Source organism: Bubalus bubalis, chromosome 10, assembly GCF_019923935.1.
Source record: "Bubalus bubalis isolate 160015118507 breed Murrah chromosome 10, NDDB_SH_1, whole genome shotgun sequence".
NCBI lineage: Eukaryota > Metazoa > Chordata > Mammalia > Artiodactyla > Bovidae > Bubalus > Bubalus bubalis.
The window spans coordinates 11,532,872-11,604,960 of NC_059166.1; positions in this window are offsets into that span (position 1 = coordinate 11,532,872).

Here is a 72,089-nt window from a genome sequence, read left to right on the forward strand (position 1 = left end):
GCCTTTCTTTGGGATTGGAATGAAAACTGACCTTTTCCAGTCCTGTGGCCACTGCTGAGTTTTCCAAATTTGCTGGCATATTGAGTATAGCACTTTCACAGCATCATCTTTCAGGATTTGGAATAGCTCAACTGGAATTCCATCACCTCCAGTAGTTTTTTTCATAGTGATGCTTCGTAGTAAATGTAGTATTTACTACAATGTAGTTTGTAGTAAATGTAAATGTAAACGTAGTATTCTCCTCCTAATATTTATATTGGGGTGAAAGTCTTAAACTGGGATTGTCCCAGGTAAAAAGGCATATGGTCATACTATTCACAGCCCATATCACTAGCTGACTTTGTTTTCCGTATAAGTTTCTTGAAGAAAAGGGCTTTACTCACTTGGAGCATAGCTGGCTTCTGGTGGACCTTTGATATTTGTTGAATAATGATAAAATTAGTATCATCTAATTTTATCAAGATTTATTCTACAACATTATTCTTTGACAATATAAATTCTAAAGATTATTAATACATATTACCATATTGGTTCCCAGAAAGATTTTTGTCTTTCAGCAATAGTCTATGATAATTGACTGAGATACCTGGAGGGCTACCATCCATGGGCCGCAAAGAGACATGGCAGAAGTGACTTAGCATCCGTGCGTGGACAGCATCCGCATAAAGTCCTAAATCAGCAAGGGTTAGGTACACAACTTTAAAAAAGACATCCTCTGTTTCCTAATTGATTCTGCTGTAGCTGCATAGTGAACGAGTAAGAAGCAGAGATTTTAAAATTAAGAAACAGAGATTTTAAGAGAGAAATTCTTCCAGTCCTACTGACCATAACAAGGGAATGGTTCAGAAAGGAGCTAGCTACAGCCTGTCTAATTTCTGCTGAAAGTAATGGAATGAGTTAAATCAGCTATACCACACAGTAGCTAGGTCCAGTGAATCACAATTAAAGTGATGTTATGCGGTGTTATTTGGCAAAGAAAGTGAAAGCATTAGTCGCTCAATTCTGTCCGACTCTTTGAGACCTCACGGGCTGTAGCTGGTCAGGCTCCTCTGTCCATGGACTTCTTCAGGCAGGAGTACTGGAGTGGGTTGCCATTCCCTTCTCTAGGGGATTTTCCTGACTCAGGGATGGAACTTGAGTCCCCTGCATTACAGGTGTATTCTTTACTGTCTGAGCCATCAGGGAAGCCCATTTGGCAAAGGAACCCAGAAATAACTGAGTTCTGTCTTGACATTGATAGCTCTTGGGGTGAGTTTTCTAGGGAAATGCAGTCAGGAGAGAAAGACTAACCAAGACTGACAAAACTGCCCATCTTTTTTTGCTCTGATCTTCATCCTTAACATAAACCTCCAGCAAGTCAGTTGTTCTCAGAACCTTTTTTCCCCAGGCCATATGGTTGATTCTCTGAACCCAACCCTGATTCTTTAATGTTACCAATCATGTTGGTGGAGCTAAAGTAGACCTCCCAAGCTCGGAGGAAATATAAGAGAAGTAGAGAGAAACAGAGGGAAGAGGGAAGGTGTTTGCCTCAACACAAAGTCTCCTGCTTCAAGCTTTACCAAATCTGGGCCCTTGTACCCCAGATCCAGGGCGGTCCTTTGAGTCAGGAGAGAGTCCAAAGTGGGAGAGGTGGTGGTGGTGGTGGCTGTGGTTTAGTCACTGAGTCACGTCTGACTCTTGTGACCCGATGGACTATAGCCCTCCAGGCTCCTCTGGGTTCAAACCCAAGTCTCTCCTGCATTGCAGTTGGATTCTTTACCACTGAGCCAGCAGGGAATCCCAAAGTGGGAGGGAGAGAGACCTGAAGATAAAAGAGAGATGGTTGGATTTCCTCTGAGGGGAAATGGCTCTCATCCTCATTAGCCTTCTATCTTCCATGGAAAAAACAAGAGATCAGAGAGGGAAACTCCACATTCACGTGCTGCCACCTTCATCTCTTCAGTTGTTTTGCCAATACAAAGGGTTTCAGCCATTCAGATCACAGTTCCTTCTCCCCGGGGTTTAGGGTGTATGACCCTGAGTCTTTCTTGGGGTGGGGTGACTAGGGGTATAGAGAAAAAAGCAGAGATGCTCACTGAGCTTCTTCTGGAGGTCAGTGCTGGTCATTTCCATGAGAGATAAAGATGCCATCGGAGGTACTGGCCAGTAAAGAGGGAGCTTGGCTCTCATCCTAAATAAGGTGAAAATACTCAGCAAAATTAGGTCTAAAGCTCAGAGAGATTCTCTTTGCTGCAAAAGGGTAACACTCGAAACAGAGTCATCGGGGGATTGATTAGCCTGAAATTTTCTGGAACATCAAAGAAAACTGAAAGTTAACTGGGAAAACACCAATTCTCCTTAGTGTTAAGAAATTTAAGGAAATAAGAACTATACATCAGAGAGAAGAAATACTTTACGTATAGATTTTTTTTTTTACTCATTTGTTTTCCTTTATTTAAAAGGATATTTAGCTTCAAATAAAATGGAATATTTAAAATCAAAATCTGAAAGTAGAATGAACATTTAGCTACTATTCTGGTGCTCTCGCATTATAGATAAGGAGGCTGAGACATGGACATCACTAAGCTAGACTAAATCCATGGTTCCAGGCTCATATGCAAGAGTCTTTTTTTCACTATTAATATAGATTATTACATCTTGCAAGAGAGCAACTGTTTAAAAATGATAATCATTGGCCATGAATGAATGTAGCTGTATATAAATTTTAAAAACAGTTTCTATGTCTCTGAAGAAGTGAAGAATTGTATCACCAAAGTAACCAAAAGGACAGTTTACTGATAGCTTAAACAATCTGCAAATGTGTGATCCATTATGCTCATAGAAAGAAAAAAAATTTTTTTGATGCTGATGCTAATCAATAAGGTCATATAACATAAATGAATGAAGCAATATAACATAATATAATAGCACTTTCTGTATGCTGGGCTTTGTTAAAAGCATTTTACATGCTCTATTACATTTTATCACTGTAACAACCCAATGAACTAAGTATTTTTATCATTCCCATGTTACAGATGAGGAAACTAAATGACAGAGTTTGAGTCACTTACTCCAGTTCACACAGTTTGTTAATGAGGGAGCCAGGATAAGCCAGGGGAATAGTGTTGACAGAAAATGATCATAAAATCTGAAAGAAGAATCAACTACCACTTCCTGGAGTAGAATTTTATTCATAACATACTGTGGTGAACCCAGCAGCATCTGGGAAAATATGATATTTGGGGAAGATTATTTAAGGGATCTTTTATTTTGCCATTTGTTTAGTTATCCTTGATTTTGGCTTTTAATCAGATTTGATCTGTGTAGAAGGCTACACTATTGCAATATACCATAACCACTTATGGCCAAGATCATGGTTTTGCCTTTCTTAAAGGTGTTACAAGTTCAGTCTCTACTTATAGTTTATTTAGTAATTTTGTTGAGGCATTTTCTAGAATACTATTTGGTGTCTGGTACCTGGAGCTCATGGTGGAAAAACTTCATTTTAGAAATTTTTTGCTGGAAAAGCTTTGCTTCTCCTATGATAATTTTTGTTTCTGAGACTGCTGCTTTTTCATTTTAGATGCCAGGAAGCTTAGATCAAATTAGAAAATGATCTAGTACAACTATGTATAACTGTATTGGTGGAAGCATCTATTTTCACTTGCTTCTAGTTTTGACTACTCCCTTTATTTACTTTTCTCTTGGACACAATTCTCCATCCTCAGTCTTCTCTCCCTCCTTCAAGCCCTCTTCCTTCTTCTTCATCCTCTCCCTCTTTTTTTTTTTTTTTTTTACCATTTGAAAGATACAGTTTTGTTGTAAACCAGCTCAAGTCTTTTGTACAGTCATGATAGATATAAATAAGCATTCCCACAATTCTATATTGAGTGTAGGAACAAAAATCAACATCTAAAAATACATTGAACCAAAACCTTTGAGGTCATTTTCATTCAACAATATTAAACCGTTAATACCTTTATTAAATGATTAATTACACAACATAACATGGGGTAAAAAAGCACATGGGTGTGAAGATTAGTGTTACAAAGATCAAAGAGGTAATATTACAGATGATGATGCTTTGAGATGCTAAATGGTTTGCTTTGTGTTACTCAGCTGGTTAGTGGCAAAGAAAAGAAAATAGACAGCAAACATTATTTATATAGTCAGTACATAAAACTGAGTCCAGTATTATGTTTTTTATTAAAATTTGAGTATTTTTGATTAACAATGTTTTGTTATGTATGCTGTATAGTTTCAAGTGTATAGCAAAGTGATTCTGTTATACACACATGTATATATATTCTTTTACAGATTCTTTTCCATTACAGGTTGTTGCAAGATATTATATATAGTTCTCTGTGCCATGCTGTAGGTCCTTGCTGTTTTTCTATTTTATTTTGTACATAGTAGTATGCATTTGTTAATCTCAAACTCCTAATTTATCCCTCCCCTCTCCAACATTATTTTGTATCTCTTCTAATATACCAAGAAACAAGATTAATTTTTTTTCATAAGTAGGGTAAATCAATAGTTTAAAATGAAAATTTGATTTTCACTCTTTTTCAGCAAAAACAGAATGTGATTAAAGTCTAACAAGGAAGCCACAGGAGTAGCTTGTGGTTGTAATGCAATACGGTCAAGTCTGTAACAGAAGGATACACAGGGAACTAAGGGAGGATGGAAGAGGAACACCTAACTTAGCTAAGAAAGACCAGGGGCAGCCTCATGGGTTCAGTTCAGTTCAGTTCAGTCACTCAGTCGTGTCTGACTCTTTGCAACCCCATAAATCGCAGCATGCCAGGCCTCCCTGTCCATCACCAACTCCCAGAGTTCATTCAGACTCACGTCCGTCTAATCGGTGATGCCATCCAGCCATCTCATCCTCTGTCGTCTCCTTCTCCTCCTGCTCCCAATCCCTCCCAGCATCAGAGTCTTTTCCAATGAGTCAACTCTTCACATGAGGTGGCCAAAGTACTGGAGTTTCAGCTTTAGCATCATTGCTTCCAAAGAAATCCCAGGGCTGATCTCCTTCAGAATGGACTGGTTGGATCTCCTTGCAGTCCAAGGGACTCTCAAGAGTCTTCTCCAATGCCTCATGGGTGAATGACCATTAAACTGAGCCTTGAAGAAAAAGTGGGAATAAACCACGAGGAGAAGGCTGGGGACATCTGGAAAAATGGGAGAAGGAAAACAAGAGAAATAGGCAGGCACTAGAACACAAACCAAGCCTTTTCCTGAAGCCTATAGCAGTTCTTGAGGATCTTCAGCAAGAAAGGGCCCCTGTTCTTGCTTTGGAGTCATCTCTATGGAATGGACTGGAGGGGCAGAAAAACTGGCTCGCAGGTGATTGTGAACATTCAGGTGAGAAGTAAGAAGGGTCTAAACACCGTGGTGGCATTGAGGACAGGGAGGAAAAAACACTCGTGAAAAACAGTAGATGGACGTTAATCTGCAGCACTCGTGATCCAGTTGGGTTGGTAGAGGGGGTAGGTGAGCAATGAAGGATGGGGAAAAGTCATGACTCAGGCTGGCCGCTTTGACTAGGTATGAAGGACACCACTTTACAAGAAAGGATAAGAGGCAGAAAAGGTGAGTTTTCAAAGGAAGTCCATTGTTGAACAGATTTACGAGCTAGTATTAGACTTTCTAGTAGAAACAACCAATTAGTGTTGTGTGTCTGGGACTGGATTACCATAGAGTGATCTGCAGGGTAAGAAGAGAGTTAGGAATTTTTATAAGAGATTACTCCTAGTGATTAAAAAAAAAACTTGCATATATTATTTTGCAGAAAAAAAATCTCTGTAATTGTATTTGTTTACGGCCCTGTTGTATGCATGTAGAGTCAGTAGTATAAGATGAAATTGCACAGATAAAGTGTATAGAGTGAAAGAGACCTGAGATATTCATGCCCCACCATATTTAAATGTTGGATTAAGAGAGATACCCCTCAAAGCAGTCAAAGGCAGGAAGAAAATCAGGAGGGCTTTATTTCAGAGAAACCAAGGACAACATTGTTAACTATTACAAAAATTCAACCAAAGAAAAGTCATGTATTACAAAAAAAAGGTCAATGACAAATATTTTTTTAAAATAGAATATAAACTGTCTCTTTGATTTTGGCAATTAGAAGCTCATTGATAGTATCATCAAGATCAGTTTTATGTAATATCTCACTCAATGCAAACACCAAACTGGATGAACAGTGGATTTTCAATAACTGCTCATTAAACCAATGAGGGGAATTTTGCAGCAGGTTGGCAAAGAATTTGGGGTATTTTATAGGAATTCTGTGTATGAAAAAGGTATAAGTTCTCATATGATTAGCATATACCTATAAAATCAAGCTGGCAGTTGAGTGTTTTACATCAAGCAAAATCATTTAAGCCTAAAAGTGGGTTAACTTTTTTAAAACGGTAAAAAAGTTCAGTTCAATTCTTGTCTCAGACCAATTATTTTACATCGATGTAAACAATGAAATGAAGATTCAAACTGGGGAGAAAAGCATGAAGATTGGAAGATACACCAAACATTTTATATTGAATCACCTAGTGTGATTCTGGGTGTGTAGAAGGTGCTCAAGACATGATCACCATCAGCATCATTACAATATTTCTGGAATTAAAATGTTCTCTAGTCAAAGACAAGTCGGCGAGAGCCTAATTGTTCCTGCATGATGTGCCTAAGTGGAATTATTTGGGGATTAATCTCAAGATATTATTTTTTCTCTATTGAAAATATGTTCATAGTAACACTAGTGTGAATGGTAATAAAGTTGAATTATTGCCATGATAGCATTCTATTTCCTTGAACTCCTGCCATTCTGGATGCATTGTCGAAATTATTCTCTTAGGCATTTCATTCCTTTGTAAATATCACATTTCCCAAACTCAGTTGTACATACATAAAGATTCTTGCAGGCATAAGGGTGGAATCAAGAAAAAGAGGGAGTTGGGAGTCACTGCTGTGATTCTTTATGTCAGCAAGCGTTACAGGCAATTTTTAGCAGCCTGTTTTGGTCTATTGCTTGTTAAAGCAATATGAAAAGCTATGTAATTATATTCCACAAATAATTGATGTAAAGGATGAATCACAATCATACCTTGTATTTTTTCTCCCTCCTTTCAAGCCTTGCTCTTTTTACAGTAGCTACATGTTGGTTCTAGGCCGAGTGCCAGTTGTATCAATTAAACAGTAACTAATTCAAGTACATTTGCAATCTGTGTTTGAAATGCCAGCCCATACAGTAGTTCCCAATTAAGCATGAGGCAGATTAATGGATGCATTGTTCTCCTGGGCTAACTCCACCACATTGTCATTAAGCGGTAAGCCCTAGTGAACCAAAGACTTCCATTTAAAGGGGAAGGGAAACACATGCTTACAAAAAAAAAGTTGGGTGTTTATATCAAGCAGAATTATTTAACAGGAAAGGTGGCGGGTAACCTTTTGAAAGGAGAAGAAATTACGGCTGTTTAGTGTTTTTCTCAGTCCCTTTATTTTGCATAGATTTGATCAGTGCAGAAATACAAAGGTGCAAAATGGGAAGGGAAGTCATGGGAATGGATCAGACAGACAAATGGCTCCTGTAAGTTCACAGTTCTTAAAACAGATGTTCTTTTCAGCGGCTATAGTATATCATTATCTCCAGGAACCCTGAAGAGAAAGTACAAAGATTCACCAGGGATCGTGGAAATGCAGTGCATTCATTGTGCAAAATACTTGGCTCCCTACCCTCCACCCACTCTCACCCCGTTTTAGGAGACAGATATCTGGGGCAGTGATTTGGCCCATTTTAAATCTTGCGATTTTTAGAACTCAGTGTAATCACTGCAAAGTAAAACTGGCTTTGGCACTCACTAAGCATTTAATGGTTGTAGTTCATATAGAACAAATTCAAAGACGCTGAGCATTTAAAAAGGGACAATTCATTTCAGTCCTCCTGAGTTCGTGTGTAGAATTTCTTTTCCCTCTTTCTTCTTTTTAATTTTTTTGATAGTTTCGTTGGACCACAAAGAAATTTGATGCCTAAAAAAGACATTCGGTTCTTTCTTACGAAAGAAAAATGGGAAAATTTTTTTCTATTTCTGTTTTGTGAAGTTTTCCAGTGGGCATGACAGGGTTGACCAAACCCTCGAGTTGTTCAATTTCCAAAATCTTTAAAAATTACACAGTCAATCGTATTAGTTTGACATGCGACACTTGTTTATCTCAAGAGCACAACTGCTTTTTAAATGTCTCTACTCACCAAACTCTGTTCTGTTTCAGAGTTTTCCACCTCGGTCTGCTCTACTGCAGTCCAAAACATACCCACCAGGCTGTCTAGTAACAGTTCAAAGACACATTCAAAAATGAACTCACCACCATTCAATCCCATTTTTTGTCTTTCCCCTCTCTTGGCAAATGGCTTTTTGTCTGCTTTTAGGAAGATACTGTCCACCCTTTTGTGCGGACAGAGGAAGAATAAAAGCAAAATTCACTCAGTCTGTGAGGGAGATTGTCACTGTGTGATTCTTAGACACGTGTAATGTCTCTGATTGCAGAAGGTGTGTGCATGCGCACGCGCGTGTGCGTGCGCGCGCGTGTGTGTGTGTGTATTGTCTGTCTGTCTGGTGTGTGTGTCTGTCTGTTGTGTGTATCTGTCTGATGTGTCTTTCTATTTCTTTAGTGTGGAAATGGAAAGAATCCCTTGGTATAGCTGTCTTTAACTTTAATCATTATAGAGACGTTCCCATTTGGCTGTCATTTCTGCTTCCAGTGCATTTAAGATGTACTTAGTTTTCCCACATAACTGGAGTGTGTGGCTTTCTGACTAATGAAAGGATCCAGGGCTTTCAGCTTCTATTCCTCTCCCATCCTTCTCCTGGCTCTTCTTCCTCCAACCTCCTCATAACCCTTCCTCTCCCTCCCCTGATTCCTGGCTCATTGGTAGAGGAACAGAAACGTTGAAATCAATATGAGAATAAATTGCCACATGGTCTTTATTGTGGAGGCAAGGTTTCTGCAAAAATCCTTGCAATCAGAAAAGAGGGAAGATGAGATTAAACTGATTAAACTGAGAAAGTCAAAAAAGGACAACTTGAAAGATTAGCTCTACAAGCCAGGAAAGCATAATCCTCTGTGCATGCTAAGTAGAGCTGTGCTCTTCGCTATCAGCCCCTTCATCGGGTGACCTTCTGTTGAATTAGCACTGAGCTACTTGATCCAAGGCAAATACTGGAAATTGAAAAGCCAGAATGCCAGTGATTACAGCAGGTATCAATATTATTGTAATGATGCTTCGTTATCATTAGGGAACTTAATTACTTAGGGAGAGTGAGAAGGCCAGAGAGAAAAGCACCAAGCCCCTGCTGAAGTCAGCATCTAGATCAGGCTGATACTTGAGAACTGCCTCAAGTTTAGATTCAAAGGTAGCCAGAAACTGAGAGGAAGGAACCAGGTTTAAGAAGACTGTCGTGAGCATTTCAGGCTTGACTTGTGTAGGGAATGGTTGGCCATTGAGATACAAGACAAGCTTATTAGCTTTTGGAATGACCATTACAGTATTGTTAGGGGATGCACACTGATTGAAACCGCCCACCCTGGCCAGGCCCCATAGTAACCATTTGCATGAGTTGTTTTATGATAGGAGGTTCTGGTAAGAAACACAAAACTAATAAGCCTCCACCAACCGGAAGAGTTCGGGAAAGGTCAAAAGGAGACACTACATGTCCGACCACCTCCCAGAATCCTTCTCTCTGGCAACCATCTTGGCTGAACAAGGCGTGCGCCACCAGGAAGGACTCTTGAGTCAGAATGGTTGGCTAAAGACAACCCAGAAACTAATTCTATCACCATAAAACCTGAGCCACGTGGCAGAGCAGTTCTCCTGGGTTCCCTTACCCTACTGCTCTCCACCCAGGTGCCCTTTCCCAATAAAATCTCTTGCTTTGTGTCTCCTTGGACAATTCACTTCTGAGTGTTAGACAATAGCCCAGTTTCAGGCCCTGGAAATGGTCCCCCTTCCTGCAACAGTATCTGCTACATAGTGCGTGCGTGTGTGTGTGTGTGTGTGTGTGTGTGTGTGCGCGCGCGCGCGCTCTGTCGTGTCCAACTCTTGTGACCCCATGGACTGTAGCTTGCCAGGCTTCTCTGTCCATGGAGTTATTCCAGTAAGAATACGGATTAGGTTTCCATTTCCGCCTCCAGGGCATCTTCCCAGCCCAGGTTGAACCTGTGTCTCCTGAGTCACCTGCATTTGCAGGTGAATTCTTTACCGCTTTGCAACCTGGGAAGCCGCTACTGCATAGTAGGTACTTCGTAAGAGTGAAAGAGTACGTGAATAAACGGAACAAATAAACCAACCAAACTTACTCTAGTGGTGTGCTAAAAATGATTAATTCCTAAAAATATAGATGCAAAAATACCAAATTTTGAGTAGTGATCTTAAACAACTCGGCTTCTTTTTAATGCAAAGCTAATCTTAGATCCCAACCTCTTTTTAACTGCTTTTCAAATTTAATCTCTCTCTACCCCCTACCCCTACCTCTCTTTTTTCCATAGAGATTTACAGTTCATAGCCTGGTTGTTGTGACATTGTGATTCTAAAATGCAGAGTTCAAGCTGGGCACATGTTTTCTTTTAAATCTGACCCCTAAATAGAAACGCGGAGCATTTCTGAACACTCTGGGGCCATAGTTGTGCTGAGCCAAGCCAGAATTAGCCCCAGTTATTGACCTCCAAATAGACCTGACCCGGCCTGACCTGCCTTTGTCAGGGTGCTGTGGAAAATTCATATTTCCAAATTTATTGAATCAAATATATTTAGTTTTGAGAAGGCACAAAAGCCAAAATAAACTTCAAACTGCATTTGAATGAACTCACATCCAGCTTTACCACCACCAAACTTTGTCCCATTGAATTCACCACTAGGCCCGTTTTTTCTTTGGCCCATTTGAGCATTAAAAAGAAAGGGGGAGGGGACTGAAATGGGAAAATGTGTTCGTGTGTTTGGAGAAGGAACATGGAAAAGTTACAGTCAGAATGGAGAGTGTTGTTTGTTGTTGTTTAGCTGCTAAGTCCTGTCTGACTCTTTTGCGACCCCGTGGACTGTGGAGTATGTTGAAGGCAGGTTAATTCAGAAATCAGTCATATGGCAGGGCAAGGGTTGCATTCATTCTTGGCCACTCACTCCTATTTACACTTTGGCAATTGGCCTCGGGGTGAGAAAGTAAACCGTGATCAAAGGCAAGCTAAGATTATTTATGATTGTCTCTAGGTAAAAGCAGGTGGATGGTCCTGATTAAAGCCCTTTTCTTTGGATAAGAGATGGGAAGAAGAGAGTGTGAGTATTTTTCTTGCTATGCAGGATGTGTTCAGAACCCACAGCTCAAGTCTAACTGCAGGATTTCCTGCCATATTGTTCTCCTACTACTTCATTCCCTGTGTCACAGTGCTCAGGCATCTCCATGCCTTGGAGTTGAGGCCAACTCTCATGGTTCCCTCGTGGCGCAGACAGTAAAGAGTCTGCCTGCAATGCAGGAGACCTGGGTTCGATCCCTGAGTCAGGAAGATCCCCTGAAGAAGGGAATGGCAACCCATTCCAGTATTCTTGCCTAGGAAATCCCATGGACAGAGGAACCTGGTGGGCCACAGTCCATAGGATCACAAAGAGTTGGATACAACTGAACGACTAACACTTGCCCCCTTAAATCATCATTTTTTGTTCTGGATGAACTCATTCCAATGCTGATTGAGTGTAGCTACACTCCTTCCCCTTAAGGGAAAGCCCCATGCTCTAGGGACTCTAGATCCAAGAAGGTTTTGATTCTATTGGTTGAAATACACTTGAAAAATCCCATCCACCATATTCTTCAGTTGCCTTTGCTAACTCTGTGTTGCACATTAGAGTCATCTGAGAAGATTTCAATAAATAACTCCCACTCTGCCGTGTTCTGATTCAGTTGCTTTGGAAAGAGGCCCTGGGTTTTGTTTTTATTCTTGACCATTATAAATTCTAGGGTGATGTGGTCATTTGACTCATACTTCCTCCACATTGCTGAACTTTTATTTATTTGTTTGTTTATTGCTAAAACACCAGCTTTATCAGTTTCTGTTTGGTTCCTGTTTTTGATGTTGTGATGTGCAGAGAAGCAACGCTTCTCCTGGCATTTGTTACCTCTAAGTGTACAGTCTACCCTCAACTCTGGCTGTGTATTAAAATACCCTGGTGAGGTTTTAAAGTTTATGGATGCTGGGCCTACTCCAAGGTAATTAATTGGTTCTGAGCAGAGCTTAGGAAACAGGATTTTTTTTGTTTTAAAGTGAAATCCTCAAGGGCCATAAGCACAAACTGTTAAGTGAATTTGAAAGCCATAGATACCCTGAAAGCTTTATCAATTCTGCTTGTTGCTTTTTGTTTTACCAGCAGAAAAAGCATTGGATGCATATTATTTTTTTCTTGATACAAGTTTGATGAGTAATATTTTTTAGTAATCAGGAAGTCACATGCCAAGTCTAAGAGATGCACCGACTTCTGCTGGTTTTAGAATCATTCTATTTTTACTGTGATCTGCATCAGCAAAAAGCCTTTCTACAACCTCTGAAGCCAGGGTTCACACCTAGAACTTCAGTGGTAGCTGCTGCAGAAAAGCCTAATGTCTTCATAACTGTTTATCAGTTGAAACGGCAATGATATTGATTCCCCATTTTAAGTCTAATGTGTGCACATCACTTCCAGGGTCTTGGCTACCAGGGAGAAAATACATTTTTTTTCCTTCTTGCCTTTGAACTTAATTAATAAGAGTTCAGCAAGATAACTAGACATATGATCAACATACAAAGGTCGGTTGTAATTCTAACAATAGCAAAGAGAATTAGAAAATGTAATTTTACAAAAGCAATAGCATTTACAATGGTATAAAGAATAGACAATAATGGGGAACTAATCCTATAAAATGCATGCATAACCTATTTGGAGGAAAGATAGCATTTTAAAAAATATATAATAAACATGCCAAAATAAATGGAGCAATCTGTCATATTCATAAATGGCAAAATATATTTGAGAAATGTTTAAACTTACTGTGGTTACAGAAAAGCACAGGAAAACCCTGAAATGCAATTTCAAATTCATCAAATTAGCAAAGATTAATATGTTTAATATTAATAGGTGTTAGCAAAGATATGGAGAAAAGAGCACTGGTGAGTGGATGTAAATGAAGATAACCACTTTGGAAAATAAATAGGAGACTTCTTGAAAAGTAGAATATGGTAATACCGCTGGATCTATTCCCTAGGGTAACTATCCCATGTGCCTACAAGGAGGCATGGACAAAGGTGCTCCTAGCAGAATTATTTGTAATGTAAAAATTTGAGAACAGCTTATATATTCATCAACAGAAAAATAAATGAATTGTAGCATGTTCAAAAACTATAAAGTTATATGGCAATACTTCCCAACATGTTACACGTTAAGGCACACATAGAAAATAGCATCTATATGACATGCTGGTATGACCTAGAGGGCATTTAGGGTCACTTGTATGACCATGAGTCCTGGTTTGTCCAGGGCAATAGTGGTTTTTCCCGACTCTCCTTGTTCAGTCTGCTGTGCTAGTTCAATTAACAGTGCCAGTTGCACTTTCAAAATATTGTAATTTGAACAAAAGTTAATATGGTCACACTTTGCCTATGAAGGTTAGTGAAACAAACTGTACTTTCATCTTACCTTATAAACATGATAAAGATAAAATACAAATATTATGGAAACTTTTAAATATTAGATGTTGAATTGTTAAAAGACAAACTTAGACATATTTTTAAAAATTAAGAGTTTATTTGGGAAAAATTCTCTTCCAATCAGGTAGCATCAAATAAGAAGTGCCTTGGAACTCTACCCACAGAGGCCAGGGGAAGACTTTTAAAGAGAAGAAGGGGAAGCAAAGCAAAGCAATTATTTAATTATTTGATTGGTTATAGCTTAAGTAGTTGCATTATTTGGGAAAATCTGGTTGGCCATTTGTAATTGTCTGTCTTTAGGTTTTAATTTCTTAACCTTGAGGTATTTACAGGCTTATGTTTGGGTGCTTACATAGGCAGCTAAGGCATTAAAACCACTTTTCTTATGGCCTCCTTGTTTAATTAAACAATACATATAAAATAATTTTTAAAATATTAATGAGAAACTGGAGCATATTCACATTGTTAAAGAAACTTATTTTATAAAACTTAAAATTCCAGAAAAATAAACGACCCAATCAGAAAATGGGCCAAAGAACTAAATAGACATTTCTCCAAAGAAGACATACAGATGGCTAACAAACACATGAAAAGATGCTCAACATCACTCATTATCAGAGAAATGCAAATCAAAACCACTATGAGGTACCATTTCATGCCAGTCAGAATGGCTGCGATCCAGAGGTCTACAAGCAATAAATGCTGGAGAGGGTGTGGAGAAAAGGGAACCCTCTTACACTGTTGGTGGGAATGCAAACTAGTACAGCCACTATGGAGAACAGTGTGGAGATTCCTTAAAAAACTGGAAATAGAACTGCCTTATGACCCAGCAATCCCACTGCTGGGCATACACACCGAGGAAACCAGAATTGAAAGAGACACATGTACCCCAATGTTCATCGCAGCACTGTTTATAATAGCCAGGACATGGAAGCAACCTAGATGTCCATCAGCAGATGAATGGATAAGAAAGCTGTGGTACATATACACAATGGAGTATTACTCAGCCATTAAAAAGAATACATTTGAATCAGTTCTAATGAGGTGGATGAAACTGGAGCCTATTATACACAGAGTGAAGTAAGCCAGAAAGAAAAACACCAATACAGTATACTAACGCATATATATGGAATTTAGAAAGATGGTAAAGATAACCCTGTATGCGAGACAGCAAAAGAGACACTGATGTATAGAACAGTCTTTTGGACTCTGTGGGAGAGGGAGAGGGTGGGATGATTTGGGAGAATGGCATTGAAACATGTATAATATCATATGTGAAACGAATCACCAGTCCAGGTTCGATGCACGATACTGGATGCTTGGGGCTGGTGCACTGGGACGACCCAGAAGGATGATATGGGGAGGGAGGAGGGAGGAGGGTTCAGGATGGGGAACACGTGTATACCTGTGGCGGATTCATGTTGATATATGGCAAAACCAATACAATATTGTAAAGTTAAAAAAAAAACAAACTTAAAATTGTGACTCCCATGAAACTATAAAATGAATACGTGTCAAAGATTTTATTCAGTTTACTAATTAATAAGAGATTCAGTAAGATGTTAAAACAAGTTGAAAGGAGAATCCAAAGAATAGGCTTATACATAGGCAGTCAAGACAGCTGAAATGAATTTACTAATAGAAGCAAACTGATCCAAGAACCTCAGGATAATAACATGTAATGTTTGGAATCATCTCCTCTATGTGGGAGGAAATCAGTTACACTCCAAGAAACAAAGCTCATTTGCATCTCTATGATTAAGACCATTTGCATTACCTTGAAACAGAAATACCTTCATCACCATCAGCACTACAAGGTAAGTTTTATCTCTACAGAATTGTAAAAGAAAAGATTCCCCGTAGATTCGGACCAACCCAAACATGTCTGCTAGACATCACCAAGCATTCTTCAAAGGACATCAGAAACTTGCAACTCAATTTTTTTAAATATGGAGCTAAAGTAGTCTGGAGTTTATGAATTTATCAATTCACCATTTTGATAACACTAATCTTTACAGGTTGAAATAGTCAGTGACAAAACATTAGCTCTCAGGGTTCCCAGAGTATTTTGAAACAAAACCTTTATGTTTTCCTGTTTTTCAGCTGTACCCTCAATACCAAATATACACAGTATTTAATACCTTGTTTCTAAGTATTCATTTATCGTTTTCACTATTTCACACTCAGTAGCTTGTTTTGGTATGTCTTTGCAGAACTAATAATGTTCTATAAAGCATTTCTCTTGAGGACTTCTAATTAGTGCTATTAACTCAGCACACTTAATAATGTCTGCAGATTCATCCATCTGCAATAAAGCCATTTTGCTTTTATAATTTTCTGGATTGGTATTGTCCCAAGTTATATAGTATGTTGACAATGAACCTATAATGGTAAATTTAATAATGGCACCTTTCCATTTCTTATGCTTCATTGGTTCAAAGTATTGTATGTATTGCTAATTTCTACAAGGTGCAAAAGAAGTGATTGTAAGATTGTTTGAGGTATTCTGTGATCTTTAACTATGAACTATCGTGCACGAATTCCTTTCAAGTAAAACCTTTTACTGATTTGGGGCATGAAGACATTTGTAAAAAGTCTAATCATTAGAAGAATGTTTCTAATAAAATGCTAGTGTCATTTATTGTCATTATTGCTTCATTTCACAATTTTCCCACATAATTAAGACATTTAGATTGAGGAAGAAAAGGATTAACAGGATATAAGGCTCCAAATTTGAGTGTCTGATACACGCACACATATAAATATACATATACATGCATACAAATATACATTTATACATATATATAAAATCATAGGTTTGTCCTGAGAATCCGAGGCTTTATAACTTTAATGAGGAAGTTACCCACCATAATGGAAAGAAATCTATTTGAAGGTAAATTTCTTATAGAAAGGCTGGTGGTGGTGGTTTACTCTTAAGTTCTGCCTGACTCTTTGTGACCCCATGAACTGTAGCCCACCAGGCTCCTCTGATTATTGGATTTCCCAGGCAGGAATCCTGGAGTGGGTTGTCATTTTCTTCTCTAGGGATTGAACCCTCAAGGCCTGCATTGCAGGTGGTCTCCTGTATTGCAGGCGATTCTTTACCTATTGAGCCACCAGGGAAGCCACAGGATTTTACAAATTCAGGAAATCAAAATTTCAGAATGTTTATTTAATATTGTGTGCACTCATGAGAATATTTTAAACATTTCACTAATAAATTAGAAAAATAAAGATGTGGTAAATAAAAATTCACTGCAGATGGCTGTTTTCTCTATTCTCCTGTGGCAGAGAGCAGAGAGTAAGCAAGCTCTCTCCAGACCCTTGTAAGGGCATAAATCCCATTCATAGGGGTTCTACCCTCATACCCTTGTCTAATTCTAATCACTTCCCAAAAGCCTCACCTCCTAATATCAGCACTTGGAAGGAGTAGGGTTTCAACATATGCATTTGGGGGAGACACAGACTTTGTCTGTAACATATATCAAGTACCCAACTTTACTCCTTTTTCTTTAATATCTTAAGTTTAAAATATTACAGTTTTTGTTTCTAGAAGTTTATTCTTCAATCTGATTTTTTTTATAGTCCCCTGTGCTTTACTCACCATTTCAGTTTCTTATTTCTTTAAGAACACTGAACATGTCCATATTATGTTCCATGTTTGATAATTCCATTATCTTAGTATTTTTTGTGTTTGATTCTTATGTCTGTTTTTCCTGATTTTCTCTTTGGATGCCTTACTTTGTGTGGTATATTTGCTTTGGTTTTTGTTACTCATTCTAGCTCTTTACTTTGTGCCCAAATCTCTTGGACTTTAATAATGTAATTTCATTGAAGTTTGTGTTGAAGCAAGTTCCTGCAAAATGATTTATTATTTTGCCAGACAACCTGGGAATCCTACTAGCCTGGAATCACTTTATACTAAATTCTTAGCTTGAGGGTTTCATTCAGATCATCCAAGTATTACAAATTCAGGTTGCAAACTCCCACAGGGCTAGCTGTTTACAGATTCCCTGTTAGAGGCAATTTTCCTGAAAGTTCCACTGATATGGAGGTCATTTTATTTCTTATGTATATTAACATCAAGGATACAGACTTTTGGAGGCCCAGCTTTATATTGGGAGACTCCTAATAGACACCTCATTTTAAGGAGGTCCTGGACATGTCTGTTCTTTCCTGAGCCATTTAAACCATATAAACCAACTGCTACTGCTAAGTCACTTCAGTTGTGTCCGACTCTGTGCGACCCCATAGACGGCAGCCCACCAGGCTCCCCCGTCCCTGGGATTCTCCAGGCAAGAACACTGGAGTGGGTTGCCATTTCCTTCTCCAATGCATGAAAGTGAAAAGCGAAAGTGAAGTCATTCAGTCGAGTCCAACCCTCAGCGACCCCATGGACTGCGGCCTACCAGGCTCCTCCGTCTATGGGATTTTCCAGGCAAGAGTACTGGAGTGGGGTGTCATTGCCTTCTCCGATATAAACCAAAGGGACCATATAAACATAGCTCGTTCAACAAATACTCTAAAAAAAGCGAAAACAAAAAAGCTGGATTTAGTATTCTGTGTACCTTTCTTGGCTCTTGTTATCATTTGGTATGTTGGTCAGGGGGACTTCCCAGGTGGCTCAGTGGTAAAGAATCCACCTGCCAATGCAAGAAATGCAAGAGACACAGGTTGGATCCCTGGGTTGGGAAGATCCCCTAGAAGAGGAAATGGGCAACTCACTCAAGTACTCTGGTCTGGGCAATCCCATGGACAGAGGAGCCTAGTGGGCTATAGTCCATAGGGTCACAAAGAGTTAGACATGACTGAAGTGACTGAGCATGCGTGCATATGTTGGTCTGGGTTCTCCAGAGAAACAGAACCAATAGAATGTGTATGTATAGGGAGTAAGATTCATTTTTGGGAATTGACTCACAGGATTATGGGGGTCTGTTGAGTCCAAAGTCTGCAGGGTAAGACATCAGGCAGGAGACCCACAAAAGAATTGCTTTTCCAGTCCAATAGCTTTCTGTTAGCAGCATTACCTGTTCTTCTGGGGAGATCAGTCTTTTTCTGTTAAGCCCTTCAACTGATTGGATGAGGCCCACTGACATTATGAAGAGTAATCTGCTTCACTCAAAGTTTACTTTTTAAACTTTGAAAAATACCTTCATATAAAAATCTAGAATAGTCCTGCACCAAATAAATGGGTACCCTGGCCTTGCAAAGTTGATATTTAAAGTTAACATCACAGCTGCTTTTGAAGTTTATTTGTATATTCACCATTTACATCCCAGTTCGTCATTTAAGAAACTACTTGAAAAAATTAGTTATCCAGTATTGCTCTGTTGATGTGTAGTTTAGATAGAGTAAAATTGCACAGAAAAAAGGCTCCACTTGATTAGTTTTGACAAATGTATACATCTATGCAATCTACACACAAAATAAGATATAGACTATTTCTGATAGAGAAAATTCTTATTTTCCTGTTTCCAGTTAACTCCAACCCACTATACAAAGGCAAACACTTCTGATTACTATCAATATTGCTAATTTTTCTTATTTTGGGATTGAAAATAAGTAAATTCAAGTAGTACCTCTTGTGCCCTTTGTTTTCAAGGTGGAGTCACATTGTTTAGGGTATCAGTAGTTCATTACTTTCACTGCTGGGAAGAATTCCATTGGCTGGATAAAACATTAATTGTTTTTCCATTTTCTTATTCATGGATATTTAGATAGTATCCAGTTTGGCTCTTATGGCAAAAATAACAAATAGTTTTGTGAAAGTATTTCTTGTGGAAAATATGGTCTCATTTTTCTTGGATAATATTTAAAATAGAATTGCTCTTTTGTGGGGTAGTGTATAAGAAATTGTCATTGTTCTCCAAAGCAGTTATGTCATTGTTCACAACAATGAACAATATACAAAAGTTCTAATTGCTCCATATCCTCAGCATTAAAAAAAAATTATTTTTATTTCTGTATATCACCAAAAAAGGAAAACAAAATGAATATTATTAATAATAATGCCATTTATAGTAGTATAGAATATCAATTGCTTAAGATGTATAGCAAAACCAATACAATATTGTAAATTAATTAGCCTCCAATTAAAATAAATAAATTTAAATAAAAAAAGAAAAAAATCAATGAAAGACTTGCAAAACAGATATAATGAAAACAACAAAGTATTTTTTAGAGAAATTACACAACTAAATAAATGAAGAGAAATGTCATGTTCACAGATGAAAAGCAATGTTTATCTGGAAAAGGTTTAGAATGGCTGTGACACATTAATTCCTGACTGCACATCCAATGACATTATCTTAGTAGGTTAGCATCAACCATGATGGAAATATTTACACTATGTAAATTAGCTAATACTCATAAGCCTATATATACTTTAGTTCAGTTCAGTTCACTTGCTCGGTCGTGTCTGACTCTTTGCGACCCCATGAATGGCAGCACACCAGGCCTCCCTGTCCATCACCAACTCCTGGAGTCCTCCCAAACCCATGTCCATCGAGTCGGTGATGCCATCCAAACATCTCATCCTCTGTTGTCCCCTTCTCCTCCTGCACTCAATCTTTCCCAGCATCAGGGCCTTTTCAAATGAGTCAGCTCTTCCCATCAGGTGGTCAAAGTATTGGAGTTTCAGCTTCAACATCAGTCCTTCCAATGAACACCCAGGACTGATCTCCTTTAGGTAGGACTGGTTGGATCTCCTCACAGTCCCAGAAACTCTCAAGAGTCTTCTCCAACACCACAGTTCAAAAACATCAATTCTTCAGTGCTCAGCTTTCTTCATAGTCCAACTCTCACATCCATACATGACCAGTGGAAAAACCAAAGCCTTGACTAGATGGACCTTTGTTGGCAAAATAATGTCTCTGCTTTTTAATATGCTATCTAGGTTTGTCATAACTTTCCTTCCAAGGAGTAAGCGTCTTTTAATTTCATGGCTACAGTCATCATTTGCAGTGATTTTGGAGCTCCCCAAAATAAAGTCTGCCACTGTTTCCACTGTGTCCCCATCTATTTGCAATGAAGTGATGGGACTGGATGCCATGATCTTAAGTTTTCTGAATGTTGAGTTTTAAGCCAACTTTTTCACTCTCCTCTTTTACTTTCATCAAGAGGCTCTTTAGTTCTTCTTCACTTTCTGTCATCAGGGTGGTGTCATCTGCATATCTCAGGTTATTGATATTTCTCCTGGCAATCTTAATTCCAACTTCTACTTCCTCCAGCCCAACATTTCTCATGATGTACTCGGCATATAAGTTAAATAAGCAGGGTGACAATATACAGCCTTGACATACTCCTTTTCCTATTTGGAACCAGTCTGTTGTTCCATGTCCAGTTCTAACTGTTGCTTCCTGACCTGCATACAGGTTTCTCAAGAGGCAGGTCAGGTGGCCTGATATTCCCATCTCTTTCAGAATTTCCCACAGTTTATTGTGATCCACACAGTCAAAGGCTTTGGCATAGGCAATAAAGCAGAAATAGATGTTTTTCTGGAACTCTCTTGCTTTTTCCATGATCCAGTGGATGTTGGCAATTTGATCTCTGGTTCCTCTGCCTTTTCTAAACCCAGCTTGAACATTTGGAAGTTCACAGTTCACGTATTGATGAAGCCTGGCTTTGAGAATTTTGAGCATTACTTTACTAGCATGTGAGATGAGTGCAATTATGTGGTAGTTTGAGCATTCTTTGGCATTGCCTTTCTTTGGGATTGGAATGAAAACCGACCTTTTCCAGTCCTGTGGCCACTGCTGAGTTTTCCAAATTTGCTGGCATATTGAGTGCAGCACTTTCACATCATCATCTTTCAGGATTTGAAATAGCTCAACTGGATTTCCATCGCCTCAACTAGCTTTGTTCATAGTGATGCTTCCTAAGGCCCACTTATGAAGGCAAAAAGATAGGACACTGAAAGATGAACTCCCCAGGTCAGTAGGTGCCCAATATGCTCTGGAGATCAGTGGAGAAATAACTCCAGAAAGAAAGAAGGGATGGAGCCAAAGCAAAAACAATACCCAGCTTGAGTGACTGGTGATAGAAGCAAGGTTCGATGCTGTAAAGAGCAATATTGCATAGGAACCTGGAATGTTAGGTCCATGAATCAAGGCAAACTGGAAGTGGTCTAATAGGAGATGACAAGAGTGAACATCGACATTCTAGGAATCAGTGAACTAAGATGGACTGGAATGGGTGAATTTAACTCAGATGATCATTATATCTACTACCGTGGGCAGGAATCCCTTATAAGAAATGGAGTAGCCATCATGGTCAACAAAAGAGTCCGAAATGCAGTATTTTGATGCAATCTCAAGAACGACAGAATGATCTCTGTTCGTTTCCAAGCCAAACCATTCAATATCACAGTAATCCAAGTCTATGGACCAACCAGTAATGCTGAAGAAGCTGAAGTTGAACAGTTCTATTAAGACTTACAAGACCTTCTAGAACTAACACCAAAAAAAAAAGATGTCCTTTTCATTATAGGGGACTGGAATGCAAAAGTAGGAAGTGAAGAAACGCCTGGAGCCTATACTTAAGAAATATTAAAACATGTTCACACAAAAACTTGCACATGAATCCTCATCAGAATTATTCACAATAGCAAAATGTAAAAACAATTCAAATATCCACTAACAGTTTAATGCATAAACAAAGGTGGTATATCCATAGACAGAAATATTATTTTGCCACTATAAGAAATAAAGTACTGATAAATAACATGGACAAATCTTGAAAACATTAAAGAATGAAATAAGACAGTCATGAAACTCCATATATATAATTCCATGTATATGAAAGTATGGAATAGGGAAATCTGCAGAGACAGAAAGCATATTAGTGAAGTCACTCAGTCGTGTCTGACTCTTTGTGATCCCATGGACTGTAGCCTACCAGGCTCCTCAGTCCATGGAATTTTCCAGGCAAGAGTACTGGAGTGGGTTGCCGTTTCCTTCTCCAGGGGATCTTCCCAACCCAGGGATCAAACCCAGGTCTATCGCACTGCAAGCAGACGCTTTACCGTCTGAGCCACCAGGGAAGCCCTAGTTGGGGGATTAAGTGGCAAATAACTGAGCACCGAAGATTTGATACTTTTGAACTGTGGTATTGGAGAAGACTCTTGAGAGTCCCTTGGACTGCAAGGAGATCCAACCAGTCCATTCTGAAGGAGATCAGCCCTGGGATTTCTTTGGAAGGAATGATGCTAAAGCTGAAACTCCAGTACTTTGGCCACCTGATTCGAAGAGCTGACTCATTGGAAAAAACTCTGATGCTGGGAGGGATTGGGGGCAGGAGGAGAAGGGGACGACAGAGGATGAGATGGCTGGATGGCATCACTGACTCGATGGACGTGAGTCTGAGTGAACTCCGGGAGTTGGTGATGGACAGGGAGGCCTGGCGTGCTGCAGTTCATGGGGTTGCAGAGTCGGACACGACTGAGTGACTGGACTGAACTGAACTGAACTGATGGGAGTGATAGCTAAAGAATACAGGTCTATATATATTTTTAGAGAGAGAGATTGAGACACAATTTCATATAGGAAACACAGTATTATCCATTATAGTCACCACATGCTTACTCACTCAGTCGTGCCAACTCTTTGTAACCCCATGGACTGTATAGGATCCTCTGTCTATGGGATTCTCCAGGCAAGAGTACTGGTGTGGGTTGCTAAGTCCTTCTCCAGGGGATCTTCCCAACCCAGGGATCAAACCTAGATCTCCTGCCCTGCAGGTGGATTCTTTACCCTCTGAGCCACGGGGGAAGTACAAGAATACTGGAGCAGGTAGTCTATCCCTTCTCCAGGGAAGCTTCCTGACCCAGAAAGTGAACCAGGGTCTCCTGCATTGCAGGCGGATTCTTTACCAGCTGAGCTACCAGGGAAGCCCAAAGTATTTTGCACTCCTCCCATCGGGGGAATTGAACCCCAGTCTATCATGTGACAGGCAGGGATACTTACCACTATACTAATGAGTCATCACACTACACATTATATCCCCAGGACTTGTTTTATGACTGGAAATTTGTATCTTTCAATCAACTTCACCCATTTTGCTCCCACTCTAATGCCTATGTCTGGCAACTTACATTCCATTAACTGTATCTATGGTGGCTTATTTTTGACATATATAAAAAATATTCTGAAATTGACTGGTGATGAGTATCAGATCAGATCAGTTGCTCAGTTGTGTCCGACTCTTTGCGACCCCATGAATCGCAGCACGCCAGGCCTCCCTGTCCATCACCAGCTCCCTGAGTTCACTCAGACTCACGTCCATCGAGTCAGTGATGCCATCCAGCCATCTCATCCTCTGTTGTCCCCTTCTCCTCTTGCCCCCAATCCCTCCCAGCATCAGAGTCTTTTCCAATGAGTCAACTCTTCGAATCAGGTGGCCAAAGTACTGGAGTTTCAGCTTTAGCATCATTCCTTCCAAAGAAATCCCAGGGCTGATCTCCTTCAGAATGGACTGGTTGGATCTCCTTGCAGTCCAAGGGACTCTCAAGAGTGTTCTCCAACACCACAGTTCAAAAGCATCAATTCTTCAGTGCTCAGCCTTCTTCACAGTCCAACTCTCACATCCATACATGACCACGGGAAAAACCATAGCCTTGGCTAGACGAACCTTTGTTGGCAAAGTAATGTCTCTGCTTTTGAATATGCTATCTAGGTTGGTCATAACTTTCCTTCCAAGGAGTAAGCGTCTTTTAATTTCATGGCTGCAGTCACCATCTGTAGTGATTTTGGAGCCCAGAAAAATAAAGTCTGACACTGTTTCCACTGTTTCCCCATCTATTTGCCATGAAGTGGTGGGACCGGATGCCATGATCTTCGTTTTCTGAATGTTGAGCTTTAAGCCAACTTTTTCATTCTCCTCTTTCACTTTCATCAAGAGGCTTTTTAGTTCCTTTTCACTTTCTGCCATAAGGGTGGTGTCATCTGCATATCTGAGGTTAGTGATATTTCTCCCGGCAATCTTGATTCCAGATTGTGTTTCTTCCTGTCCAGCATTTCTCATGATGTACTCTGCATATAAGTTAAATAAACAGGGTGACAATATACAGCCTTGATGAACTCCTTTTCTTATTTGGAACCAGTCTGTTGTTCCATGTCCAGTTTGAACTGTTGCTTCCTGATCTGCATACAAATTTCTCAAGAGACAGATCAGGTGGTCTGGTATTCCCATCTCTTTCAGAATTTCCCACAGTTTATTGTGATCCACACAGTCAAAGGCTTTGGCATAGTCAATAAAGCAGAAATAGATGTTTTTCTGGAACTCTCTTGCTTTTTCTATGATCCAGCAGATGTTGGCAATTTGATCTCTGGTTCCTCTGCCTTTTCTAAATGTGTTGAGTATACATATATATATATATATATATATATATATATGTGATGAGTATACATATCTGCAAATATTCTATGTGCTTAGTCACTAAGTCGTGTTCTTTATGATCCCATGGACTGTAGCCTGCCAGGCTGCTCTGTCCATGAGGATTTTCCAGGCAAGAATACTGGAGTGGAAGCCATGCTTTCCTCCAGGGAAATTCCCAACCCAGAAATTGAACGCAGGTATCCCGCATTGCAGGCAGATTATTTACCATCTGAGCCACCAGGGAAGCCCTAACCCTATCAAATTGTATTCTTTACATGGGTGAATTGTTTGATATGTGAATTGTATCTCAATAAAGCTCTTTTAAAAAACGAATGCAGTAGCCTCATAGTATGTTAGAGTGTTCCTCTTTCTCTATTTTTCTTTCTTTTCCATTCTCTTCCTTGCTCCCTTCTACACATTCTGATAGTCTTCCCTTTTAATAAAGATAATATGATTTGTTTATATTTGTTTCTACCATTTTATTTGCCCTACTTATTTAGTTTTTTTTTTCCTATACTTTCAGTTCTCTTTCCAGATTTTTGCTTTGTTTTTATCCTCATTCTATATTTTTCTCTCCCAAATGTAATGATGTATTCTATCTAAATTTAATGCATTTAGTTAATTAAATATTGAAGTAAAACTGCACAATATTCTCATTCTCTAGAAATGAACAGTTCTTATAATGTTTATAATTCATCTTGTTCTGAATATGCATATGAAATTGTTTGGCATTTTAATACTATATTCTGTGTGACTTTTAAACTGCACTTATTTAAGTTACTATTTTTTGTCTCATGGCATCTGTTTAGATTTATAGGTATGTTTTCATTAATTTCATTCAACAGTGGCCATCTTATATCTCAGATGTGCTCTCTGCTTTCATTTTGCGTCCTCTTGAAGTATGTCCTTTAAAACTTTCTTTGATAAAGCTGTCTTTGTGGTAAACTCTCTGTTCTTGTTCATCTGAAAATGCATTTCATCCTTGCTCTTAAAGGTTTACGTGAGTATAAAATTCTAGATCGATATTTATTGTCTGTTTGCACTTTGAAGACATTGATTTACTCTATTAGCGTCCAGTGAGTTGAGAAGTCACCTATTTTTCAGTTTAATAGTTGCAATAGTAAATATGAATTTTCAAAAACTCTAGTGGCTTTCAGTATCATCTCTTTGTCTTTGGTAGTCTTTATTTTCACTTATGCTATTTGAAATTCATTCAGTTTCCTGAAATTGAGGATTTATCTTTGAACAGTTTTGAAAACTCTGAACTGTGATGCATTTTAACATTATTTCTCTCTCCCATTCTTTCACATTTTTTTCCTTTGAAATATCCGTTAGGTGATTTTTGGACATGTTTATCTTCCAGGTCTCTTAAACTCTTTTTTCATGTTTTGCATGAAATCTCTCAGATGCTTTGCATGCATCTCTCAGTCTCTCTGCTACATTCTGGATAATTTCTTCACATGTGTAAAGTGAAAATGAAAGTGAAAGTGAAGTCGCTCAGTTGTGTCCGACTCTTTGCAACTGGTGGACTGTAGCCCACAAAGCTCCTCTGTCCATGGGATTCTCCAGGCAAGAATACTGGAGTGGGTTGCCATTTCCTTCTCCAGGGGATCTTCCCAACCCAGGAATCGAACCCAGGCCTCCCACATTACAGGCAGAAGCTTTAACCTCTGCGCCACCAGGGAAGCCCTTAAATACAAGAACACAGTCTCTCAGAAAACCTCCTATAGAGACACAGAACTTCACATGTGTAATATAATTCATTAATTCTCTCTTCAGCTGTATGCAATCTTCAGTTGAAACTTTCCTTTGGATTTTAATTTTTAGTGATTATACATTTTTGAATTCTAATAGTTTCTTTTCTTAGTGTCCCTAACAGTTTCACGAGCATCTATTTTGTAGTTGCCATTATTGTCACTGAGTATCAGCAGTCTTTTTCCCCCTTGCATCAGCACAACTTTATAAACAATGGTGTACCTTCCAATGGAAACTCAACATCCCCTTAGGCTGCCTCTCATTCCTTCTGGCTTTTGTGTGATTTCTGCTTGAGCTGCCTAGAAGCTGCTTCTAGAATCTTCCAAATCTGGACAAAGAGGTCATACAACAAGGAAAATCTAGTTTAGAGGCAAGGATTCTAGAGTCCTCTGGAAAAATCTGAGAACTTTAGTAAATGCATGACAGACACAAGGAAGAAGTGTTTGTTTCAGTCTGATAGATATATCCTGTATTGGGCTGAAAGATCCATCTCTTACCATTGTGGGAAGCTAGGGAAGTAAAAACACAGCAGGGCAGCCTAACAGGATCCCTTAAAACAAATCTTATGAGCCCGGTGTATGGAGGCACTTGAGAACTAGAAGCTCAAAAGATTCCTGGGATAGATCACATCTTTATCCATCTATCACATACATTCTTTCATAAGACATTACTGAGCATTTTTATAGAGTTTCAGAATACTTGGTCTATCATATCAGTCAAATATCAAAGTCTTAAAGTCTTAAATATTTTTTGTAATCATGATTCAGGCACCAATCTACTCTGGATACAATCTACAGTGGATAAAAATCCAGCCTGCAAACTGATCTCCTTGAAACCTCTCTCATTCAGCTTTAAGTGAGAAGTCCTACTTCTCCCCATGGAGGTAGGGGGGGAAAAATAACACAGAAGCTGGAAAACTTTCCCTCTTGTCTTGTCTTCTACCTTGTGATAGCCTTGACCTAAAGATTGAATAACCATTTGGCAATTCTTCATTTGTGAATGTGAGAGCAGTTGCCCTCTAAATTTTTGTTTGTTTGTTTGTTTGTGTTTATTTCTGTTTATAAAATATTTTGAAATGTCAGCCTAAACTGAGGCAGAAACAGCCTCATTTAAAATAATTTATAGCATCTGTATATATACAGGACTGTGAAGAAGGCTGAGTGCCAAAGAATTGATGCTTTTGAACTGTGGTGTTGGAGAAGACTCTTGAGAGTCCCTTGGACTGCAAGGAGATCCAACCAGTCCATTCTGAAGGAGATCAGCCCTGGGATTTCTTTGGAAGGAATGATGCTAAAGCTGAAACTCCAGTACTTTGGCCACCTGATTCGAAGAGTTGACTCATTGGAAAAGACTCTGATGCTGGGAGGGACTTGGGGGCAGGAGGAGAAGGGGACGACAGAGGATGAGATGGCTGGATGGCATCACTGACTCGATGGACGTGAGTCTGAATGAACTCCAGAAGTTGGTGATGGACAGGGAGGCCTGGCATGCTGCGATTCATGGGGTCGCAAAGAGTCAGACACGACTGAGCGACTGATCTGATCTGATAGCATCTGAATGTTTATATTCGGTCATATACCTATATTTTTCAAACAGTGTATCCTATACATTAAAAGTAATTATATTATTACATTCTAGACATAATAAACACAAAAAAGATAGAGGTTTTTAAAAATGATACAAAACAAATATGAATAGAAATTCTCATTTTCGTCTTCTATGCCAATTTATTATTTTGCACCTGTTACTTTGCAGATTAGAGCACTGAAAAATAATAAAGGTTTGACTCAATTTGTACATTACGAAAGTTACAAAAATTCTGAAAATAAAATAAAAAATGCCATGGGCTTTTTAAAGTTATAATTGATAACAAGAATTAGCTTTCTCCTTTGAGATTCTAGAGAGAGGACTATAAAAAAATAATTCCCGTAGTGATACAGCTGCAGGCATATTTGGAATCCCACACAAGATGTACTTTCTAGTTATCCACCACCTCTCCAGCAGACTCTCAAAGGAATTGTTAAATATGATTGTTTTTCATGGTTTGAGACTTTTTTAAAACGACACAGCATGGGCTGATAGATGCTTCTGTGTTTGTTGCTGGTATATTTCTGAGCTGTGTGATAACAGTTTCATGCTCCAGAAGTTATATCAATGAAAAAACTACACTCTATGATCATATATGAGAACTGCCATCATAGCTGCCTAAAACCATAAAATGGCTTTTCTTAAGAAAGGATTCTGGCCCAGAGAGAAATGTAAAAGTAAAGATTATTCACTGGTTCTTGTTTAGCTAAGCTAAGTGGTTACAGCTACTGTCAAAGTTGCTAATCTATACGTCAGGAGAGATTATCAACAATTGAGTTACTCTGAAATGTCCTGTTTCATATTCATACCTGTCTTGGTCCATTCAAGCTGCTATAACAAAATGCCAGAGAATGAGTAGTTTATAAACCACTGAAATACATTTATCATAGTTCTGGAGCTGGAAGTCATAGATCAGGGTGCCAGAAAAGTCAGGTGAGGGATCTTTTCCGGGTTACAGACTCCCAACTTCCATCTGTGCCCTCACATGGCAGAAGGGTCTAGGGACCTCTCCGGGGACCCTTTTATAAAGGCACTAATCCCATTCATGAGGGCTCCACCCTCATGATATAAGTGCTTTCCAAAGGCCCCACCTCCTAATACCATCACACTGGGCATGTAGATTTCAACATATAAATTTTGGGGGGACAAAAACATTCAGACCACAGTTGAATCTTTTTTGGGAAAAGTAGACTTGACACTTAAAAAAGGAAATACTGGGGATTATATGAGCTTTGTACACCCTTCTCTTTATTTTTTGCTGTCTTTTTTAAAGGACAGGAGAGTAAACTATATCTAAGTGAAAGCGGTGGATGGCCTGAGGGCCAAAATACTCACCTTTCGTACTATTTTTAGGTCATTTAAATTGTGTATGGGTTCCCTTGGGGCTTAGCTGGTAAAGAATCTTCCTGCAATACAGGAGACCTGGGTTTGATCTGTGGGTTGGGAAGATCTCCTAGAGAAGGGGAAGACTACCACTCCAGTATTCTGGCCTGGAGAATTTCATACACAAATTTTATACACAAAGCTTAGTTATGAAAATCAGTGGTCCTTCCTCTCTGGCTCCTGATTTAATCTGAAGTTTCCAGTGTGTGCTAAGTTTTAGTTTAAAGTATTGATGTTTGCCATCTTTAGTGAGGTTAAGAGCTAAAAGTTGTATACTTGCTCTATGGGCCTTAAATAATATTTGGTTGAATGCCTATAGATTCCAGTAAAATATTTCCAACAGATTTCAGCAACTTTGAGTACAATTTACTCTTAAATAGTAATAACTTCTTTGCCATGAAGTCCTTGACTAATACTTGTTAAGACTGGATAAAGTGTATATCACCTTGCAAGAATAATCATTATCTTCATGTTTAAAATGAGAAAACGGAGGCAGAAGATTTAGGGGATTTGCCAAAAGCAGCATTCTAAGGTAAGAATGAAATCTAAGCATTTCCTAGCCCACTGCTTTAAATCACTGGTTTCCTTTAGAGTCATTTTTATAATTCTGTGTATTGTCCTCCCACTTTTTCTTAAGGAGAAAGACATGCATTTTCAAAGGAACGCGCTGTATTCTTACATTTTTCATACCTTGGAATGCATAGGTGATTTGGTCAGTGAAGATTGAAGGTTTTGAAATTAACCTCATAACTCTGGAGTAAAAGTCAGCAGTTATGATTCAACTCAGATACAGACAATGGGCATCTGATTGTAAGGCCATAGTCCATTCCATCTACTTTCTCATTTCTCCCTTTAGGTGATTTGTGCAAAAAACGCAGGGAAAGTCATCATTATCGTTACATTGTTTATGCCCTAATTCCTTTTGAGCAAACTTCCTGCTTCCCCACCTACCTCTCTGTGGGTCATTCGAAGCATGTCCAAACTGGAGCAGTTGCACACATTTTTTCCATAGTAGGTAATTCAGCTGAAGGATGGGTGGGATAAGTCAACCCCATGGGGCTCACTTTCTGCTTCACCCAGCTCCCAGGTGGGCACTTGTGTCTCTCAGGAGAAAATGTTTTGTTTCATGGATGGAAGCTCAGGAAGACACAGCTCAGGGCTATAGACTCAGCTGATCATACATAGATCAAGAACAAAGAGACAGAATTGGATTGATCCTGGAAAGGAAAGAATTTAAACTGAAACATAAAAAATAAATAAATCATTACTATAGAGGAGAAAGTAGGAGTTTACTTCCTCAGCCTTTATCCCTATCATGAATATATACATTTCATTCTATTTTTGTAACCTAGTATAAAAACTTGGATGAAAATGAAAGCCTCTTTAAAAAAAAAATCAGTTACTGGTTTTGAGGAAGGGTGCAAAAATAGAGGCGATAAGTAAGCTATACCCTGGAGTGAACGTTTGGACATTTGTACATTTCGCACATTCCTGTATGTGTGTCTGAGTTAAACATTATGGATGATACATAGAATTGAAGTGCATGGTTCCTGCTCTGAAAGAGTTGGAGAATACAAAGTATATATATTTACATAGATTATATAAGATTTTAACAATAGCAACATGATAATATAATAACATAGATTATATACGATTTAAACCAAGTCTTATGGTCACCCTTTGCATGGCTAGAGTACAAACTAAAAGCCTTTAGGGAAATCTGGTATTTGAAACTTCAATATGGAAATGTTATTAAGAGCATCTTCTTGGTATCCAGGTCAGTTTAAAGATCACTTAATTCCTGATCAACTGCTGTTCTGAATATTTTCCATAAGTATATAAGAACCGAGATGCAACAAAATCATCTGTCTTTTAAACAATTTTATCAATATTTTTTAAAAACAGAACATTTAAAACACACATGCTATCTAGACAGCAGACCCGCAGGCAAATGAGTTCTTTTTGTTCTCCTGCCACTGCCATTTCTGAAGAGGAATAGACTCATCCAGTCTTCAGTAATATTAGTCAAGCATTTCGTGCCATGAAAAAAGGCTCGCTATTATTTAATGAGTGTTCAAAAATTGCTTAATTTTAGTGGAAATATTTTGCAAGTATCTAAGGCACTTGATTAAGTGTTACTGGAGTAAGTGTATGTGTTTTTGGCATTTAATCCCATCTACTAGTGGCAAAAAGTAATCATTTTAAGAATAAACTAAAACTGGTTCATGCAATCAGGCGAGCTAGGTTGCTGCCCTTCCATTGAGAAGTATTAATCGACTGATATGAGCAGCATGAGAACTTGTGTCCCCTGCAGCAGTTTGACCAGAAAGGGAGAAAGGAAACAAAGAGACATAGACAAAATTCCACCCCCCTCTCCCCCACCAGAATAGACTGTAAAGGATGGAGACATTTTAGGTAAAGTTCTGATAAGCGGCATCCTGGAAGCACGAAGAGAAGCTTGCAAAGGGCTGCCCCACGAGATAAGCACACTAGTTCACCCTCTGCTGAATCCTCTCAACAGGCTATTTTAGACGTGGAGGCATCATCTGCCCCTCACTCTCTTTAGCATGTTATCACCTCTTCAGTCTTTCATTGGCTGCTGATGGGTAGATGCAAAGATGGCAGTTAAGCACATATAGTTTGTAACAGTTAATCAGATGCAGGATGCTGGAGAAATGCTGGGAAGCAGAGTCAAGCAAGTCTTAAGAATCAAAGCACACCCCCAAAACATAGACTCAGTAACTTTCTTTGCAGCAGCAAGCAGACTGAATATAGCACCAACACTTAGCTATAGATCTCAAGTCTTATCTGGAAACACTAGTGTGTGTATCATATGTTCCCTATATTTCTACTACAGTCCTCACAGCTGTAGCCTTTTCATTAACTTTTTAATTCATATTTTTTAAAAATTACATTTTCAGAGAAGTTCATTGTTTTAGATTATACCCTGAAGAAACTTTGTGAATGAGTATCTACAATATTTTTAAGTGTGGTCCTGCTCTGCAAACCACAAGAAACTGTTATTAAATTCAAGTTTACATAAAAATGTGACCTGTCTGACACCTTGCGACGGTCTCTCTACTAGATGGTCAGGCCAAGTTTGTTTTGAAATGTATTTGCTTAAATCTTAATGTCTTGCTTTGACCAATATTTTCCCTCTTGCTGAGTCATACTCCTGTGAAGATTAGAAGGAACTCAGACATTGGATCAGGTCTACAAAGGAGCAAAATGATAAGGAAACTTTCTTTTCTGTTGCTTCTTTAGGTCAGAAAATGAACTACCTCATGGACAGTTGTCTCCTTTTCGGGGGAGTGGCAAAGCAAACAAGGTTGGGTATCCTTCTCCCTGGCTCTGCCCCGCAGTTTTCACAGTTCCTGCTCTCTCACCCCACTTTCTGAAGGTGAGTTGGCCTCTGTCTTAGCTCAGGCTGTCATCACAAAGGACCACAGGCTGATGGCTTCAACAATAGCAATTTGTTTCTCAGAGTTTTGGAGAGTGGGAAGTCCAAGATCAAGGTGCTGGCAAAGAGAGTTTCATTCTGAGGCCCCTTCTCTTGGTTGCCAGGCTGCTGCCACCTCACTGTGTGCCCATGTGAGTCCAGTGGTGCCAGGCAGATATTGTAGGGGCCTGGGGGGAGAAAGCTCTCTGGGTCTCTGGTGTTTCTTCTCATAAGGACATTATTCCCATCAGAACAGCCCCACCCTCTCCAAGACCTCATCTAAGGCTAATTTCTTCCCTTAGGCTTCATCTCCAAATACCATTACATTGGGGGTTAAGACTTCAACATAAGGATTTGAGGAAAACATTCTTTCCCTGTAGAAATCTTAATAGAAGAAACTAGTGAACAGTTGAATAGTTTGTTTTTTTTTTTTCTCACTGGTTCAAGACAATTATTTCCTATGAGTTTGTGCCATTCAGCCATACATTAAAATGAATATTTCAACACTGTTGGTTATTGCTGCTGCTGCTGCTAAGTCGCTTCAGTCGTGTCCGACTCTGTGTGATCCCACAGATGGAAGCCAACCAGGTTCCCCCATCCCTGGGATTCTCCAGGCAAGAGTACTGGAGTGGGTTGACATTTCCTTTTCCAATGCATGAAAGTGAAAAGTGAAAGTAAAGTCGCTCAGCCGTGTCCGACTCTTAACGACCCCATGGACCGCAGCCTACCAGACTCCTCCGCCCATGGGATTTTCCAGGCAAGAGGACTGGAGTGGGGTGCCATTGCCTTCTCCGTTGTTATTGCTAGCAACCTTAAATGGAGAAAACTTAGTGTAACCTCTTAAACCACAGGGCCCATCACAAGTAGAATTGGAAATAATGTGTAGGTGACATAAAGGTAGATATCAACCCTACTCAGTTGAAAAAGAATATATGTGTTCTAAAGTCAGAGAATAAGTTCAACCCTTTATGTACCGCTTTGCTTAGAAGTAGGCAGTTGGTACCTACTTCTTGTGTTTTCTTGTATCTGCCACACTGCAAAATGCTTCAGGGTACGTTAGAGATGTCACAGTGGGCCATCAGAATTCTTAGAGTAGACCATTAAATTTGGCACATAAGAAACTTCCAGTTTTATTCACTATTGTAATTTGTTAACATACATAATACGGCCTATTGTAGGATTATTTGACAATGTGAATAAGAACCACAAATCAACTAGCCTGAGATATCCATCCGTCATTACCATTTATCCACATCTTCTCTTCCTCTCTGTCCACACAGAGACACACACATATACACATATATGTAGGTGGTGGTGGTGATGTTCAGTCGCTCAGTCATGTCGGACTCTTTGCAACCCCATGGACTGTAGCAAGCCAGGCTTCCCTGTCCATCACCAACTCCCAGAGCTTGCTCAAATTCATCTCCACTGATTTGGAGATGCCATCCAACCATCCCATACTCTATTGCCCCCATCTCCTTCTGTCTTCCGTCTTTCCCAGCATCAGGGTCTTTTCCAATGAGTCAGCTCTTCAAGTCAGGTGGCCAAAGTATTGGAGCTTCAACTTCAGCATCAGTCCTTCCAATGAATATTCAGGATTGATTTCCTTTGGGATTGACTGGTTGGATCTCCTTGCAATCCAAGGGACTCTCAAGAGTCTTCTCCAACACCACAGTCCAAAAGCATCAATTCTTCAGCCCTCAGCCCTCTTTATGGTCCAACTCTCTCATCTATACATGACTACTGGAAAACCATAGCTTTAACTGTATGGACCTTTGTCAGCAAAGTAATATTACACAATCTAGGTTGGTCATAGTTTTTCTCCGCAGGAACAAATGTCTTTTAATTTCATGGCTGCAGTCACCATCTGCAGTAATTTTGGAGCCCAAGAAAATAAAGTCTGTCACTATTTCCATTGTTTCCCCGTCTATTTGCCATGAAGTTATCGGTCTGGATGCCCTGATCTTAGTTTTCTGAATGTTGAGTTTTAAGCCAGCTTTTTCACTCTTCTCTTTCACCTTCATTAAGAGGCTCTTTAGTTACTATTCGCTTTCTGATAGAAGGGTGGTGTCATCTGCATATCTGAGGTTATTGATATTTCTCCCAGCAATCTTGATTCCAGCTTATTCTTCATCCAGCCTGGCATTTTGAATGATGTTCTTTGCATAAAAGTTAAATAAGCAGGGTGACAATATACAGCCTTGATGTACTCTTTTCCCAATTTTGAACCTGCCCGTTGTTCCATGTTCAGTTTTAACTGTTGCTTCTTGACCTGCATATAGGCTTCTCAGGAGGCAGGTCAGGTGGTCTGGTATTTCCGTCTCTTTCAGAATTTTCCACAGTATGTGTATAGTATTTAATATGCACACACATATTAGAGAAATATAGTAATACCCTACATATAATGCTATAACCTGGTACTCTCACCTTTAATTTGTCATAGTCTTTCAAGTCGAGAAATAAATATTTTTATTATAACTTTTTGTAACATTGCAGGATATTTAGATTGTTGTGACTTATCTTTAGTGTAAAAAAGTTTTGATGGACACACTTCATATATTTGCACACTTGAACAACTATTCTTCGAATAAATAACTAGAAGACAAGTTGCTTTGATAAAAGAAATAAACAGAAACATGTTTGATAAGTATTTCGAAATACCTCTGAAACAAATTTCAGGTTTATATTTCTCTAGTAATGCATGCAAAATTGTATTTTCCCACATGTGTAACAATACATAGTATGTATATTTTATTTTTTGATTTGCCAATCAAGAGAAAATAATGTTATGTAATTTATGTTATTTTGATTTCCAGTGAGGCTTAATATTTTTATATGTTTATTAATTCAGCTTCCCGGGTGTCTCAGACAATAAGGAATCTGCCTGCCATATAGGAGACCTGGGTTCAATATCTGGTTCTAGGCGATCCCCTGGAGAAGGGAATGGCTAACCACTCTAGTATTCCTGCCTGGATAATTCTATGGACAAAGCATGATTATTTCAATTTCTTATCCTCTAGAATTATCTTTTCATGCCTTTATTGCCATTTTTTTCTCTTGTAATACTTGGGTTTTATTGATTTATGATATATTTGTACATTATTTATTTATACATTCATCATGAAAAATTTTATTATAGAAATCTTGAAACAATTACAATAGTGAAAGGAATACTTGGCTAGTGAGAAATTATATATTTTGTAAATTGTTTTTGAGTTCATTTATGAATTTCTTTTAAATTAAATTTAATTTTTTGTGTGATGAGAGCCCCATTTAGTATTTGATGCTACTTTTGGAGTTTTTGGTGTATCATCAGCTCTTTGGAGAATATTAGAATATGATATTCAATTTTTAAAAGGAAATCTGTTCATCATTTTCGTCAGCACTAAGTAATGGAGACGGCGCTGACTCCTCTGAATTCTCTAATTTCACTCTGCCATTTGTCGGTGCTAGAGTAATTTCTTTTTTTCTTGGAAAATGTTTTCGGTTAGATACTGAATTGACCTGTGTTTCAAAAATATCAGCATCCAATCCCTTCTCTGAGTCAAATACCTAAGAAGTGCTTAAAATTATACAAACCTATTTAGGGGACTCTAAAATACCCTGAGAAAAGAGATCTTTGTTATCTAAAAACATAAAAACAGTGTCTAAGCAAAGTGAGTCTCAGCAGGCAATTAAAGAAAATGATTGCTGAATGAAATTCTTTAAATTGCATGTTTAAAAGACCTAGGAATCCTAATATATACTTCCTGTCTTTCTCCCATTATGTTGCTGAAAAAGTTCAGAGTTTTATAAGTTGAAAAATACATGAACAAATGTGTTTATCGAAATGTTTGAGTGGATAGCTCTTATTAACTCTGGCACTGAGTTTCCTTCTTAATGCTATTAATTGCATTTTATTAAATATGGATTACTAGATTTTTAAAATCATGATCTTTTCTTAAAAATGGCATTTCCAATTTTATTGAAACTAACAGAAATTTTATTATGAAACTATATACTTTAAAATGTGATTGACCCAGAGGAAAGTTGTTGCACATTGATTCCCACTGTTTTGGTAGTCTTTTGAAGTAGAGAATCTGAAATATTGTGCTAAACAGTAAAGAACATATTTTCAAATTAAACCCTGGTCTTCCACATTGCAGGCAGATTCTTTACCATCTGAGCCACCAGGGAAGCTCCAAATAAACATTACCTTCCAAAAATATATATATATACATATATATATGTATATATATATGTATATATATATAAATTATTTCCAGAATTTGTTTGTTATTCCCATTCTCCCTTTTAATAAAAATAGAGAGGAGGTAAAACAAGCTAATGACTCAAAGTTTATCCTTTACATAGCTTTTCCACATAGCTAAATGGTAGATAGGCAGCTGACAGAAACCGTCTCAGTAGGGATGCATGAAAACTCAGAATTACAACTCAAAATGTAAGCCCATGGAAAGGCTTCATATGTATCTACTATTCTCGAAAACCAGCTCTTTCTAATTTCACTTGGCAGAGTATTTCACATTCTCTGGTTTGAAACTTTTCCTTTTACAGAAATAAGTGGGTCAGCTTTTCAGAGGCTATGAGGCAGTCAAGTTGACCTGCAGAATCTGTTCGATTAGGTCAACCTGAAACTGAAGAGACAGATGAAATGATTTGGAACCAAGTATCATTTCAGCTCTGGAGCATATTGACATCTGTTACAACATATTATTAAACATCAAACTCCACATGGCACATGAAGGAATGCAAGGAAAGAAAATTACTACAAAGTGAAAAACCTTTTGGATTTTGTTACAAGTGGATAACATTTAAAACAAACCAGCTGATGTCATGTTTGTATACAGAGAAAATAAAGATATAAAAATGTAACAGACAATCTAATACCTTATTTTGGCAATTTTTTTCAGAAGTCACTTTCACTCTTAATTGTCAGTTATGTAGACCTGTCTTCAGCATGTACAGTTGGTCTGCCTCCTATAGGAAATAACATAATACCAATAGACGTATAAATACAAAATACTTGCACCAGAAAAGTATCATTTTACCATCCAAACAAAATTCGATCCCTGGCAGACAGAATATCTTCCCAGATCCTTTGATTTTTCTTTCCTTTTGGCAATGTCACTGCTCAGCAAAGACATGGAGATAAGCAATCAAGGCAAGATTTATTGAAATTTGGCAATAGGTCATTATTGTATTTCACTATACATTTGTACTGATGTACATGGAAATGTATTTGTAGGAAGACAACAATCTAATAGAACTGAAGCAAAGATAAAGTTCTGGTCTGTGTAACAGCTAAGAGAACTCTCTGCAAGGAGTGCTGGAGAATAGGAAACACTTTTACACTGTTAATGGGAATGTAAATTGGGGCAGTCACTATAGAAAACAGCATGAAAGTTCCTCAAAAAGTTAAAAATAGACTACTGTGTTATCCCTCAGTCTCAAGTCTGGGCTTATATCTGAGGGAAACAAAACCAAAAACTGGAAGAGGCATCTGCTTCCACGTACAGTGCGGTGTTATTGAAAATAGTGGAGATACAGAAACAACCAGAGTGCCCACAAACAGATGAATGGACATATAAAACATTTGTGTATATATGTATGTATATATATTGAAGATTTGTTATAGCCATATATACACACATAGATATAGAGACATAAAAACAAATTATGTGTCCATGAACAGATGAATGGACAAATAAAATATGTGTGTATATATATATGTATACATATATAAGATTTGGTATATGTGGAATATTATTCAATCACAAGAAGAAGGAAATCCTGCCATTTGCAACAACATGAATGGACCTGGAGTGCATTATGTTAAGTGAAATAACTCAAACAAAGAAAGATCAGTACTAAATAATTTCATAATTGACATCTAAAAGAAATCAGACCTTAGAGAACAAATTGATGGTTGCCCACGTGGGATGTGGCAAGTGAGGGAAATGAGTGAAAATGGTCAATAGATACAAATTCCCAGTTATAAGACAAGTAAGTCCTGGATGTAATTTCCATCATTGTGATTATAGTTAATATTGCATCAAATATTTGAAAGTTGTTAAGAGAGTTGATCTTAAAAGGTCTCATCACAAGAAGAAATTTGTAACTATGATGGATGTTAACTCAGCTTAGTGTGAAATCACTTCACAATAGATACATATAGCAAATCATTCTGTTGGACACCTAAAACTAATATAATGTTATATGTCAGTTATATCTCAACAAAACTGGAAAACATTTAATAATTAGAAAAAAAAGGTTTAAAGCTAAGACAAATATCCACGGGACAGCCAGCCGTGGTTCCCACTCACAAGGAGTGCTGTGCTCAGAAATGTAACAAGGTGAAATGTTAGTCGCTCAGTTGTGTCTGACTCTTTGCAACTCCATAGACTGAAACAGTCCACGGAATTCTCCAGGCCAGAATACTGAAGTGGGTAGCCTTTCCCTTCTCCAGGGGATCTTCCCAACCCAGGGACTGAACCCAGGTCTCCAACATTGCAGGCGGATTCTTTACCAGCTGAGCCACAAGGAAGCCCTAGAAACTTACCTAGCAGAAATCCTCTCAGGGACTAGTAGTGGAAAGAAGAAATTCTTCAGCCACTGGTGGTTGAATGTGACTTCCCCTTGAGCAGGCTCCATGCCAGTAGTTGATTGCATTTAAAGAACCAAGAAACTGGTTAGATTAGTTGCAAAACAAGGAGAATACTAAATTTATTTTTATACTGAATGGGGTAAGTCTGACCTAAGAGCCAAGAAAATGATGGTGAGGCAAAGTTCCTTATTATTTTAATTTTCTCTATATAGCTCTCTTCTTTTCTTTCAAATAAAATTTGAAAAAAATTTAAAGAGTATCACTTAAGAAGCAATTAATTGCTTGCCTATGACTCCCATATGGCTCATACTGGCCCTGGTTACAGAGACAGGTATGGGTTTTTAGTGCATTGCTATGCAAAATTTTTTTTTTTTTAATATTGTCATGGAAAATATAGGTGGCATGTCAATTAGTGAAGTACAGAGCATTTTTCTGGTCATGAGATTTGACCAGTATTGTATGTAACAGACAGTTGAGAACAGTGCTAAAGTAGAATGGATTCTTTATATGAACATTCTCTGTGGGGCAGCGCTTTTACTATCTAAAATGGGAGTTGGAAAATTAGGCTTGGGTATGAAACGCTCAGTTTGCTTGCACCTTCCCAAAGCATAGATAATTGAAACAGCATTTATGATTCTGCAATGTGGAAAAATAAACTTATTCATTGTCTTAAATTAGAGAAACTCAGTTTGACCTGGCAAAAAGTCTGAGGGAGAACATTTAGAAAAAGTCGGCTTTATTAACTACACAGTAGGACAGGGAAGACATGTGGTGGTATAACTTGAAATGAATGCAAATAATTTGTGATTATCATATTTATTATTAAAACAAAAGGCTGCTGCTCAAATGGTATTTGGAAAAAAGCATGTGATCTTTGCTTATGGATGTGTATATATATACACACATAGACATACAATCTCACCCAATTCGTGTTAGTGTATTTTTTTTTGACCAGTTTTATGATAATATTACTTACATATAATACAATTCACCATTTTTAAGTGTAAGGTTCAATTATTTTTAGTAAGTTTCTGGAGTTTCACCCTGTCACCACAATCTAATTTTGTAACAATTTTGTTACCCCCCAAAGATCCCTCATGCATATTTAGTTACGCTCCATTCCCATGCCCAGCCCCAAGTAACCACTAATCTACTTTCTGTCTCAATAGAATTACTTTTTCTGGACATGGTGCTGGGCCTATGTCTTTTGTGTCTCGATGCTGTTGTTGTTGTTCAGTTGTCCATTCATGTCTGACTCTTTGTGACCCTGTGGACTATAGCATGCCAGGCCTCCCTGTCCCTCACCATCTCCTGGAGTTTGCCCAAGTTCATGTCCATTGCACCGGTAATGCCATTCAGCCATCTCATCCTCTGACTCTCTCTTCTCCTTCAGCTCTCAGTCTTTCCCAGCTATTCTTTAATGAGCTAAGCTTCTGTGTCCTACCTTCAAGTAAATGATTAGGGCAGGGGAGACACCTTCTGATACTTCGGTGAATTCCTGGGTTAGGGCAAGTTTTCTATTGAGTGGAATTACTGTGTGGCAAGGTTAGAGTTCAAAGAGAGCTCTCCAGATATTTTCTTTTTGAGCTCTGGAATGAAGTATGCTGCTGCTGCTGCTGCTAAGTCGCTTCAGTCGTGTCCGACTCCGTGTGACCCCATAGACAACAGCCCACCAGGCTCCTCCGTCCCTGGGATTCTCCAGGCAAGAACACTGGAGTGGGTTGCCATTTCCTTCTCCGGGAATGAAGTATACCTGGGATTAATCCTGAACTCTACTGCTTTCTAGGAGAGGGACCCCAGAAAAATAACCTCTCTGAAGCGCCAGTTTTGTCATATGTAAAAACAGGGATGCTAGAATATGTCAGGTATTCCACACCTAATGTCCATGGCACTACAGATGTGTTCAATAGAAAATTTATAGCCATTTGTTTAAGCTTTCTCATTAAGGAAGAAGTAGTGGTAGCACATGCTCAGTCATGTCCAACTCTTTGCAACCCCATGGACTGTAGCCTGCCAAGCTCATCTGTCCATGAAATATTCTAGGCAAAAATATTGAGGTGGGTTGCCATTTCCTATTCCAGGGGATCTTCCCAACCCAGGGATTGAACCCACATTTCTTGCATCTCCTGCACTGTCAGGAAGATTCTTTACCACTGTGCTACTATGCCATCATACTCCAAATCTTGACCCTGGTGTGTAACTTTAAAATTTTTCTGCAATGCACTGCTGTGGTGTGCTCAGTCACACAGTAGTATCTGACCCTTTGTGACCCCATGGACTATAGCCCACCAGGCTCCTCTGTCCATGGGGATTCTCCAGACAAGAATACTGGAGTGGATTGCCGTGCCCTCCTCCAGGGAATCTTTACAACCCAGGGATCGAACCCACTTCTCTTGCGTCTCCTGCATTGGTGGTGGATTCTTTACCACTGAGCCACCATAGAAGCCCTCAGTAAAGGATAGCTGGATGCTATAAGGTATATTATTTCCTGAAAATATTCTGACTTTATCAACAATATGCATTTACTGAGAACTTGTGATTGTTTCATGGGAGATACAGTGAAAGCATAGTTGAGGAGCTAACAACGCAGAAACAAACAAGTCACTAGAAATCAAAGAGGAATTAAGAAAATATTTAGAGACACAAACAGTAATGCCTCTATTTGACCCGCAATTTTGCTTCAGGACACCTATTAGAAAGAAAACATTTTAAACGAAGAAAAGATTTTGAACAGAGAGATTTAGCAAAACATCATTCATACTTGGAAATAACAGGAGATAGCTATTGAGATATTCCTTGAAGGATGAATGGAATTTCAATATGTGGAAAATGGCAAGAAAGGGCATTTCAGGAGAAGTTAACTTCAACTTTATCCATTTATTTATGTTTTCATTCATCAAATATGTGAGTGTGCACTTGTATCATCAGCTTTCACTGGGTTATTCTGGATTATTCTGAGGTAATATACAATGCCAAAAACCTTAGTGGCTTATAAAAAAACATCATTGTGATTGCATCTTTTGATCTCTCTCTTTCATCACTTTGCTGCAGCTTTATTCTTCACCACAAGACCCAAGATGACAAGGCAGCCTCTATCTGGGACTTGTTAATCTCATGGAAAAAAAAAAAAAAACAATTACAGAGCCAGGAACCACACAATATGTCTTGTAGCTTCTTGCCCACACAACTTCTGCTCACATCTCATTGTTCAATGCAAGTTGTATGATTAGATATGATGTCCAGACTGGAGGCTTGGTAGAGATGGCCAGATAAGATAATAAGGAAATAATACATGAAAGAAAACAGAGGAACATGAAACAGGAAAGAACATTTCTGGTTAGATTGAGAAAGGCCTTGAAAAACATATTCTACAGAGTGGACTTACTTTTAGAATCAATGGGAAGTAACTAAACAAATGGGAAGTAAAGGTGTGATGTTTACTTTTATTTATAGTCTGGGTTATAGTAACTAGTGATTTAAATAAACAGTAATCTACATATTGCTCTGAAGGTATTTTGGAGATGTGGTTAACATCTATAATCAGTTGATTTAAAGTAAAGAGCTTATCCTTGATGATGTGGGTTGACCTCATTCAATCAGTTGGAGAATTTAAAGAGCCAAAATTGAGATTTCATAGTGAAGTAGAAATCCTATGTCAAGACTGCAGCACAGATATATTGTGCTTTATTTGTTGTGCTTATCTTTAACCCATTTCGAGTTTATTTGTTTATACAATGTGAGAAAAGAGTCTAGTTTCACTCTTTCACCTGAAAAGCTGTCCAGTGTTTTCCCCATTGTATATTCTTGTGTCACAGATAAACTGTCTGCATGTATGTGGATTTATCTCTGGGCTCTCTACTGTGTTCCATTGATCTATGGGTCTGTTCTCAGGATGATACCATACTGTTTTAATTACTTTAACTTTGCAGTATAGTTTGAAGTCAAGGAGCATGCTATGTCTAGATTTGTTCTTTCTCAAGATTGCTTTGCTTATTTAGGATCTTTTGTGGCTCCATACTAACATTAAGATTATTTATTCTAGTTTTTAAAAAAATGTCATGGGTGTTTTGAAAAGGAATTGAAGCACTGAATATTAGATTGCTTTGGATAGTATGGATGTTTTAACAATATTAATTCTTTCAATCCATATATGTTAAATATCTTTCCATTTATTTCTGTAATCTTCAGTTTTTTCACCAATGTCTTACAGTTTTCAGAATACAGGTATTTCACCTTATTGGTTTATTCCCAGATCTTTTATTTGTTTTTATGAAATTATAAATGGGATTGGTTTCCTGATTTCTCTTTCTAACAGTTCATTATTAATGTATAGAAATGCAGTAGATTTTTCTTTTTTATAATTTTATTTTTATTTTTTAACTCCTAAAACATTTTGTATAAGGGTATAGCTGATTGACAATGTGATAGTTTCTGGTGAACAGTGAAGGGACTCAGCCATACATATACATGTATCCATTCTCTCTTTTGGGAGAGAGTAGATTTTTCTATATTAATTTTGTATCCTGAAATTTTACCAAACTTAATAGTTTTCATAGATTTGGGGTGATATTTTTAGGGTTTTCTATGCATATAGTTTCATGTCATCTGGAAATTATAACAGTTTTATTCTTCCTTTTTAATTTGAAGGCTTTTTATTTCTTTTTCTTATCTGATTGCTATGACTAGGATTTCCAATACTACTGAAACCATAAAACTCCTGGAAGAAGCATAGGCAGTACATTTTGGAAACTGGTTTTAGCAATAATATTTTGGATCTGTTTCCTTGAGCAAAGTCAATAAAAGCAAAAATAAACAAATGAGACCACATCAAACTATTGAGACCAAACTACGAGACCAAAATATGTATGCAGTAAAGGAAACCATCAAAACAAAAAAGCAACATACATGAGAGAAGATACTTGCAAATGATGTGTCTCATAAAGGGGTAATACCCGAAACATGTAAGGAACTCATCCAGGTCAATATAAAAAACCAAACACATAAACAAACAATCTGATAAAAAATGGAACGAAGACCTCAATAGGTATTTTTCCAAAGAAGACATAGAGATGGCCAACAGACACATGAAAAGATGCTCATCACTAATTATCAGTGAGATCAAAATCAAAATCACAATAAGGTATCACCGCACATCTGTCAGAATAACATCACCCAAAAGACAAGATGTAACAAGTGTTGGTGAGGATGTGGAGAAAAGGAACCTTCATGCCCCCATTGACTGATTGATGCCCCATGTGATGGGTAAATTACCATCTACCCAATGTAAATTGGTAAAGTCACTATGGAAAAGAGTATGGAAGTTCCTGAAAACAATTAAATATAGAACTACTATATGATCTAGCAATTCTACTCCTGCATACTTATCTCAAGAAAATAAAAACACTGATTCAAAAAGTTATGTGCATCCCAATATTTATTGCAGCATTATTTGCAATGGCCAAGATATGGAAGCAACCAAGTGTCCATTGGCAGGTGAATAGATACACCAGAAGTAGTATATAAATATCTCCATTGTGTGTGTATATATATATACACACACACACATATGTATATGTATATGCATATATGCATAATAGAATAATACTCAACTGTAAAGAGGAATTAAGTCTTGACATTTGCAACAACATGGGTGGACCTAGAAGGTATTCTGTTAAGTGAAATAAATAGCCATAGAGAGACTGTCTCACTTATATGTGAAATCTAAACAACAAATGGACAGATACAACAAAACATAAAAAGATTCATAAATACAGAGAACAAATTACTGGTTACCAGTGGGAAAATTGGCAAAATAGGTGGAAAGAGTTAAAAGATATACACTGCAAATTATTAAATAAATAAATCACAGTGATGTAATGGACAAAGAACATAGTCAATAATATTATAACTTTGTATGCATAATCCATAAAATTATTGGATCACCATGTTATATACCTGACAAAAACTATAATATTGTAATCAGCTATACTTCAATTAAAAAAATAAGACTTCAGTAAAGAAATCCTTCCTGAGTTTCCAGATTGCTGGTTGGCTCTCTAAGTTTTGGACTTGTCAGTCTCCACAATTGCCTGAGCCAATTTCTTAAAATAAATCTCTTCAGACATATAGATATAGATAGATTTATAAGTAGATAGATATTTAACTTACTGGTTCTTTTTCTCTGGGGAACATTTACTCACATTAGAGGATTTTATGATTCATTTTTTATAGACAGAAGATAAATTATAAATTAGAATGGAAAGAATTTGCTAACTGCTCAGAGATCAGAAAGAGAGGGAAGAGGTAAAGATGAATTCTTAGAATTTTTTTTTATTTTGTAAGGTAAATAATATCATTAATTTCATTATTTCTTCAAATTTCTTCAAAGCCCTATGCTTAATTTTGTGATACGATGCTATATTGCTAATAACCCTGATTTATTATCCATTACAAAGTGCATATATAAAAGTACTTTATAGGATGCAAATGGTGGTTATTTCTATTTATAAGTATACTGCTGTTCAATTTCTCATTAATGGTTCTAAATTTGTGTTTTCTCAACAGAGGGGAAAAAGACATATCATCTAGGACCCAGATCTAAGCATGTGATCAGGAAGAGCATGACTTTTATTGAAATAACAAACTATTATTATTTGATTTATTCTAAATGCATTAGAGTCTCTCCAAATGAGTAAGAAAATATTAGCAGAATTTATCTTGGGGATTCTCACCATTATCTCAAGAGGGGTTAGAACTCATCAGATATATCTCGAATGCAGGATTAGGAGAGGTGATGTTTGCACTCTAGCCTGTTCTGATCCATTTAATTCTCTTTATCCCAACCCTATTGCCCACCTCTATAACTCTTCAATTTCTCTCACAGTTTCACATGATTCCAATCTATAACTAGGTCAGATATATTGGTGAAATTACTGTCATTTAGTATTTAAGAATGCATTCACAATATTAGATGAAGTTATAAAATTGAGAAATGTAATTCTTGCCATACCCCTCTGAGATAATTTGTGATGTACTGTGAGTGAGAAAATGTAGAGTCGGGTGGCTGACCAGGATTTTTTTAAAAAATGCCAGTAAATCTATTTTCTTATGGAAAGTGTCAAGTCAAAACAGTGGGCAAATCTCTTCCTTAGAAATTATCAAACAAAATGAAACAAAGAACCACAAAAACAACCAAAATCATATAAGCCATCAAGAAGCTAATGGTCTGGTCTCAAAGAAAGCACTGGTGTAAACTAACCCCCTAAGCAGCTTGTTCTGCCTTGTTATGAACACCTATTTCCTTTACCATTGCTATCGGGCCATGTCCAAGTTCCTCAGCATAATTTGTGGGCCATGTCCAAGTTCCTCTGTATACTCGTGGGCCAGGGGCTTTGTAATCTTGTATTCTCAGTCTATCCTTTCTCCCGCTGTTCAAAACCAGTTTTGGCAATTCCAAATCATTTGTAACTTATACAATGTGATTTTAACTTACCACATTCAAGGCTGAAGAAGAGATGTATCTCCCCAAACCTTTCTCATCTCAGTTCTTTTTTTTTTTTTTTCCATTTTATTGAAGTATAATTGACAAATAAAAATGGTATACATTTAGGTTGTGCAGTGTAATTTTTAAAGATGCATATGATTTAATAGGGCTTCCTTGGTGGCTCAGATGTTAAAGAATCTGCCCGGAATGCGGGACACCCAGGTTTGATCCCTCGGTCAGGAAAATCCCATAGAGAAGGGCATGGCAACCCAGTCCAGTAGTCTTGGCTGGAGAAGCCCATGGACAGAGGAGCTGGGTGGGCTACAGTCCGTGGCATCACAAAGAGTCAGGCATGACTGATGACTAATATTTTCTTTCTTTCATGATTTAATATACATATTTGTGAAATGATTCCCACAGTCAAATGAACACATCTGTCACCTCACATAGTTCCACTCCCCCCATTTTTAAATGTGAGAATGCTTAAGATTTATTATTCCAGTCTCATTTTATGAGAACCTTGCTTTTCTATTTCTTATGACCCAAAAGTGTGCAGTCATCCTCAACCACTCCCCCCCCATCCCATATCTAGTCTGCCTGCAAAGCCTGTTGAATTTGTTTCCAAATAAATCCAGACTCCAACCATGTGTCACCATCTTGACCATCCTCAACTGAGCCACGCGTCTGAGAGAAAAAATGTATTTTGAGGCCAAAAACAAATAAATAAGTCTGAAACTTGGTGAAAAGATCAATTTGGTTGATCCTAGTGATGGCCAGCTTATTAGTCTGTTCAAGTTGCCAAAATACAATAGAATAGACTGGGTGGCTTTAAACAAGAGAAATTTAATTTCTTGCAGTTCTGGAGGCTCAAGGTTCAAGCCCAAGAGTGGGTTTCCGGTGTGGACAGCCATCTTCCTTCTGTGTCCTTGAATGGCCCTTCCTCTGTGAGCTCACACACAGAGAGATCTCTGGTGCTTATTCCTTTTTCTTATAAGGACCCCAGTTCTACAGGATTAGGGCTTCTTATCATCTCATTTAACCTTAATTGCCTCCTTCAAAGCCCCATCTCACATTGGGGGTTAGGGATTCAACATATAAATTTGGGGGGACACAATTCATGCCTTAGAACCCAGTATAATCTCTCATTTGATCTTCATTATATGACTTATTTTAGTTTTTAATTTCTGAATAATAAATAATGCATAGTCAAACTTGTGGGCCTCCCTGGTGGCTCAGCAGTAAAGAATCCGCCTGCAGTGCAGGAGATGTAGGGGTTGTAAGTTCAATCGCTGGGTTGGGAAGATCCCCTGGAAGAAGGAATGGCAACCCACTCAAATATTCCTGCTGGGAAAATCCCATGGACAGACGAGCTACAGTGCATGGAGTCACAAAGAGTCAAACACAGCTGAAGTGAGGGAACACGCATATAGCCATTCAGCCTTGCACTCTGAATAGTGTTGAATTTAACAGCTACAGACCTAAACTATGCATGGATTTATTGTTCATTAGGATGGACTCTTTAATCGCCCACCACTTGCTGTTTTTGCACACTTGCTGGATAGTGTGCAAAGCTGCCAATATCAGGTCACAGATATTAGCACATTACGTAGTGAAGTATTTAATTTTAACTGATACTGCATACCTTTCAAAAGAAGTAGTATTTTGTCTTATTCCTCTGCATTAAAAAAAAAACAACAAATTACTCTAAATGTCAGATTTCAGTGAACATCATTTATTAAATGTTGTATACTCAGTTTAAATCTAACTGGGTAACTAAACATTAAAGTAAAGGGGAAAAATCTATATCGGTCTAATTTGAATTATATGTTCTTCTTAACAGGCATAATTGCTATTGACTGCCTAAAGCACCATTGTCTAAGTCATGAATAATCATAAAACATTACAAGTGGCACAAGAAGAATGGAATGAAACCCATCAAAAAAAAAAAGCTAAGCACAACATACCAACAACCTCCCCACTCCGTTTTCCTCTGCCTAAAAGAATAAAAGCCACACAGAACACAATGACTTTATTACCTGAGAAAACATGCTACATAATAATCATGAAAAGCCTCATTTATTATAGATAGTATTTCACGTTGGGTTTGACATTTTATTCTGGAATAAACTCCCTCGTTACTAAGTGTGTGTCATAAAGAAGGGAGAGACCCTTCGTTCCTCTCTCCCCTCTCATTATCTGAATTCTCCATTCAGAGCTGGTAATACAAATTTTCCTTTAGCAGAATATTTTCCCCAAAGCTCCAGAAGTTGGCAAAATGTTGCAAGTTGAGTATTGTGAAGAGGAGTGAAGGTTTAAAGTCAATAAGTCTCTTACTTGCGGGGAATCTATTACCACTTTGCAGAGTGCGTTGCTAAATTGCCCTGTACTTGGTCTTGGGCACCTTGAGAGCTTCAGGTCCTTGTAGAGTCCCCCATGCTAGGTGACATTAAAATAATGTAAAACACATGCCCTTTTAATGCCACGGTCGCTAGTTGAAAAACCCATGGATTAAGTTGAAAGTTAATTTCCTTTAAAGTACAATGTTCATTTTGTAAATAAACACCCTTATGTAAATATGCGTATAACCAACAATGCTGTTATTCTGTCTCTCAAGTAGAGTGCAAAGCTTAGAAAAGGATTCCTTAGCCTCAGTGCTACCCACTTTTGGGAAGGATAATTCTTTGTTATGTGGGGCTGCCCTATGGATGCAGGATATTTGAAGACATCTCTGGCCTATACCCACTAGATGCCACAGGCTGCCAGTGGCACTCCCTGAGTTGTGACAGTCAAAAATGTCTCTAGACACTGCCAGATGTCTCTTGGGGGTGGGAGGGCAAAATCTACACACACACACACACACACCCCTGCCCATGCCTCTGCCCAATCCCCTCTGGTTGAGAACCACACTCTTTGAGGTTAAGTTCACTGGAAGATGGTAAAACAAAAAAAGCAGAGCAAAAGCAAATTCCCAGTTGGAAAAAGAGTGAGATGTATTTTGTGCCACCAGGTTTCCCAATTGGCGCAGAGGTAAAGAATCTGCCCGCCAATGCAGGAAATGTAGGAGGGGTGGGTTCAATCCCTGGGTCGGGAAGAACCTCTGGAGAAGGCAACGGCAACCCACTCCAGTACTCTTGCCTGGAAAATTCCTTGGACAGTGGAGCCTGGTGGGCTACAGTCCATGGGCTCGCGAAGAGTCAGACATGACTGAGTGACTAAGTGCACACAAAAGTTTCCCAGCAGCTTTTTGAAGTACCTGGAATAAGTGTCCCAATATTATGGACCAGCCTTTCTGTGGTGTGGCTCTTTTGATGGTTCCCATCCATAACACTGTGAAGCCCCTACAAAACAATTTGAACAATTTCCCATGATCAATGTTAATTAGTACTTTGACCAAATTAATAGCAATCAAATAAATAACAACATAATTGTGGGCAGTGCTGGTGAAATGGTGTTTTAGAGTTAGCTGCTTATTCCAAAGGTGTTCCTGATCATAAAGAGACCCTTAATACCCAAGAACTGTACATTGCCCACCTCTGTGTTTTCTCATCCTCACAACTCAATCATGCTGCACTTTGATTCTTTGATAAGTATCTGTCCACCCACTGGGTTATGCTATGCACTCTTGATGAATAGTGAGTGTTTCATACTTATTTTTACATACTCTATGCCCAGCATATGGGGGACCATGAAATAAGTGTTGGCTAAATAATGTGTTATACTTGCTGATATATTTAAAAAACATTTATTAAGCAGCTTGATAGGTCAGACCTTGGGAATAGAAAAGTAAATCAGGGTTGCTGCTTCCTTTGAGAATTCGTGGCAGAGTGGAAATGAGAGAAAGCCTAAGAACAGGTACTTAGAATTGAACATGCAAAAACAAAAAAGTATTAAGGAGCAGAGGAAGCAGAACAGTGGTATAACCAGCACCAAGCTAGATTTGTTCAGAATGAAGAAAGCCATGGCTAACTTAGCAACTATGCATTATTCTGCAACTATGAATTAAATTTTTTGTTTGCAGAAGGAAATTTTGTATGAAGTTATGCCTTGAAGATCAATTTCAGTTAGAATAATTAAATATGGAGGAGGAAAAGCTGATTATTCTCTTCTTCCAAGCACTAAAAATTTAGGAGCATTATAGCTAAGTGAAAAGTACAACTTGAGTGAGAGAGAGTCTGGGTTAAGCTTCAGGTTGGTGCTATTGGGAAAAATAACCGAGGCTCCATCGTGTGGTATTTTTTTAAGTTTTTGTTGTTTTTTTTTTTTCTGTAGACCATTTTTTAAGTCTTTATTGAATTTGTTACAATATTGTTTCTGTTTTGTGTTTTAGGTTTTTGTCCGGGAGGCATGTGGGATATTAGCTGTGTGACTCCTGCTTTGGAAGGCAAAGTCTTAACCACTGGACTGCCAGGGAAGTCTCTGGTTTCTACTGTTCTTAATGATGGCTTCCACTGTTGTCCAGCTTCCCTGGTGGCTCAGACCATAAAGAATCTGCCTGCAATGCAGGAGATCAGGGTTCAATTCCTGGGTTGAGAAGATCCCCTGGAGAAGGGAATGGCAACCCACTCCAGTATTCTTGCCTGGAGAGCCCCAAGGGCAGAGGAGCCTGGCGGGCCACAATCCATGGGGTCACAGAGTCAAACACGACTGAGTGAGTAACACTTTCTATTGTTGCTGTAACAAACTACCAAAGGCCAAGTGGTTTAAACCAGTGCTAAGCTATGATCTTACAGTTGTACAGGTCTGACGTTTGACACGGATCTCACTGGGCTAAAACTGAAATGAAACCAGGGCTGAGTTTTTTTCTGGAGGCAAAGAATGAAGGGATGGAGCCAAAGCAAAAAGAATACCCAGCTGTGGATGTGACTGGTGATAGAAGCAAGGTCTGATGCTGTAAAGAGCAATATTGCATAGGAACCTGGAATGTCAGGTCCATGAATCAAGGCAAATTGGAAGTAATCAAACAAGAAATGGCAAGAGTGAATGTGGACATTCTAGGAATCAGTGAACTGAAATGAACTGGAATGGGTGAATTTAACTCAGATGACCATTATATCTACTACTGCGGGCAGGAATCCCTCAGAAGAAATGGAGTGGCCATCATGGTCAACAAAGGAGTCTGAAATGCAGTACTTGGATGCAATCTCAAAATTGACAGAATGATCTCTGTTCGTTTCCAAAGCAAACCATTCAATATCACAGTAATCCAAGTCTATGCCCCAACCAGTAACGCTGAAGAAGCTGAAGTGGAACGGTTCTATGAAGAACTACAAGACCTTTTAGAACTAACACCCCCAAAAGATGTCCTTTTCATCATAGGGGACTGGAATGCAAAAGTAGGAAGTCAAGAAACACCTGAAGTAACAGGCAAATTTGGCCTTGGAATATGGAATGAAGCAGGGCAAAGACTAATAATAGAGTTTTGCCAAGAAAATGCACTGGTCATAACAAACACCCTCTTCCAACAACACAAGAGAAGACTCTATACATGGACATCACCAGATGGTCAACACCAAAATCAGACTGATTATATTCTTTGCAGCCAAAGATGGAGAAGCTCTATACAGTCAGCGAAAACAAGACCAGGAGCTGACTGTGGCTCAGACCATGAACTCCTTATTGCCAAATTCAGACTTAAATTGAAGAAAGTAGGGAAAACCACTAGACCATTCAGGTATGACCTAAATCAAATCCCTTATGATTATACAGTGGAAGTGAGAAATAGATTAAGGGCCTAGATCTGATAGATAGAGTGCCTGATGAACTATGGAATGAGGTTCATGACATTGTACAGGAGACAGGGATCAAGACCATCCCCATGGAAAAGAAATGCAAAAAAGCAAAATGGCTGTCTGGGGAGGCCTTACAAATAGCTGTGAAAAGAAGAGAAGTGAAAAGCAAAGGAGAAAAGGAAAGATATAAACATCTGAATGCAGAGTTCCAAAGAATAGCAAGAAGAGATAAGAAAGCCTTCTTCAGTGATCAATGCAAAGAAATAGAGGAAAACAACAGAATGGGAAAGACTAGAGATCTCTTCAAGAAAATCAGAGTTACCAAAGGAACATTTCATTCAAAGATGGGCTCGATAAAAGACAGAAATGGTATAGACCTAACAGAAGCAGAAGATATTAAGAAGAGATGGCAAGAATACACAGAAGAACTGTACAAAACAAAGCTTCATGACCCAGATAATCACGATGGTGTGATCACTGACCTAGAGCCAGACATCCTGGAATGTGAAGTCAAGTGGGCCTTAGGAAGCATCACTACGAAAAAAGCTAGTGGAGGTGATGGAATTCCAGTTGAGCTATTCCAAATCCTGAAAGATGATGCTGTGAAAGTGCTGCACTCAATATGCCAGCAAATTTGGAAAACTCAGCAGTGGCCACAGGACTGGAACAGGTCAGTTTTCATTCCAATCCCAAAGAAAGGCAATGCCAAAGAATGCTCAAACTACCACACAATTGCACTCATCTCACACACTAGTAAAGTAATGCTGAAAATTCTCCAAGCCAGGCTTAAGCAATATGTGAACCGTGAACTTCCTGATGTTCAAGCTGGTTTTAGAAAAGGCAGAGGAACCAGAGATCAAATTGCCAACATCCACTGGATCATAGAAAAAGCAAGAGAGTTCCAGAAAAACATCTATTTCTGCTTTCTTGACTATGCCAAAGCCTTTGACTCTGGATCACAATAAACTGTGGAAAATTCTGAAAGAGATGGAAATACCAGACTACCTGATCTGCCTCTTGAGAAATTTGTATGCAGGTCAGGAAGCAACAGTTAGAACTGGACATGGAACAACAGACTGGTTCTAAATAGGAAAAGGGGTACTCAAGGCTGTATATTGTCACCCTGCTTATTTAACTTATATGCAGAGTACATCATGAGAAATGCTGGACTGGAAGGAACACAAGCTGGAATCAAGATTGCTGGGAGAAATATCAATAACCTCAGATATGCAGATGACACCACCCTTATGGCAGAAAGTGAAGAGGAACTCAAAAGCCTCTTGATAAAGGTGAAAGTGGAGATTGAAAAAGTTGGCTTAAAGCTCAACATTCAGAAAAAGAAGATTATGGCATCCGGTCCCATCACTTCATAGGACATAGATGGGGAAATAGTGGAGACAGTGTCAGACTTTATTTTTCTGGGCTCCAAAATCACTACAGATGGTGACTGCGGCCATGAAATTAAAAGACGCTTACTCCTTGGAAGGAAAGTTATGACCAACCTAGATAGCATATTCAAAAGCAGAGACATTACTTTGCCAACAAAGGTTCATCTAGTCAAGGCTATGGTTTTTCCTGTGGTCATGTATGGATGTGAGAGTTGGACTGTGAAGAAGGCTGAGCGCCGAAGAATTGATGCTTTTGAACTGTGGTGTTGGAGAAGACTCTTGAGAGTCCCTTGGACTGCAAGGAGATCCAATCAGTCCATTCTAAAGGACATCAGCCCTGGGATTTCTTTGGAAGGAATGATGCTAAAGCTGAAACTCCAGTACTTTGGCCACCTCATGCGAAGAGTTGACTCATTGGAAAAGACTCTGATGCTGGGAGGGATTGGGGGCAGGAGGAGAAGGGGACAACAGAGGATGAGATGGCTGGATGGCATCACTGACTCGATGGACGTGAGTCTGAGTGAACTCCGGGAGTTGGTGATGGACAGGGAGGCCTGGCGTGCTGCGATTCATGGGGTCGCAAAGAGTCCGACACGACTGAGTGACTGATCTGATCTGATCAGATCTGGACCAGCTTCTAGAATTGCCTCATGTATTTTGGCTTCTGTTCTTCTTCTGTCTTCAAAACCAGAAAGAGTGTCTCTCTAAACCCTTCTGTTGTCACGTCTCTCTCTGACTACAGCCAGGAAAAATTTTCTAATTTTAAGGATTAATGTGATTAGCTGAGGTCCACCTGAAGAACCAGGGAAAATCTTTTTATCTCGAGGCCATACCCTTAAGCATATGTGCAAAGTCTCTTTTGCCATGTAAAGTAGCTTATTCACAAATGCTGGGGATTAGGATGTAGACATCTTCAGAGGAGCATTATTTTTGCCTCCCCTATGAATAAAATGAAATTGTCTCCGGTAATCTTAAAGATGAATTTAGACCTGACCATCTGTGGCAGAGAACTACTTCTGTCTCCTGCTTTTCCCAGGTGGGGTCCTTTTCTCCAGTCAAGTGGGTATGTGAAGATCTGTTTTCAAAGAGTTTCGTTATTTGTACTTCATTGTCATTAAGGAGAAATAAAAAGTAGAAAATGACATCAAAGGAAGTGTGAATGACTCGGCTTAGTCATTCATAAGAATTTTCCCAATACTGGAGTGTGATGGAGCATCATTGAACACCCATAGTAATAGATTCTTTGTTGTCTGAGAGATGTAAGGTTAAAGACAAAGACAGCATAGATATTTTGAGATTGTTGTAGACTTAGATAACTTACACGATTACCTTTGTCAAAAAAATGGACACAATCAGAGTTAAAGGTACCATATTATCAGAAGCAATTCTTGCATAATAGATATACCAGTTGTTTTCCAATTTAAAAGAAAGATGCTAAGGAGAGGTGATTGCTTTTTAGCAGTACTCGTCTTTTTGCATTTAAGATACTGATAGAACCAGCTCTTTGGACTGTGGGATATTGAAAATGTTCATCATCCACAAAATACTCTTTGGACTTGGGGATAGTTCTTTCTTGTTGTGACAGGAAAAGGAGGAGAGATTTTGAGTGGTATATTGTTCTTCCTATTTATGAAATGGTGTGAACACACAAAAGCTTCCTTCCTAGAAAACAAACAAACAAATAAATATAGTTCTCCACAGTTAGCAATTTTGTAACCAGAATATTATGAAACATTTGTTATGTTTTTCTTATCCTTCTCTCTATTTGACAACTTTGCAGAAATTAACTATACTTTGAGAAATACTGTTTGGACATTTTTACTGAGACATTTTGTTTTCTCGTCAGAAAAACCTATTTGGTAGAAAGCAGAGTGGAAAAAAACTACTGAATCAACGAGATACTTTTAAAGTCTAAGGACGTTAGAGTTGAAAAGAATCATACAGGTCATTTAATTGAACTCTCTACAAAGATGGGTCTGCTCAGTTACATCCTCTGCTGCTGCTACTGCTAAGTCACTTCAGTCGTGTCTGACTCTGTGCGACCCCATAGATGGCAGCCCACCAGGCTCCCCCGTCTCTGGGATCCTCCAGGCAAGAACACTGGAGTGGGTTGCCATTTCCTTCTCAAATACATGAAAGTGAAAAGTGAAAGGGAAGTCGCTCAGTCATGTCCAACTCTTCGCAACCCCATGGACTACAGCCTACCAGGCTCCTCTGCCCATGGGATTTCCCAGGTAAGAGTACTGGAGTGGGGTGCCATTGCCTTCTCTGTTACATCCTCTATAAATGGCTAAACAAATATGACTGGAGCTTCACCTGTTCCTCACCATGCCAGTTTCTGGGGTCTTACTTTCTGATGACCTCACCTGGATGTATTCTAATTCCTTGCTCTTCTTCTGAACAGCACCCAGGGTGAAGTCATCGTTTATTGTTGCTACTGAGATCTGAGCTGTGAAGAGTATAACAAGTCTACCATCTTCTTTATCTTAGACACCACAGAAGTCTATTATCTCTTCTGTGTTGCAGTCTCTCAATCTTATAAACATCTAGTGAGAGCAACCAGCAATCCCAACTACCTGAGCACATGATGCTGTGACATTGGGTCTCTTCTACGTCATCCTTGTGCAAGTAAGTGGCATTCATCTGTTTGGATTTCATCTCTGACAGTGTGATGGCTCTGACTCTATAATTCAATATTTCCCATTCTTCCCAATGGCACCACATCCATCAACTTGGAAATTCATGACTCCTGTGCCATCATCCCAAGGATTCTCCAGCTGCTCCTGGTGCGCTTGGCCAGGCTGACTGCAAGCTTGCTTACAGGTGAGAGCCTCAGCAACAATTCATCAAATGATACCTAGAAGAGCTTGCAAGATCTGACAACTTGCTTGTTGGAAAAAAAAAAACAAAAACTTGTAGTTTTACCAAAATTGGTCATGGATTTGCTTTATATTTATTTTGTTATCTGTGGTCAAAGTAAAATGGAGCTTAAACGCATATACGCAGACAAAATGAACAAATCCATTAAAATGACAGGGTGAGTTTTATTACAGGAAAGCTGCAAATTTTGTATTATGATTCCCACAGGGTCTCCAGCTTAGAAGAAAACCCTGCCTGTGCAGTGATGCTTTGAATTCCTTTAATTTGCAGTTATTGCTTAATTAGAAATAAGCTTTAGATTAATATACATGGAAAGTTAGCATATTGACATGATTTCCTACTAAAGAAGAAAAACTCATACCAGATTTGTTCCTGAGCAGATTTGATTCAGAACAGTAAGGTGAGGATAAGAGTGGATTGTTCTCAATTTGGTTCTGTAAATAGTTTGTGACAATTCATTTATCTGCACAACTGAATTAAGTGATTTGGGAGTAAAATTAGAATCAACATGGCATGTGGCTCACAGTTCCTAAGGCAGCGCATCTTCTCACTCCTTCCAAAATGCTTCTGGAGGATCAGAACGGGTGACAATTCTCCGAGAAAATGAAACACCCGGACAGACATTGCACTAGCTGTTAGAAGCTTGGAGATCATTCCACCAACTACAGAACCTATGGAGAGGAACAGAGAGTTATAATCAGAAGCACACTTGGGTTTTGCTGCTTGGAGGAGTGAATCCATCTCCATGAGAAGATAATCTTGAGCTTCATCCCTCCTCCCGTCTCCTCCCCACCTGCATCTGGGCCCTGGAATATGAAGGACCAACCTGAGAATGAACTCTCTCTCTGTTACCTTAAATGTATCCTGACTCAACTTCTTGTATCTCCTCCTAGCTATGATTTCGTCAAGCTTTACGAAATTTGGCTGTGGGTATAAAAAAACAACAATCATAGGGAATATGCTTTTTTATATATAAAGCAACACATCTCCTCCCAAACACCATATGCATTTGACACCCATCCTTACTGTGCAAATAAGAAACACAGAGCTAGACACTGAAAACTGGGCTGAACAACAACCTTGCCAATCTGCTCTCTAGGTCTGGATCTGAGACAAAGAGAATTCTCCTAATTTCTTTGGACTTCTACTGTTCTCCTCCTACTAATTTTTCCTGGGAAATAAGCAGAAGAGCAAGGATAAATTAGATGCTCTGTCTAGTGACAAACACAAGGGCTGCAGACACAGTTCCTCATTTTAGAAAAGGAAAGATTACAATGTAGAGTAGCTGGTGCATTATTCTGAAATACATCTCTGGAAAGGACTTTACAAGAATTTTTAAAATGTAGTAAATTGCTTTGTACCTTCAATACGACAGAAAAATTAATGAGCTCCAAGAATTAGGCACTGCAAGGATAAGAAGAGACTGTGATGAAAGCTGAAGAAACTGGATGAGTTAATAAAAGGTAGCAATCATAAAACTGAGATGAGTATTGGAAGCAGTTAAGAATAGAATTGATGCTGTAGAAGATAGAAACACTAATATGGATTATCATTTTGAGAAGCTTTCCCAGAATGTAGAAGAAAAAAGATAAATAGAAACAAAAGAGGGAGAGGAGACTGTTGATGTGGAATACAGAGAAAAAAGAGCTAACCTAAATATGAGTAACATGCATGAAGAAAGGACAAGACAAAACCTAACCACAGCAATAATAAACTTATGGCAATGAGTTTTCTCTGGATCGAAAACTCTGTATCGACAGGAGGAGGGATGAAGCTCGAGCTTATCTTCTTGTGGAGATGAATTCACTCCTCCAAGCAGCAAAACCCAAGTGTGCTTCTGATTATAACTCTCTATTCCTTTCCATAGGATCATAGGAATCTAAAGGATGTTTTAGATCCTATGAGCTCAAGTAGCAGTGAATAAAAATAGATTTTGCTTATAGACATATGGGGACAATATTTAAATCTGAAGACACAGAAAATGTCCTGAACTGCATCACACATGAGGAAAAGGAAGGTCACCTCTAAAGGAAGACATCAATCAGTCTTCAGATTTCTCTTTATGATTTTAAATGCCAGAGAGCAATGAAAGAACATCTACAGAGATTTGGGAGGGGAGAAAAAGCACCCAAGAGTTTTATACTTAAGCGTATATAATCACAGCAAAAGGAACTTCTTAGATAATGCATTTATAGATTAGTGGGCGGTATTATGAGAATTACAGGAAGCCACAAATGGGAGAGTACTTGGCTGCTACCAAGGACTACATAAATGTAGATTCTTGCTGCCTGAAAGACCATCATAGTCTTTTACTACCCCATGAGGCATCTGGCACATTTTGGGTCTCCTTAACCTCTGCTGAATCTGAGCCAGGGACAGATTCAACCAGAGCCATCTCACTCTGAGTTCACTGTTTGGATGCTATACTTTAATATTCCTTTGTTTTCTATGCTGGGTTTTACTTTAGCGACAACACTTACTTCAGGCAGATACACTGGATAAGGGAGATGGATAGGCTTCAAATAAATAGCATTTGACTTTGTATTTTGTACATCTGGTCAAAAAGATCAGGGAATGAGCCTACTTGAAAATGCAAACAATTAAACAAATAGGTTCTGAGTGTATATAAAATGATTTGGAAATTATATTTAAGGCCGGATAAAAGTTTGAAATGCTCTAACCCACAATACCATAATATTCGGGTGGTGAGAAGGGGTAGAGCTGTAATGGGGTTAAAGAGGAGCGCAGTTAAGGTTTGTTAATGGAATCTCTATGTGAATTGTGTAGGAACTGAAAACACATGAATAATAAAAGCCCCACTTTAAAAACTGACCTTGCAGTTGAAAGATATGCACTTGTATCATTACCAATTAATGTGTTAGGTAACATAGCTTATACTTGGAAAGCAACAAGAAGGAGTCTCTAAACGATATTCACACATCTTAATTAGTGTCATTAATAGTTCCTTTGTCTTCTTTCATGAAACCAACGGCATGGCATTGCAAGCATCTTGTTGTAAGCCAAACCAGGAAGTTAGGTTTGAAGCCAAGTCCTTAAGAGCAGTTTTAAGCTATGGTGCCTACATGACTAGAATGTTTCTCGAGGGTTGCTTCTTAGCTGCAGGACTTCTGAATGCAATCAGCCGTAATGCCAGGCCTGAAGGTAATGGTGACTCCTGGGCAGTATTGCAGAGGTGCTGATGCAAAAACATAAGGAGAATTACACAGCCCAAATTTCTTATTATAGGACCCTCTCCCATCATGGACCAATGATGTAAATATTGTTGGTGATGAAATATAATAGTTGATCTACAAACTTAGTATCTGCCACCGAACAGTTTAAGAAATTTTGAGAACTAGGTTCTGAAAGTTATGAACAAGAAGGCCCAGTGAAAAGCATTATTACTGAAAAATGTTGGTGCTGTAGCTTATTGTGGGGCACATACAAACAGGTATAACTTACAGCCTGTCCTCTAATGCTGCTGCTACTGCTGCTAAGTCGCTTCAGTCGTGTCCGACTCTGTGCGACCCCATAGATGGCAGCCCACCAGGCTCCACCGTCCCTGGGATTCTCCAGGCAAGAACACTGGAGTGGGTTGCCATTTCCTTCTCCAATAAATGCACTTTAATTCCTCTGCCTTCTCTAGAAACTAACATATTCTTAAATTTTCTTGTTGGGTTTCCTTCTGATTCTAAAAGAGCTATATCTTTCAAGTGATATCAGAGGATGGGACTGGCAGACTACAAAATAGAATAAAGAAGGAATCAAAAGAGAAAAATTGATGAGCTACCATTCAGCCTTTTTTTTTTTCTATGCAGAATTCTTTTCCTTTTTTAAGTGTTTAATTTTAATGTAATCAAGTTATAATATAGTTTTATTTATTTATTTTTTAAATTTTATTTTATTTTTAAACTTTACAAAATTGTATTAGTTTTGCCCAACATCAAAATGAATCCGCCACAGGTATACCCGTGTTCCCCATCCTGAACCCTCCTCCCTCCTCCCTCCCCATACCCTCCCTCTGGGTCGTCCCAGTGCACCAGCCCCAAGCATCCAGTATCGTGCATCGAACTTGGACTGGTGGCTCGTTTCATACATGATATTATACATGTTTCAATGCTATTCTCCCAAATCTCCCCACCCTCTCCCTCTCCCACAGAGTCCAGAAGACTGATCTATACATCAGTGTCTCTTTTGTTGTCTCGTACACAGGGTTATCGTTACCATCTTTCTAAATTCCATATATATGCATTAGTATACTATTAACACCAAAAGTTTTATTTATTTTTGGCTGTACTGGGACGTCATTGCTTGACTGGCTTTTTCTCTAGATGTGGCGAGTGGGGGCTACTCTTTAGCTGCAGTGCGTGGGCTTCTCACTGCGGTGGCTTCTCTTGCTGCGGAGCACGGGCTCTTCATAGGAGGCTTCAGTAATTGTGGAGCACGGGCTCTGTGTTCGTGGGTCCCAGGCTCTACAGTACAGGCTCAATAGTTGCGGTGGGTGGGCTTAGTTACTCCTTGGCCTGTGGGATCTTCCCAGGCCAGGGATTGAACCTGTGCCTCCTGCATTGGCAGGTGGACTCTTTACCACTGAGCCACTTGGGATGCCCCCTTTCTTTTCTATGTAAACACAATTATTTATAAACATGCATAAATACAGTATTAAGCTTAAGTATATAACTTTTTTTGTCACTTTCAGGTTATTACAATTTTCAAGAGCCTAATAAATCTGCATAACAGCTTGCTGTATAGATATACATGAAATATTTAACCTATAACTTATTGTTGAACAAATTATAGGTTAAATAATTTTTACTTATATTTTATTAAATAATCTTAATTTAATAAACATTAAAAAATGCGAATCAAAACTAACACTTGAATTATTTCCAGTTTCTCACTATTGAAAATAATTGTGTTAAATATATTTGCTCATTAATTTTATTTACTTGTCTAATCATTTCAGAGAAGGCAATGGCACCCCACTCCAGTACTCTTGCCTGGCAAATCCCATGGACGGAGGAGCCTGGTAGGCTGCAGTCCATGGGGTCGCTAAGAGTCGGACACGACTGAGCGACTTCACTTTCACTTTTCACTTTCCTGCATTGGAGAAAGAAATGGCAACCCACTCCAGTGTTCTTGCCTGGAGAATCCCAGGGACGGGGGAGCCTGGTGGGCTGCTGTCTATGGGGTCGCACAGAGTCGGACACAACTGAAGTGACTTAGCCACTTAGCCAATCATTTCATTAAAATAGATTCCTGGGAGTAATATTTTTTAAGCCAAAGAGTGTATCTGCCCTTAAGATTCTTTATCAGTTCAGTTGCTCAGTCATGTCCGACTCTTTGCGACCCCATGAATCGCAGCAGGCCAGGCCTCCCTGTTCATCACCAACTCCCGGAGTTCACTCAGATGAAGATTCTTTATACATATTACCAAATGGTTCTAAAAAAAGGTTAAACCAATTTATACATCTGCCAATTGTATATAAAGGGTTCCAATTTGCAAACTATTCATTTTTGTTTTTATTACTGCTCTTCATGAACTCTGAAGATGAATGTTTTCAGATTTATCAGTTCTTTGTGGTTACTCTTCTAATAACGATCTGTTATACCCTTTTGGACACTAAAATGCTACTAGCAATTATTTCTTGGAGTCAACTAGGTGCATGTGCCTTAATAAACACTTAAATTTAGTATTTTATAAATAACAATATGAAGATCAAGATCTCATCCTACACTATACAATAAAAACTATATATATAAATATGATTCATTAAACAGTTAACTGCAAATAATAATAGAGTGTGGCAGGATCCACATAAAATTGGAACAAAACTGCCTAGGGCTTTGTTGTTTAACCATTTTAGGCTCATTTATTTGTGGGCTACTTAGCACAGTTATTTAAGGTCAACTGACTACGTCTCTAGAATTAGCACATTTTTTTCAAAATCATATTACGAACAAAAAATGGAGTGATTATAATTAAAGATCTCTTACAATACCAACTGTGAGAGCACTGTTTTTAAAGACCATTTTTTTACATTAACAATCATTCCACCATCCCTTTCTCATAACTAGTTGGTTTTCTGTCATCTTACTTTTAGGCAACCATCTTCTTTTACTCCAATTTAAGCACTCTAGAAATTTAGCATTTTTATAGAAACGCTTTTTGAGTGTTAACAAAATTAGGAAACCAAGATTACGGAGCTTTTTATCCTTTCTATAGCAGAGGAATGATTTTACTGGTGAAACAAAATGCAGCATTGTAAAGCTGCATTAATATTTTCATTTCTGTGGCAAGGCTGATTAACCTGGTTTACAACTGAGACAAAAATAATTTTAACTAATGACATTCACACATCTTTCCCACTTTTCACATGTAACTGCAAAGTTAAATTCTAGAGTAGTTACTATAGCAGTGTTATATTCTATTGCATCATGTGAAAAATTTTGGAAAATATGGCAAGAATTTCCTCTTGGAAATACCTCCCTCCAATGAAATAGAGATCTATAGTAGAAAAAAATCAGAGGGCAGCTTAACTTCGTGTCTGTAGTTAGAGAAGTGTGAAAATGAATTTTTTTCTAATAACTTCTTAAGTTCACTGAAAATATGCTTGGAAGGTTTAATTTTCATTTGGCTTTAACCGGTTTGATATTTTCATGTTTATTTGTCTCCTCTAAAAAATGCCTGCATTATGATGGCCATCTCTTCCAAGACACATACTTGTTTCCTATTTGAGTTCTGGTCCTAGGGTTTATACCACACAGCAGTAGGAGTTCTCATATCTTCTACAATTAAATTGTTAAGAAGGTCTGACCAACCATACATTACCTAGGCATCTTATTTTTTTAAAAATTGTATTACTTTCACTATGTGGCAAAAATGAGTTAATCCAGCATCATATCCTATTTAATCATTGACCAGAAGAAATCTAAATATTCCCATTTTATTCCAGCTCACATAACTGATCTTCAAAAAAAAATTCTAATTTGGCTATGTCTCTCAAAGCTGTTAAGCAGAGCAGGAAATTTTTGGGAGAAATGCCATACATGTGACCATGAATAGCAAGTCGTCTGTATCCCACACAAAAATATCCCAGACAACTTAAACATACATATACACACACATTTAAAATGTGGAATGCATAGTCAAATGTCTTTTTACATAGTTTAATTTACAGTAAATCATATATACAAAGTTAATTCATACATTAGGGGAGTGTGTGTATGTATGTGTGTGTGTGTGTGTGTGTGTTGTTCTTTCCACCTCCACGTTACCTGAAAACAATTTACCCAGCTTTCACCTGCCTGGTTGACATCAGTGATCTATGTCTTCGTTTCATTAGCTTTGATTTTTGAGTCACCTAACAAAGTGTTCTGGGGTCTTGTTATACAGAGTGGGTCCTGAGACCCCATTCCAGGGCCTGAATCAAGATCTCCATTTCTAAGGAGATCCCCAGACAATAAGCATGAATGTTGAAGTTTGAGAAGCATTGCTGTAGGGCACGTCATTTTTACTTCTAAGTATAGTTTTTAAAATAGAGCATTCATCTGGGTATGCGCTAGCAGAAGTTTTATCTCAGGTTACAAATACCTTCACTTGAACATTAGTAAAAATTTTCTACTTTGTGCTGTAAGAACATTTCGTTATTCATACAACATAACCCCTGAGTATGTCAGCTTAACTGACTTATTAAACAACATCTAGCCCTGGAAGCCAGGAGATTCTGCCTCCAAGAATAATGGATAAATCTCTATTAAACTTATCTTTTAAAAAATGTTTTAAATCTGTTTATTCAAAAGATCTTCATAAGCAATTTGTCTGAAGAGTTTTTTGAGGGAATATATTTTCTGCAAAGACTACTCAGTTGTTAAAAAGAAATCAACTCACCAAGCAGTATAACTCAGTAGTAGAAAAGACTCAGTAAAAATTTGAATACAAGGTGGATTAATTTGGGGGTGAGTAAAAGCCTTGTCTCATGTTTGAGAAAATATGATTCTTGCTGAATGCACTTAAATATAAATATTGGCAGAACACTTGTCTTGCTCTATTTTGGGATGTTCAAATGTGGTATATCCCCAGAGGTCCTGATGGGCATGAAAAAATATTTCTTTCTTTCTCATTAGAGTGGTTGGAAACACATACACCAAATGTGCATATACTTACCTACGGAAAAAAAAGTGAAAGTGTTAGTTGCTCATTTGTGTCTGACCTTTTGTGATCCCAGGGACTATAGCCTCTGTCCACGGAATTCTCCAGGCAAGAATACAGGAGTGTGTGCATGCATGCGTGCTAAGTCGCTTCAGTTGTGTCCGACCCTTTGCACTCTACACTATGGACTGTAGTCTGCCAGGCTCCTCTGCCATGGGGATTCTCCAGGCAATAACACTTGGAGTGGGTTGCTGTGCCCTCCTCCAGGAGATCTTCCTGACCCAGGGATGGAACCCAGGTCTCCTGCATTGCAGGCAGATTCGTTACCATCTGAGCCACCAGGGAAGCCCATACTGACACAACATAGATGTCTACACGCACACAGATGCACATACATTATGACAAAGAGAATAATGCTTCCAAGTGTCTCAAGAACCTGGCTTAATGCTAATTTCAACTGGACAGTAAAGGTTTTAGGCGAATCAACTCCCCCTGATTTGGATGGCTTCCCCTCTCTGTAATTCCTGGGAACTGATCAAGCCTCACAGTGTGACTCCTGCAGGCATCTTCATCCCTGTTGATTTTCTTACTCTTGCTGGCTAAATAATGTAGCACACCTAATAAATTCAAATAAAGTTTCTGATTGGTTTGTCAGCAGTTTAACAATCTCGAATAATTTACCAATCTCAGAGACTTTGTGTGAGCCCATAATGTTTAGACTAGAAATAATGAAATGCACTCAATTGATTAAACTGTTTATAGATGCCTGAGAATTAGCATATTGTATAATGGCAAATATTTTATAATTACCCAGTGGGGCTGATAAAAGTGTTCAGTGCTATCGACTATTATACTGGTAACCTTGATGAGAAGAGAATCTCAGTGAAAGAGGAATTCCCTGAGGGTTGGATGTGGACAGAGTCTGGGTCCCTTTCCTACAGATTCTCTATTGCTTGTTACTCTGCTTGAAGCCAGGATTCCCCAAAGCCCCAGGCATTGGGATCTCACTGTGCATGGTGGCTCAGTCCCGAGAAAATGCTCTAATGAATCCCTTGGCCTCCTGGGATGGCTTTTTTTCCCCCTAGAGTTCCTAGTGAGAGACTGAAATCTTTAGAAGTCATAGAAGCAAAGTGTGGAAGGCCAGCTGAGGACTTCATCAGGCATAGTTTACTAATGAGGTCTGTTTTTGCTTTTGCTTCTTTCATTTCAAAATTGTTGCTAATACTTTTACTTTCCTAAAAGTAGCACATGTTCACAAACCTTCAATCTTCTATTATTACCTCAGCTCAATAAATTGAAAAGTATGATTACTTACCCCTCATTCCAGTCACATTTATCAGAGGCAACCATTTTAACCTTTGTTCATATTCTCTAAACTTTATAACGTTAAATAATAGCGGCTTCTGTGGTAGCTCAGCTGGTAAAGAATCCACCTGAAATTCAGGAGACCCTGGTTCAATTCCTGGGTCTGGAAGATCCCCTGGAGAAGAGATAGGCTACCCACATCAGTGTTCTTGGGCTTCCCTGGTGGCTCAGCTGGTAAAGAATCTACCTGCAATGTGGGTAGACCTGGGTTCAATCCCTGGGTTGGGAAGATCCCTTGAAGAAGGGAAAGGCTACCCATTTCAGTATTCTGGCCTGGAGAATTTCTTAAAATAACATGTTTTAACCTATATTTCTTGTTTTATTAGCTTCATTTTGTTTATTAGGCAGCTAATAAACATTCTCCACATCCATCTTCTTAAATTTTGTAAATTTTAAAAAACCACCTTCAGTTCTTCTTTTGCTTACTTTTGAATTTTTAAATAATATAATTATTCTGTTTTTCTCATCTCTAAACTTAATACAGAGGCTCTTGATTTTCTACTGTGTAGGACAAAGAAGAAAGTAATAGCTAGATTGTCAAAATGTATACATTCTCATTTAGTCTGTGCTGTAAGTCAGTCGCCTGTGCCTTGCCTATGGCTTAATTTTAGAAACTGGAAGCCAATATAATTTACAAAGTTTTAATAACATAATTATACAAATATAACTTATTGTAGATCCATGTTAGGTCACTAATAGGAAACTACAAAAATCCTTGGTCACTAGGCTTCAGTTCAGTTCACTCGCTCAGTTGTGTCCAATTTGTTTTGACCCCATGGACTGCAGCATGCCAGGGTTCCATGTCCAACACCAGCTCACCTAGCCTTTTAGATAAAAATATTCTAAGATTCAAGGTTAAGTGGCTTATCCTTGCTTATTATAGTTAATTAAATTATGACATATTTAGTCTTCTACATATATGGTCATTATCTTTTATCTATAGCTATTTGTTTCCCTAGGGTTTTTAATCATATTTCAATTTTTCCCAGTTTACAAAAGAAAAATATGCTTTTTTTTTTTTTTCCAAATCACAAAGATACTTCAGATTTTCTTCGGCTGGAAACAATTCTTCCATTCTTCTTCATATGCAAGTTATTACTTTTTGTTCTCACTTGACCTGATTATTTCTAGACCTCTATACCACTGATAGTCTGTGATTTCATTTCAGAGAACTCCTCAGTTTTATTGTTTCTTTTTTAAAAAATAATTTTACTAAGATATAATTCATATGCCACAATTTTATCCATTTAAAGTGTAACATTTATTAGTTTTTCATGTATTCTCAGAATAATACCATAACTATACTATCACCAAAATCTAATGTTAGAATATTTTAATTATTTCCCAAAAGAAGCTCTTTTGCATTAGCAGACATTCTTATGTCCTACCCTCTCTAGACTTTGGCAACCTCCAGCCTATTTTCTGTCTCTATAGGTTTGCCAGTTCTGGACATTTCATATAAATGGAATCATATAATATGTGACCTTTTGTGACTAGTATCTTTCACTTAGCAGATGTTTTCAAAGTTCACTCACGTAGTCGTGAACTACACTTCACTTCTTTGTATTGTTGAATAATGTACCCATTATATGGATATTCACTTACTGCTTAGCACCATTTATCAGCTGATAGACATTCGTTTTTTCTACTTTTTGGCTATTAGGAATAATGTTGTTTAGTATACTCATATGCCAGTTTTTATGTGGTCATATCTTTTCACAGTTTGAGGATATTTACCTAGGATTTGTGACTGAAGGAATTTAACATGCATGCATGCACCTAAGGATTGGAATTGCTGAGTTAAATTGTAACTCTCTGTTGAACGTTTTAAGGAACGCCAAACTGTTTTCCGAGGTGTCCACACCATTTTACCTTCTTACTCTCACTATGTGGCTCCGATTTTTCCACATCCTCTCTTACAACTTTTTCTGTCTCTCTTTTTAATTTTAGCCATCCCTGTAGGTGTGAAGCAGTATCACTTGTGGTTTGGTTTGTATTTTCCTAATGCCTAATGATATTGATCATCTTTTTGTGTGTTTATTGATCATTTGTTTATTTCCTTTGAAAGAAAGTCTGTTCATATTCTTTGCTCATATTTTATGATTCCTCTCCAACTCTTTGGGTTGTCAGAAATTCCAATCCTAGGTGCATGCATGTGTGTCTTTTTTTTAATTTTAAAGAAGTCTAACTTATTTTTTCCCTTTTATCTGTTGTGCTTTTGGTGTTATGTCTAAGAAGGCTTTGCCTAACCCAATATGACAAAGATTGATTTGTTTACTTTCTTCTAAGAGTTTTATAGCTTTTAGCTTTTACATTTAAGTATATAGTCCATTTTAAAGTAATTTTTATGCATGGTGTGAGGCTAAGGTATAACTTCATTTTTTGCATGTGGATATCCAGTGTTCCCAGTGTAATCTGTTGAAAAGGTCATTTTCCCCTCCTATTGAACTGTCTCTGCACATTTGTTGAAAGTTAACCATAAATGTAAATGTTTCCTTCTGGACTCCAGATTCTATTTCATGGATTTATATGTTTATACCAGTGCTATAATATCTTGATTATTGCAGGTTTCCGGCATGCTACAGTCCACGGGGTCACAAAGAGTTGGACATGACTGAGTGACTAAACTGAACTTAACTAAGTTTTGAAATTGGAAAATATGATTCCTCCAACTCTGTTCTTCTTTTCAAGATTGTTTTGGATATTCTGGCTCCCTTGCCTTTCCATATGCATTTTAGGATTAGCTTGTAAATTTCCACAAGAAAAGAGCCAGCTGGTATTTTGATATAAATTGTGTTAAAACTGTAGATTAATTTGATATTAAGTCTTCCAACCCATAAATATGAGATGTCTTTTATTTAGAGCTTCTTCAATTTCTTTCAACAATGTTTTATAGTTTTCAAAACTATAAGTATTGTGCTTTTTGTTAAATTTATTCTTAAATATTTCATTCATTTTGATGCTATTATAAATTATTTCCTTAATTCTATTTTTGGATTGTGCATTGCCAATATATGTAAGGACAGTTAATTTTTCTCTTTCTTGAATCTTGTAATCCTGCTGAGCTTATTACCTGTAATAAATTTTTAGTGTATTCCTTAGGATATTCTGTATATGATTATGATATTTGTGTATAGTTTAACCTCTTTCTTTTCAATCTAAATACTTTAAATTTCTTTTTGCTTTTTGTCCTAATTGCCCTGGTTAAAACTCCTAGTACAATGTTGAATAGAAATAGTGAGACCAGAGGTCCTTGTCATGTTCTTGATCTTATAGAAAAATAACAAGCTCTTATTTTCTTTGTAAATGGCTTTTATCAGATTCAGTAAATGCCCTTCATTTCCTAGTTTCTTCAATGGTTTTTATCATGAATGAGTATTAGATTTTTTCACATAATTTTCCTATGTCTATCAACATTATGCATACTGTTCTTTATTGTATTACTATGGTATATTACATGGCTTCCCTGGTAGCTCAGCTGGTAAAGAATCTGCCTGCAAGGCAGGAGACCCTGGTTCAATCCTTAGGTCAGGAAGATCCCCGGAAGAAGGGATAGGTTACCCACTCCAGTATGCATGGGCTTATCTGGTGGCTCAGATGGTAAAGAATCTGCCTGCAATGCATGACAAGCTATCAGTTTGTCTGTAGATGGCTTCTGTTAGATTCAGTAAATGCCCTTCTATTCGTAGTTTCTTGAGTGATTTTATTATAAATGAGTATCAGAGTTTGTCACATAAATTTCCTATGTCTATCAATATTATGGGCATTGTCCTTTATTTTGTTGATATGATATATTACATAGTTGTTTTTCAGATGATAATCCAACTTTGCAGTTTATTGGGATAAATCTCATTTGGCCATGGTGTATAATCCTTTTTTGCAAGTCTGGACTTGGCTTGGTAATATTTAGATGAGGATTTTTGTATAACTATTCATTAAGGATATTGGTCTGTAGTTTTCTAGTGATGTCTTTGTCTGGTTTAACATAAGGGTAATACAGGCACCATAGTTGAAAAGTATCCCTTCTCATTTATGTATTTTGAAAGAACTTGTGAAGAATTGGTATTAATTCTTCTTTAAATGTTATAGAATTCACCAGAGAAGGCTTCTGGAAACTGAACTTTGTGGGAAGTTTTTCCATGGTTTTTTAAATTATTATTTAAATTTATTTATTTATTTTTAACTGGAGGACAATTGCTTTACAATATTGTGTTGGTCTCTGCCATATATCAACATGAATCAGCCATAGGTATAGCTATGTCCCCTCCCTCTTGAATTTCCCTTTCACCTCCTACCAATTTTTTTTTTTCCCTAGAAGTAAACTTTATTTTTCATTTAATTTGGAGGAAAATTGCTTTACAATGTTGTGGTGGTCTATGTACATGAAGACAAGTCAGTCACAATTATAAATATGTATATGTCACCCTGTCTCGAGAGCCTCCCCCACCCATTCCATCCTTCTTTGTCATCATGTGGGAAATTTTAAAATTATTAAATCAATCTCTTTACTTGTTATATGTTACTTACTATTCTGAAGGTAAGGGCCTAAATCATAGAACTCCATCCAAAATAAATATTTTCTCCACCACAGACTTTCCAGGAGATGTTTTCCATAGATAGCTCCTCGGTTACATTTGTTTCATTGATCTGGAGCCTCAAATTTCTCAAATTGCATTCAGTAAACATTCCTAAGCAGTATGACGGATTCCACCCCATGGCTCACTGCTACATACGAAAATGAGGCAACCTGAAGAACGATGCCTTGTAAAAGGCTCTTTTGTCATGCTTATTGGAATAGCCAGTGCTTTCTATTGCTGGGCAGCCATATTTCAGAACCATGTACGTCTGGGTCAGCTAGTTATTTCTATAACTTCTCAGGCTTTGCTTGTTATTTAAAATGTTGTTGTAAGGTGAATATGGCTTTGTAGTAGAAAAATAAGAACCTAGAAGTGCATGATGAAATTTCTAATCTGATTGAAGAGTTTTGCCGAATGTGGCTAAGAAAAGACCCAAGGTTAAATAGTCATTAAGATATAACTAGCTATATATTCAAAAGATTAGGGATAGTTGATTGTGGATTCTAGTCCAGATTAAAATATAACTCTCTTAATGGAAACTTTCAGCAGAAAAACAGATGATGATCAAGAGATAAATGCTGAGGACATTGGCAGAAGGGGAAGTCTCATGAGTTTTCAGAGTCTGAATATTTAGACAGACGTTGCATACTAAATTTTCACTTTCAGAAATATCAGA